The 72,089-nt window shown below is 38.2% G+C and overlaps 2 protein-coding genes across 9 annotated transcripts; one reads left to right on the top strand and one right to left on the bottom strand.

The window, feature by feature from the left end:
- Window positions 1-31,361: 31,361 nt before the first annotated feature.
- LOC120414732 (RB1-inducible coiled-coil protein 1) lies at window positions 31,362-59,900 on the bottom strand. Of its 8 annotated transcripts, XM_039576041.2 has the most exons (14): window positions 59,742-59,900; window positions 49,169-49,787; window positions 48,901-49,109; window positions 46,307-47,073; window positions 45,963-46,252; window positions 45,697-45,883; window positions 45,447-45,639; window positions 45,148-45,376; window positions 44,923-45,085; window positions 43,072-44,175; window positions 42,682-43,006; window positions 41,308-41,795; window positions 35,375-35,429; window positions 31,362-32,326 (listed from the first exon to the last, which is right to left on the bottom strand). In XM_039576041.2, the coding sequence occupies exons 2-14, from the start codon at window positions 49,234-49,236 to the stop codon at window positions 32,319-32,321; spliced, it is 4,086 nt and encodes a 1,361-aa protein (XP_039431975.1). In that variant the 5' UTR covers window positions 49,237-49,787; window positions 59,742-59,900; the 3' UTR covers window positions 31,362-32,318. The 8 variants fall into 8 exon arrangements, with proteins under 8 accessions (XP_039431975.1, XP_039431977.1, XP_039431974.1 ...); XM_039576043.2 differs by lacking the exon at window positions 35,375-35,429; XM_039576040.2 differs by lacking the exon at window positions 31,362-32,326 and having other exon boundaries at window positions 35,257-35,429.
- Window positions 59,901-60,783: 883 nt separating this feature from the next.
- On the top strand, window positions 60,784-62,894 carry LOC120414787 (SET and MYND domain-containing protein DDB_G0273589-like). Its single transcript, XM_052707835.1, has 2 exons — window positions 60,784-61,358; window positions 61,417-62,894. Exons 1-2 carry the CDS (start codon window positions 61,003-61,005, stop codon window positions 62,813-62,815), a joined length of 1,755 nt encoding a protein of 584 aa, XP_052563795.1. The 5' UTR covers window positions 60,784-61,002; the 3' UTR covers window positions 62,816-62,894.
- Window positions 62,895-72,089: the final 9,195 nt, after the last annotated feature.

Here is a 72,089-nt window from a genome sequence, read left to right as displayed (position 1 = left end):
AGGTATTTTTTTAGGAGGATTGCTCCGTCCTGCATTTTTCGTGAGTCTTTTTGTAAAATCTTAGGCTATTTTCACAAAAATTTTGAACGAAAAAAATCGTGGGATCACCTTCATATTTGACTTTTAAGCTTAAAAATCAAAAAAATCAAATTTTCTACAAGATTGTCTCTGACCACTTTTTGATACGGCTTCAAGATACAGCGTTATTCAAATTACGAAATGCAAAAATATTTAAAACACTTACGCCCTTATCAAATGTCATTACCGAGTGAAATTGGCTCCATATACACAAAAATGGCTAACATAAGTGTTGGATAACATGTCTGCAAAGTTTCATTGAAATCGGAGAAGGTCGAGAAAAAATTATCTAAAAATTTCTGTTTTGGGCTGGAATTGCTCCAAACCTTTTTTACTTATGTTTAGATGTTATTACAAACATATAAAGCTGAATCCAAACCGAATCAGAAAGATTTTCTCCCAAATCACTCATTGCGTTCCTCGAAATCACTTCACTCCAACATCTTCTAAAACACACAATTTGCTGATCCACTCTTCTCATCCCATCATCCGCCAAATTGGAGCTTTTAATTTCATCCAAATCGTGCCTTTGGCATTTCCCTCTTGCATCAGCTTCCTCGCCGGTTCATGCTGCAATGCCGGCTAACTGATATGCTCTTCTTGAACCAATGTTGCACTTGCGAACTTTACTTCACTTTCAACAACAACCACAACACCGTTCAACTCGTTCCGTTCACACGACGTGACCTCTCACGCAGCCGATTCCGCCACTGGCTGGCACACCACGTTGTAATTTGCTGAGAAAAATCTCCCTTTTTCCACATTCCCGGTCTTCACCACCCTTTTTCGGGTCAGATTCTTTTCGCTAAATCTCCATCCTCCTTCGACTTTTTTTCTTTTTCTTTATTTTTTGAAAAATAACACACTTTAATCCAACATCGCCTTAAATGCCTTTTTGCGTCTTCCTCGCCGATACACTTTTATTAAACTCTGCTTCGCTTATTTCTCACCTTCAGGGATTTGCAACTTTCGGCACTTTACTCCAACTTCACTCACTCTTATCCATAAATCTCGACACGCCGCGGCCGTTTTCCTTCAACCTTTTGGCCGTTTCTCAAATCGGAGCCACTACCGTTGATAACCCCCCTGCCAGGTTGACCTGCTCGAAACTGCTCGACTTTTTTCTCGCAACCAGATCACTCATCAAAACTTAGCTCGCGATAACTCGATAAAGATTTTAGCAAAAATCGACCAAAAAACACGGAAACGTGCGCACCGATCAGCGTCTTGCGACCATCTAAGCTGGAAGGTGGAAATTCACATTGGACAGGGTACTGTAGCATAAAATGAGTACCAAGTTTGGGAGAACTCATTCTCTCATTTTATGTTCTCTCGGGCGCCGGCTGAGATGAGCGCGCTCTGTTTATGATTTGCGCGCACAGTCAGACTCTCTCGGAGAGTGCTGTGAAAGAGAAGATAGTGATAACAGTCACGTGTAGCTACTGCTCAGTGCAACAATATCCGATAAGTAAACAACTCGGAATCCTGATAAAGCACTTCACTAATTTTAAACTAAAAACATTTTTCCGGCATTGGCCCTCTCATTCAGATACGGTTAAAACTGCATTTCATACGACTTTCAACTTTCATACGTCTTTTTAAAAACACAAACTAGATTATTTGAAGCTCAAACTATTTTCCTTAAAACTTTTACATTTGCGTTCAAAAGAGCTAAAATCAATAGAGGACAAAATCGTGACGTCAGGAATGAACTCAAATCACTCAAAGTTCATTATGTGAGTGACTTTAACATTTTGGCCTAGTTTGACAGCTACTTTGTCCCCAGTTTTCTGTGGGAGAGAAAAGGAGGCGAATACTTTATGAAAATCATATCTGTCAAAATTCCTAGCCTCAAAATTTTGTCGCGAGTTGCTTTTCTCCTCTATAGGAAACGACGAAAAGTATGTTTTCTTGAACAAAATATTTTCATAATTTATTAGGACTCGCAATGCCAACGATTGGTACAATATTCAATGTTAAAAATAAAACTTCTTTGAAACTTTCAGAATCCAGGGTTTTTAAAAGCCTAAAAAACTTATTTTGTAAATGTTCATAGGTTGGTAAAGATAAATTAATTTCGATTATTTTTTTTATAGAATAGAGCAGAAAATTTCACAATAATTTCATTTTTATCATTGAAAATCAAACCAGAGATATCTCTAGTTTAAAACTGGGGGATAATTTGATGACACTGAGAAAAACTATTTTTTTGCAATTCCGTCGTGAAACTACTTCCTTTTCCTGTCATTCTTGAATGACGAAATAGCCTACTTTTTTGTACCAATAATAACAGAATCGAATAGCAACACTTTTCAAAATAAATGCTGAAAAGTTCTACTTTTCAGCACTGAAATGGGTGCTGAAAAGTTGAACTTTTCAGCACTTGTTTCGAAAAGTAACACTTTTCAACATTTTTTTCATTTAAACGTTTTATAAACAAAATACATGAAAATTCGACTTAAAATTTCACTCAATGGGTGTTTTTCGGAATTGCAAAAAATGTTGTATGGAACTCTTTGCAAAACTTGATTTTTTCAGCACTCGTCGTATTTATCCAACTCGGTGAACCTCGTTGGATAAATGTACGACTCGTGTTGAAAAAATCGTCTTTTTACAACTTGTTGCATAAACTACTATTTTAGTTTTAAGAGGTCGTTTCCCAGCAACGACCAATAGTGTCAAAAAAAGAAAACGGTAGGATATTTTTTTTAATTTCTAGATTACTTTTGCAGTGCTTTCCCATAACGAATAAGGCTACCAACTCTTGCTGAGCCAAAATCCGTATACAGTCATCCCTCATATTCGGAACAGTTTACAGATCGGCCAATGTTCAACAAATCATATAAAATCGATAATTGAACATAATGATTTGCTTTTACCTTCATGTGAAAGCTTTTCTTGCGATCTTTCGATTGATGTATAGACCGGCTGTACATTTTTACGTTTTATATCAAGTTTTCAAAGAAAAACATTGACCCTTGAAATTCACAAATTCGGAACACTTTTTTCTTACGATGTAAACAAACTTTTTTTGTATCTCCAGGAGTACCGTAAACTGGGGTCAATCGGGACACATGGGGCAAATTGGGACAGCATTTTTAACCATGTTGGAGCACAATATTTTGATTTTTCTGGTTGGTTTCGGTTAGAACAGACTCAGGCCAACATAATGTGTACGTCCATTTCCAAATTAAAAGCTTTAAGTGCTCTAAAAACTGCTGTCCCTATTCAGACTGTAGTCCCGATTCACCCCAGATTACGGTACATATTTTTTTACAAAATAATGATTTTGCACTTTGAAACCAATAAAACTCATGCTTAGTAATCTTTAATGAATGGTCTGATAACGTTTTTTGTGAAAATATCAGTTAAATTCAGATGCTCCACAATTGTGGGAGGCACAATAACATCCCACAATCATGGAACAGGCAATTTGGAGGCAGTGTTTTGGTGCTCTGGATAAAATAGTCTTAAAATGCAGTTTTTTTTTTTTAAATTTTACTTTTACTAGTGAAATAGCAAGAGAATGTCCAAATAAAGGCCCTAAAAATAGCAGGGTCGGCAGAAAAGTTGTATTTTGCATTCTATTGACAAATTACCACAAAAGTGTTCCGAATTTGTGGGTGTTCTGAATATGTGGGATGACTGTACTTTACCGATATGACACCATGGTATAACAAAAACTGTCAAGGAATTATTTAGATAAGTTTGGAATTTGGGAATTAAAACTATTTTTGTTAAACGTTTAAAAGTTTACGAAATGTCAAGTTTGCTTTAACGAATAATATCGTTGTTAGTGTTTTCACGAAAACATTTCTAGAGGTCCTATAAATACAAGCACAACACAAGATTTTCACAAGCCAAAATTTGATCTGATATTGGAAAGGTCCTATAAATACAAGCACAACACAAGGTTTTCACAAGGCAAAATTTGATCTTTAATTTAATAAATATGTTTTGTAAGGATTTTGAAAAGAATAATCATTGACAATCAAGTTTGAACTGAGGAAAACCCGGAAAATTATGCAAGTTATCCCTTTATAATCAAACTGACAGTTAAATAAAAATATCTAATTAGAGAAAGCTTTGGCCCAATCAAAAAAGGAATGAAGTTTTTAAAAAGTTGTTAAAATTCCGTACAAATCCGTATTATGCGAAAAATTCCGTACAGAAATTCCGGCCTGTTAAAAATCCGCGGAGAAGGTCGAAAACCCGTACGGTAAGGTAAAAATCCGTACAGTTGGTAGCCTTAACAATGAAGTATTTGACAATAAACCAAAAAAAAATCTAAAATTTGCATTCGAAATTATTTTTGAAATTTTGTTTGACTATATTTTCGTTTCATCAAAACCTAAATTTTAGCCGAAGACTCCAAATCTTTCTGAAAATTCTTTCTCAAGATAAAGATTCTCGAATATTGTCATGCCTATTTTCTAAGACCAGCCCTAACAATTGCATGGAAAAACTAATAATGAATAGTGTTTTTTGGCTTAAGAATGCATAGAAAAAAACTCATTCAATTAAAAATTCAAAGAAAAGTCGAAGTGCAAAAACGTACAAAATTACTTATGTATAACCTATTTCATAAAAAACTGACTAAATTTCACTTCGGATAATCAAAACTTTGTTGTCTTATTTTTTATTGTTGAGCTTTGGCATGACCTTTAAACTACTCTAAGGTGATTTTGAACTTTTCAATCCAAGATGGCGGTGAAAATGGCGGCGATGAAATTAAAAAAAATGCATTTTTTAATTAAATACGCAACCAACCATTCAAATTTTACTAAAATGAGGTCGCAGAACTCGAATTAAAAGTAAGGCCGCTGCAAATATTTTTTGAAGTATATGTCCTTCGAATCTGACCAAAGTCGAGGGGGGGGGCGGCAAAAAAATAGAAAAATTGAAATTACGAGCCATGGTTTCAACATTTTAATGAAAAAAGTGTTTTAAAATGCATCATACACCTGTCCAGTTGTTTTGCCATCATTAGTTTCCAAAATATCTAAGTATTGACAAAAAATTTATTCTTTGCGATTTTTTTTTGCGGTGCTGTACATTGGAATTGCATAAAAAATTCAAAACATTTTTAAACAAGGCCAAACATGCTAAATATGATTATCAATGCAGACAAATGCATTTCAGATTGTTTTCAGTTGATAAGACTTCTATTTTCATGGAAATTTTGAATTTTTTGGAAATTTTTTTTTGCCCCCTGATTTTTCAGACCAATTTTGAAGGGGGGGGGTGGTCGACATAAACTTTGAAAAATATTTGCAACGGCCTAAGAAAATAAAAAAATACAAGAAAAAAATTTTGGTCGTGATTCGATTATCCGAAGGTTTGTATGGGACTTCGGATAATCGAGTCTGGACTGTAATTGGTTGCGTGCACACTTTTCGCAATGCATTGTTGTATGGAAATTTGTTTGGAAATTTGTATGGAAGAGCCTAGTTATTTTTTAAAAAAATCGAAAATGGTCCTATATATCCTCGACCAAAAGATGCAACTGGTTAACCAATTAAAGTTGAATATTTTATCATAAATATAATTTAATTCCATTTTGAAAAGACAACCAGTCAAAGTTCACCCATTCATAGGTCATGTTTTCTTTAGGAAGCTTAGATGCTTTCTCACCAACTGAAGATTACGAAACAAACTAAAAATTCAGCAGAAGACCCCACATTGAAATGCAATTCCAGCGTTTGCGCCCGTACCGTGGTCAGTCAAGCAAAGATTTGGTTTTTGTCTAAGTCTGCTTGTTTCTTCACCGCTTATCCATCACCGCATGGTGGAAACAAATCCATCAGCAGCAGCAGCATCACCCCCAGAAGCAGTGACATCTCGGACGGATGAAGACAAGACTGATCCAAACAGATTGATTACATTCAATGCATTGGGGGCGATTCCCAGCGCATAGCACGTGTGTTTGATTGACAATCGTATCAGATTCGGAGGGAGATGTTTCATAGAATAGGAAAAGAAAAACATTGAGACATTTGAATAATCCGGTTTTTCTATGTCAGTAAGTCGAACTGTGAAAAACGATCCTAGTTGTTTAGGTTACATTGTTGTCTTTTCTGGCGGAAGCTTCGAGGAGCGTAATCAAGAGCAATTCTGCATTCTATTCTAGATAGTGTAATCTAGTGCACTTCTACCTCAATTCAATTGGCTTCCTTTTGCACAAATGCAATTGAATCTAAGCCGCAACTTGGCACTTAATTGGTACACACTTTCATTCTAGACCGCCACTTTTCCGCCTAATCCAGTGTGCCTGCTCGTTATACGACCGACAACAACAGAATTACAGACGTTCGCCGTTGAGATTGTACCGCTGAAAAGAGCTTTCCTCTCTACCTCACCGGCTGCATTGTTGAGTGCGCCACCGCGACACTGAAATGTATAAATTATGGCAATAATAAGATGCGTAATTCGGTAATAAATTATTTTCCATGATATTGCATATTCTTACAAATATAATCCGGGCTTTTTTTCTCGCTCTCTTTCTTCGCTCCACAAGCCGCACCGTGGGTTAAAGATTATGTCACAGAGAAGAGGGTGTAGATCAGAGTTATTAATATTAAAAATAAAAAAACAATTCAATTGTTTCGAATAACCACAGTGGTCTGAGTAGTGATGAAAATATTTCCGCTTCGGAGTAGCAGTTCAACCCATTTCATTTTTCTAGATTTTTACTACGCTACGTTTTTCAGGGATTTGTAGCTCCAAACCGTGAAGAGATACAAATTTGAAGTCGAAGGGAAGGTGTTAAATTGCACGCCAGATTTTATAGCGTGCTTGAAATTCCGAAAAAAAAACGTATTTTTTATGGAAAAAAGTTTTGAAATTCACTGCTTGTTACTGAACTGTTCGAAATCGAAAGACGTGTCATATTATGTAAAATATAATATACTTTTGGAATCCACTAACCCATGGAGGTATTTTTTTCATTTAGACTTATAAATTTAATTTCTACAGTAGGACCTTTTCAAATAAAACTCTAGATTTTCAAATTACGTGTTTTTTTTTTGTTACATTTCTTTTTAAGGTAACTTTTTAAAAGTTTTAGAAAAGACAAAAAAGATATTAAGCATAAGGGGTTTTCATGATTTCATCCAATAAAAATATTTTCGATTGCGTTGAGTTTTAGAGTTTGAATCTTCATCATATCATCATATCATGATAAAATTCATTACTTTTTCAAATTTTTAAAACCAGGTCTTTAAAATATATGACTCATTTGAAAAATATTTTAACTACCTTTTTATCATTGGATCATGTGATGGTTCCGGACATCGTTTTTATTATAATTTTAAAAGATTCTATTTTAGAAACGTATGACATTATATCCATTTTCAGAAAAGTTATGTCTATTTTAGTGGAAAAATTATTACCAATTTTTAAAATTCTTCGATTTTGAACTCATTCCTATTATAAACAGCTACTACCCAGCCAAATCAATCCGAATTCTGAAACGAAATCTAATTTGAATCGTATACAAATTCCGTTTCAAACGCAACAACCGTGTTCGGACCGGTTACCAGAGCAAATTGAAAATATATTTTTTAGTAATGACGCTGGTACTCAAGTAATGGACTGATTACAGGTGTACTATGTCAGGAATATATTTTGGGCACTAAGAATTGATATCTTGATGAAAAATTACATCTTTGTCCAGAGTTAGACCGAGATTTTAGACGGTTTTTTGAGGTTTTAGGTGATATATTCGGTTTTTTAACTTCAAATCGAGATAAAATCAGTTTTCACTGACAGAATATTTTGGGAATCAATTTTTCTGACTCAGAATAAAAACCCCCCCCCCCCCCCCCCCCCCCCAACAACCTCCAGGAGGATTTTCCGAGATGCATGCAAGTTGCATAATAATCCCCTTCTTACCCACCGTGCCTTGCACAACGTCAAATCCACCATCAGTAATTGCTCATAAAAGTCAAACTCAAAATTTTAAAATGGTTTCAAAATTGGTCAGGAGGTTCCTTTTTTAGGAATAATAAGTCACGCATTTTTCAAAACTGTTATTTTCGAAAAAAAAAGTTTGGGTTCCCCAGAAACATGTATACATTGAACTTTTCAAAAATATTTAAACAGAGCCGAATGGTTCTTCTCCAAAATTTGTATGGAGAATGAGGGTGGTTCGTAGATGTTGAATACCCCAAACTTTATGCTTCCCCTCAAGTTGAGCATGCGCAGAAATTTTGTTGGTCGGTGTAATTAGGAAATGTTGAAGATCGTGATTTATTGGGATCATATTTAACACAAAGAAGTGGAATTACTACAAATCTTTCTTCAAATTGATTTTTTTTATTTTTCGAGATATACGAAGTTGACTTTTTAGCTGTCGGCCACTATTGCTAGTACCAACCACTAGTGTCTTCCTTTTTAACTACAAGGACTTCGCCGCCCTGGGCTCCTAAGTGTTTGAGTACGGCACGGAGCGACGGCGCCGGATACCCATATTTACACAAAGAATTTTAAGAGCGTCCGCCGCGGGATTCGAACCAGCAACCTCTGGATTGTGAGCCAGTGCGCGGTCCGATTGATCCACACGGGCGGGATATCGTATTCTGTATTTCTAAAATCTAAAAAAAAAGAAACTAAATTGCAGAACAAAAATTAAACTGAAGTTTCTCCACTTGTCTGTGGTCCGTATCTTACGGGACCGTTCACATTTTTATCAAATTCAATTCATTCCGCCGCAGCTTTGGGCCCTCTTTTGAGAAATACAGAAGACACAGCCCGTCAGTTCGCTGAATTGCGCGCGCTGGGCGGCAACTTTTCTGGTGGGCCGTTTTTATTCCTTTCTGTCCCCGTTGATTGTTGTTAGAGAAAAGAAAATATCATCCCCAAGTCGACAACAATATCTAAGCTCGAAGTGGCGAAGATTAGTTTGGGGTTTGTTGGTGGCATAATGCGGGTGGTTTTTGCCCAGTCATTAATTGACGCCTTGCCGAGATTGCCAAGGTGGCCACGGTAATTTAATGAAGGATATTAGGACAAACTTGCTTTTTATGCAGATTTGTTGAAACTTAAAAAAACGAATTATCTGATTCATTAAATATTGTTCCAATTTTCTAACTTTCAAATGTGATGAAATTTAATAATCTTAAATTTAAATTAAAATGGTTAAACTTTTTACCCACAAAAAGCTAACAACATAAGACCCTCCATTTGATTGAAGTCACTATGTTTCACTATCTCTTTTTAGACAATTTTTCGATAAAACAGCGTTTCCGGACCTTTTCTCAGCTGAATTCCCGTCCGTCCCGAAAGCCTTCAAGCTAATCTTGGCACGAAATCTCCAACTTGTGGGGCAACTTGCCCGTCATCACCCAAATTCCCTCTCCCGAGTGTGTGTAAACTGTGTTAGATGATGAATTTCGGGGCGTATTTTTCCGGGCGTTTTGGGACACGCTCGAGATTCGCCAAATTGAAAAAGGTGTTGAAGGTTGGCCAGCTGGAGCAGTCCACCCGCTTATAAACTGGCCAATTCACTTCCGTTCTGGTTTTGTGCGTTTTCCTTTTATCTCTCGAAACGGTTCGGGGGCAGGTCAACCGTGAAGTTCGACGGACCATGTCCCGGAATCCCCCTCAAACCTCAGTTTGCAGGGTGAAGAGGGATTAAGCTGTTTATGAATTCAAAGATATAGTTGAGCGCGACTCGCGCGATTGTGGATTGATAATAATAACAATAATCATGGGCATAGCGGCGGCCCAATTCTTTCCCATCTATTATCCGGTATGAGGGGGGCCATTCCGGAGGTCTGTGAAGACGTTGGAAGCCCTCCGAGCCTTCGTCAGCGTCACGGGAGAGTTGGAGCGTTAGATACGAAGCTTGACCTATTGTAGATATGAATTTTAAATTTAAGTTTCTCAATAAAAAAATCAAATGATAATAAATTATTAATTTGACAGAAAAAAATGTAGAAAGATATTTATAACAACCTAACAGATTAAAGTTTTAATTGATTGCGGAAATATTTGATTTATTCCTATCTACCATTTTTTTAAAGTCAAAATTAACAAAATGATACAAACCTATAAGAAATTGAAAAAAAAACTCCAGCTCAAATTAATAAAAGTTATTTTTTCCAGAGAACTGCCCTTACACAACCGGCAATGTTTTCACCCGGGAACCATAAATCTGACGGGAATTACACTTGCTCGGCAACCACGGGTTGATCTGATGGATTACCTTCAGAAGGCTCAGTCGTCCAGGTTTGCAAACATGAAAAAAAGGAAAGTATATCAGGTTTGGTCCGGTCCGGTTGTAGTAGCTGCAATTAGCTTAATCGACGTGTGCTACCTGACTGAATTGGCCACCGCTTTGACAATGTCTCGTCTACAAGCGTCCAAGCCGTGGACCATGAGCTTAAATGATGGCAATTATAACTAAATTCGTCGATTAAGTTTAGGATTTATGGGGCCCACGGTGTTGGTGGTGCTACGGGGGTCGTAAAGATAATAGAGACCTGACTTTGTCGATGCGGCTTCTGGTGTGAAGCAAGTTTTATCGCTCTATTTGTGGGAAGATAATCACTGTGGACGTCTTATTCAGGCTATTAAAATGAATTTACGGTTAAAAAGATTTGTTCTTGTTGAATTTCAAACGGTGTATGTCAATACTGAATTACAAAATCTAACCATGAAAAAAACTGGGAGAATAAATACACAATAAATTCAAACACTAACATAAATCAGTGGTCGTCGAGTACGTCATAATCATAATAAACCGTTGAGGGAGCAGATAAAATTCAAACTCCCATCGAATCGCATAGCGCTTTATCTGTAACTTTCTCTTCGTCGATCAAATCATAAGAAATTGACACATCCCAAAAAGCCTGACTTTTTATAGAAGACAATCAAATAAATTTTCTGATAGATGTAATTCTAAACCAAATCCCATAGTGACAAATTTCTTATCAGAAAGACAACAATCTGAATCAAACATCGAATCGATTTACACTCAAAAAAATGAGTTCGCGTAAACGTGAACAGCCTTCATGCCAACGGGAACTAGGAAGAAAACTGTTCAACTTTTAAAGTGCATTGCACCATGAAAGTGAACAGTTTTCTTCCTAGTTCCCGTTGGCATGAACGCTGTTCACGTTTACGCGAACTCATTTTTTTGAGTGTACAACAAATCAAACCATTTATCGTTAGCTGTAACCAAAAACGACCCAACCAACATGATTGACTTTGATGAGCTTTTCCGTGGGTGGATTATCGGGAACATTCGGGCACAGCCAGCGCGTGCCAGAATCGAAGAAGAGAAATCTTGATGATGGGCACGGCAATCAAATAAAACTTGATGCGGCGATTTCATGCTCGTGTTACCGAGCTCGTTAACTAGGCTGATTGATGCGGCTCATAAACCAGATTGAAATGTCACGAGTATTATGACCACAGCATTCCGTCGTCAAATGTGATTTTTATGGTAAAGTCTCCCATAACTAGAGAATTTTATTACGATAAATCAAACCGACCCCAATCCCAACTCCGAATCTACGCCCAAGAAATTTCCCCCCAAGAACAAGCGTCCATAAAGCAAAAGGAAAAACAGGTGTTGAAGATCTCGTGTCTTTCGCACTTCATATTCATAAAGTGACCAAGAAAGGGAAAATCTCCGCACGGAACAAATAACAAGAACAGAGAAAAACAGCAAGCCAAAGACCACTTCCCAGTCGCAAAGGTACCGAAGGAAAGAGCATAATGACAATATATTTAAAATGTATGTATTTTTCATGTAGATCAAGCCGATAATCGCAAAACCGTTCCGCTGCATGCGATTCCAGTTCGCTCTGTGTTGGCCAAGCCAGGCCACGCTAGTAGAGATAGCAATGACCACGCAGTCTCAAACAGTGGCGTCAGCAGGTATTTTGAGCAGAGATGTAAATAAAAAATATCAATAAAATATCCCCATCTTGTCTGCCAAAATAATCGACGCAAAGAAATAATCAAATTAATGTAGGGTAGAGTAGTCATCAATGAGACACGGGGAACAATGATAAAATGGATCTCACAAGTTGAAGTTTCAACCAATCAGGCTCATATTTTGGGGAAAGGTATGTCTACTGCATACACGTCTGCCATAATAGTGGCCCTTGCAAAGTTATTCATAAATGTTTGATTTTGGGGTATAAAAGTAAATTATGACTGAAAATTACATTTTCAAATAAGTATTTCTCCAAATTTCTTTCGTGATTTCATAGGGCATGAGTGGGGCTACAATGGTCTTTCGTTAGATTTGACCAAAATTAAGAATATACCAAGAATCCAGGACTGTCTCATTGTTCCCCACTCTATTCAGCCCATGGGTAACAATGAGACACTTTGATTTTTCTTCTATAAACTTTTCAAAATCTAGGGAAATCTTTCAAAACATGAATTGGAAGTGATTTTTGGCATATTTATTGAGTTTGAACTTCATTTAACCAAAAATATAAAGTTGTTTGGTATAAATAAATGTATTTTACAAAATTTAAATACTTTTTAGTATAACTTTTGTTAATTAAAGTTTCAAGTTGACAAAATTGCTTTAAAATGCAACCTGCAATGAAACAATGCAAAAACATGATGTTTTACTAGATTTTTTTTGATTTTCGTAGAGTGTCTCATTGTTCCCCACCTGTCTCATTGTTCCTGCCAAGTGCGTCTACAATGAGACAGTTGAATAACTCTGGCTGTAGACGTCAGATCGATCTGATATGTTGGTCAATGTTAGAACGCATTACAAGAAAGAAAATGCAACAAAAAGCTCCTTAAAATATGCGGATGAAAAAAATACAAAAATCGTTGAAAGTTAAAAACCAAAAGTGTCTCACCCTACCCTAAATTTATCATCTCTATAAACAGCAATTCCCCACGAAAACAGCATGATTCGAAAAAAAAGTTCAAAATTTTTCTGGGGGTTCCTTGGCCGATATAATTAGACCCGTATTTTTTTGTTTGGCCATTAGGGTGACCTACGCCGTGTTAGGGTGGTCCGAAAAATGGCAATTTTCATCGATTTTCGCAAAAACCACTTTTTTCAAAAAATCATATCTCCGCGCCATTTCATCCGATTTTAGCTGTCTTAGATGCAAAAGAAAGGTGATTAGTTTTACTATTTAGGAAAAATAGTTAGAAGTTTCAAAAATCTAGCTTAACATTTGAAAAGGTCGTATGAAAACTTAATATGCTGTTTTGAAGGTCTCGGGACCAAAGAGCCTATGTCTGAAAATATTTTCATCGGATTCCTCGGAAAATTTCACATAACATATCAAAAACTGGTGAAGTTATGTTTTCGATACTCTGAGATACGATTTTTTGAAAATAAAAACTGAGTTTTTCGACGCGCCACACGCAAAAATGGGAAAATGACGAAAACGGGAAAAATCGACTTTTTTCACTAAAACGGCGATAACTTAAAAATTTCAGCGTTTTCGTGGGGAATGGCTGTAAAATGATATGAATTTTTCATTCAACTGGACAAATTCTGCACCAGGATGAATTAACATAATTATGCCGTTTGTTCACTTCTTGGAGGCTCTGCAGAAATTATTGTTTCAAAACAAATTAATCTCTATTTTTTTACAAACTTGCAAATAAACAAAAGCTAGGTTCTTTTGATAACATTTATTTCCACATTTTCAACTCATATTAACACTGGACGCCCAAGCCTCCCAAAAAAGGTGGAACGGTAACTTCAACTCGCTGGTTCTCGGTCATTACTCAACCAATCGGGACGAATCTTGTTTCCAGTGATTTGCAAGAATGTCTAGATGATCCTAAAATTTTGCAGAACTTGATTTGAACAAATCTGTAATTTCTGCGACCGAAAACATCGTTCCACCTTTTTTAAAACTTTTTCATCCGGGGAATTTTTGGAAAAAAAATAAAAGTATAAAAATTTAAATAACAAGCCATAGTTTCAACATTTGCATGGAAAATGCATTTTACACTAGTTCAGTTGTTTTGCAATCAGAAGTTTAAAAAAAAAGATTTGACGAAAACAAAAATTTTAGCGAAAAAAAAACATTTTGCGATAATAAACATCGAAAATTTTCAAAAATTCAAAAGATTTTTAAATCAACCCAAACATGCTAAAAATGATTCTAAATGCAGGGGAATGCATTTTAAATTGATTTCAGCTGCTTGCAGTTCAATTTCCATTGAAATTTTGAAGTTTTTTTGAAAAAAATTGTTTGATTTTTCGGGCAATTTTTAAAGAAGGGGAGACAAAAACTTTAAATAAAATGTGTACCAGCCTTATACCTGGGTAAAAAATCCAACAGCCTAGTTATATGGAAAGAAAATGACTGGAAAAGGACAATATTAGGTTTGTTTATAAATCGAATAACTAATTAACTAGATACTTACCTATTCAATTAAAAACCAAACACTGTTAATTTTCCTTACACGTTTAAAAGGTTTTAGTTTCAAACAACAAACTTGTTTGTCAAACCGGGAAAATGTTAATAGATCCGAGAAACGGTGATTTTTTTTGAATATTAAAATGTGTTTTTGGTGCCTATAAACCAATGTTTTAAAATGACAGGTGAATAATGTCCAGTTATTTTGCCATCATTAGTTTCCAAAATATCTAAGCATTGACAAAAAAAAATTTTTTTGAGAAAATTTTTTTTTTGCGGTGCTGTAAATTGGAATTTCATAAAAATTCAATACATTTTTAAACAAGCTAAAACACGGTAAATATTATTATCAATGCAGAAAAATACATTTTAGATTGTTTTCAGTTAATTGGACTTCTATTTTCATGGAAATTTTTAAGTTTTTTGGAATTTATTTTTTGCCCCCTGATTTTTCAGACCAATTTTGAAGGGGGGGGGGGGGTTGACATAAACTTTGAAAAATATTTGCAACGGCCTTGTTTCTTGAAATTCACAAATTTGGAACTCTTTTTTCAACTAAACTATAAACAAAATCAATACTTAAAAAAGCAAGCAATGTAATGCAATTTTTAATAAAATGTTCTGAAAGGGAGAATTTAAGATATAAAAAGACATGATCCGCCTCTGCCTCCCTAACAAGGGAATACATAACAAAAAGCAAAAGCCACCTCGAACTGTCGTCACAAGGTGAGCCAACAACACCAGAAAGCATGAAAATGGGTTATAAAAGGCACCTCACTTTTTTTTATTTCATTCGCTGGGAGGATTATTATTTACATGTGAATACAAATAAGACATTTCTTCGAGAGGCAGCTCCATTCAGAAGTTGCCATTCATACAGGAGGAAGTAGCAGCATGAGAAAATCAGCGGCCGTTTGCAGGTGCATTTCGAATTGGAAGGAAAATCTGCTGATACGACTGGGAATAAATTGGTCCCGTTTGTGTTATGGAACGAAAATACTTTTTTATGCTTGAATGGTTTTGGCTGCGTTTTAGTTATGCAATTTGTGGAAAATATTTAGCATACTCAATGAAAATGATCTGATTTATTCTGCTAGTTTATTTTTTTTTCTGCAGTTTTTTCGTAAAAATTCAAAAAAGATTCCAACATAAAATTTTTGTTTTTAACATTGTTCTTAAAAACATTTCTATACTCCCAATCCAACTTATATCTGTCACTTTAAGAGGGCCACCTCGACCAGTCGGTGGCGGCGAGACAAGACAAGATAAATAGCCGTTCCGAAGCGATATGTCAGATTCGGCGCGTCTGAAGCGCCATCCCCGCTGAGCTTTGCATAAAGCATCAATTATGTATACAACACTCTGATGCGGACCGCGCAAAGTGTCTTCCTGCGGGATGCCGCCGCGATCTATCATTAGTGACTGCGCTGTCCATTTCCGTTGCGCTTTTGGGAGTCTAGACGGAGTGGAATTTTGAAGAGAAAATGAAAAGCAGAGGGATCATAGTTGATCTAAAACAATACTTGAAACATTTTTTAATTTGTTTAGAAGTGGAGTTGGGTCTTACAGGGTTAATTGCTTTATGAATTCTTATGAGGCTTCATAAGATTCCAAATTTGCAAAACCTAAGAAAATCTCGATCAAAAGTAAACAAAACTCACAAAAGCACACACGCAATTCCACTGTTTCAAGCAACTCAATTACTGGCGCAGAAAGTTTTTCCCATTTCCACAAACCGGTACACGTGCGTCGCAAATTAATTTCCTCATGATTAATGCTGGCTCATGATATGGGCCATTATGAGCGCACGCCGGGAGAATAAAGTGTTTTCCCTCCGCTTTCAGAACTGGCCGCCAAGGGAAAATAACCCCATCATTAGCACTCCGTCCTCTTGCGCATGCGCATCATAATTTTTCCTGAGCTGCAATTGCAACTCTCATATCGTGTGATACTGGGCTGGAAGTCGGTGAAGGGACCCTGCCTGCGCCTGCCCTGTATAGAGATATTAATCAACTCAGCTCGGAAAGACCTTTCATATTTTCCAGTTCCACGATGGCATATAAGCTCGGCAGAGAGACAACAGCAGGAGGTAAAAACACTTTGTATGTATTACTATTATTAGCTAATGAATTAATATGGACACCCGGCGATGGCGTGAGCATAAGCATTAGCGCTTCGAGCACTTATTTTGGGGTCCCATGGCAACCTGTCATGCCGGCTCCCTGCGAGCATGGTCGTTCCGTTTCGTTCCCTCTCATGAGACTATTCGAAGCTGGTGTAGCACAGTGGTTGAATTGAACTGAATTGAAATCTTTGGAAGTCACTATTTTATGAATAAAATTTAAATTAGCGAGAATTCCACAAAAATGGTACAAATTGCACAACTTGACATTTTTAAAATTGAAGACAGTAAATAAAATTTTAAATTTAGGGTAGGTGGAGAATTCTAGAACACTAGTTCAGTTGTTTTAAAAACATTATTTTTCAAAAAATATAAGATTTGACGAAAACAAAAATTTTGGCGAAAAAAAACTTTTTGCGATAAAAAACATAAAAAATTTCAAAACATCTAAAGATTTTTAGCATCTATACGCAGGGGAATGCATTTTAAATTGATTTCAGCTAACTGCACTAAAATTTCCAATAAAATTCTGAAGTTTTTTGAAAAAATATTTTCATTTTAATGTTTCGTGATTTTTCAAATATTGAAGGGTTATTTTTTAGAGTGTAACAATGATCTACAAAATTGTAAAGAAGACAAATATAAAAACAAGATTTACTTGTAACAATCACGAGTTATCGCGATTTTACGAAAAAAAAGTTTTGAAAAAGTTACTTTTTGCGTTTCTCTTTGTTTCGTCGTTCGTGTCTGTCGCGGGTGACCATGATGTTTTTAAGCAATGTATATATATATATATATATATATATATATATATATATATATATATATATATATATATATATTTATATATATATATATATATATATATATATATATATATATATATATATATATATATATATTATATATATATATATATATATATATATATATATATATATATATATATATATATATATATATATATATATATATTATATATATATATATATATATATATATATATATATATATATATATATATATTATATATATATATATATATATATATATATATATATATATAGGAGTTATGATTTTTTGAAAAAAGTGGTTTTTGCGAAAATCGACGAAAATGGCCATTTTTCAGACCACCCTAACACGGCGTAGGTCACCCTAATGGCCAAACAAAAAAATACGGGTCTAATTATTTCGGCCAGGGAACCCCCAGAAAAATTTTGAGCCCGATCCGAGGACTTTTGTTTTTTTCCATGCTGTTTTCGTGGGGAATTGCTGTATATATATATATATATCATTTTTTTAATTGTCTGCTTTACAACTTTGTAGAAAATCATTACACTCTAAAAAATAACCCAGCAAAGTTAGAAAAAAACACTAAATTTTAAAATGAAATTTTTTGTTGTACATGAAAAAATGACACTTCTGGGTTAATGTAGATTCGGAAAGTAAATTAAATTTCCCTTAAAATGAAATGATCCAATTTTTTTAACCGTTGAGTAACGGAAAATGGCAGAGTTTTTTAAACTTTTTCAATATTTTTTAAGATGAAAAACACGTTTTTTTTTTAATTCTGAGTACGCCATCAAATCGGGCGTCCAATTTTACATAAAAGTCCCTTTGACACCAAATTTCTATCTCATCACCGTTTCAGGCTGCAAATTATTGAAAAACACCTCTTTTTTCACATGTTCAAAAATGGAAGGGGTCGTACCGCCCCTCCGTCACGAAAAATAAAAAAAACGACCTCGGATTCATAATCAGGGACAAAAATTTCCTCTTAGGACAAAGTTTCACGCAAATCGAAGAGGGGTCGCGGAAACTGCTGTGTGAGTTGGCGGAGAATTACCCATATCATAAATTTGAATACCGTAAACTGGGGTCAATAGGGACACATGGGGCGAATTGGGACAGCAATTTTAACCATGTTGGAGCACAGATTTTTCTGGTTGGTTTCAGTTAGAACAGACTCAGGCCAACAAGATGTGTACATCCATTTCCAAATTTATAAGCTTTAAGTGCTCTAAAAACTGCTGTCCCTATTCAGACTGTAGTCCCGATTCACCCCAGATTACGGTAAGACTTTTCGTAATTATCAGAAAGTTTGCCTTCACTCAAATTTTAATCGGACGTTATTTTGATTTTATTTTTCGAAACAAATAATAATTTCGAAATAATGATTAAAAAAGCAGTTGTATGATGCCAAGATTTCAAACAATATCTATCTATATATATAAAAAATTTCGATGGTTTTGTTCGAACGCGAATCAGTTCAGTACGGAGCGTCGGATCGAGGTGCTTTTTGATGCGTTGGGTTCGTATAAGTCCAAGGAAGGTTCTTACGCTAACTAATTGACACTTTTGCCACTCTGGAACCGATTCCGGAAAATCTGCAGATTGTATGGGAAAAGCTGCGTAAAATCAAATTTTGATCACAGGAGGCTGAATTAGCAAACAAGCAAGAAACGTCAGAAAAACAAGAAAGGGCAGGACGAAGTTTGCCGGGAAGAGCTTGTTTTTAATATAAATCAATGCAATTCAATTTTTACTTCCTCTATTGAAACGCTCTTGACCACATGATTTTCAAAAAAAGTGATTTTTAAAGTTTAACCCTAAAAGGCCTGAATGAATTATTATATTATTATATTATGAATGAATGATTCTTATGACCATACGAAAATTATAGGCTAGTTTTGGCAATTTTTTATATTTGGGTCATATATGACCCATTTTTTTAATGACCCATCAGGCTCGAAAGGGTTAAAACAAAAAATATTTTTGAAAATACATACAGAAAAATAAAATCCAATTTTAAAAGGTCAATTTTCTTACAAAATTGCAAAAGTACTTGTATGAAATTTTGAGGAAGTAATTGAGCAAAAAAGAAAAATATAGAGAATTTTCTCAGCCCTTCAAAAATATTTTTTTCAGAAGTGGGCAAACATGTGCACTAATTCAAAATAATTAAAAACTGCTAATATTTTCAAAAAAGTTACCTAAAAGTAGCTTTAACTTGAAAACGGTTAACTTTATCAACATTTCACTAGTAGAGTACTTTTTGATTGCAAATTTGATTTTACATCGAAAAATAAAGTTGAACAATTTTTGCGACCAATATTTCGTTTTTTTTTTAATCTGTATTGATTCAAAAATCATAACTGGATCAAAGATTTTTTGCCCATTCTGTAAATTTCTGAAAAGTTGGAATTTGATGTCCTCTAAAACATATCAGAAATAAAAAAAATTAAAAATAGTGTTTTTTGCAAATCAATTTTTAGTGACGCAAAGTTAAATTAAAAATCACCAATTTTTTTTACCTTGTATCATTTTTTTCAGTGTAGTCCATATCCATACCTACAACTTTGCCGAAGACACCAAATCGATCAAAAAATCCTTCAAAAGATATAGATTTATGAATTTTCATGCATCATTTTTGTATGGACAGCTGCCAAATTTGTATGAAAAATTATATGGACAAACTAATGGTGCAAAATGGCTTCTTTGGGCATACCAAAGGCACCAAAAAAGTTTCAGCCGGATTAAAAAATACAAAAAAATAGAATGACCGAAATCTGAGAGAGTTGCTCAAAAATCGGAAATATGCCGTTAGAATCGATACAAGCAACAACTTCTTTTCGATTTTGCCCAAATTTATTCCGCAAGTTACCCACTGTTACTCCACACACTACTTACTTCTCCACTCCACGTTTATTCATACATGAACATTTTCAAAACGTGCAGTACACCGGTTAACTTTAGTAGGTGACTAGTGCTCGGTCGGCAGCCGGCAACACCCAGTCGTCGTCACACGACAGGTAAGTCAGCCTGTAATTAGTGCACGCAATTACGACAAGCTCGTTAACCCCGCGACGCCCAGCGGCGACGGCAGTCAGTTTGAGTCCTCTTAAAAGCGGTGACCTGCACCAGCAAAAAAAAGCGAACCTCCTTTACGCGCTCGAGGCGAGGGAAATTAATTTTCCAAAGGTGCTGTGCCGGCTAATGTGCAGCCGTGTTTATCAATCTGTGTCATATTATTGTCAATATAATCGTTATCGCTGCGGTTATCTAAGAGTAATTATCATATAAATGGTTATAAAATGGGCAAACATTGTGGTGGGGACAGCGAAGCCGGTTCGTCGCTTGTGAGACTTCAAGTCTCTCGTAGAACTTGGATTGCTGAGGATTTTGAATGTATTTTTCAAATATTTTCGATGGTGGCTTAACAACCATTCTCAGACAACTTTTTAAATCTCAATTTGAGCGAATCACCGATTTATATGCAGGAACAAACTGTAAAGCAATATTCTGAATCAACATCACATTAAAACTCATTATCTTTTAGCGTCCTTCACCTTCGATTTGCCAAGACTTTGAACACGTTTTCGCTTGAACGTAATTTTTATTTCTTTTCCACGCCTTGCCAAAAATTTTGCAACTTGTTTCACTCACGATTTATCAAAAACATCTCGATTTGCCATTTTCGCTTTTTACCTCCTCTTGCATTAAATTCCCTCTCGAATGAAGAGCAGCATCCAACTCGAGCCAAATGTGCTCGAGCAAGTACGCAGGACCTTATTCTGACCCCTTCGAGCAGACCTCCTCTTTGTGATGATTCTCTTGTCAAAACAACATTTTTTTCCTTTCGTGGGCTCCTTATGTTCGCGGAAAGCTGCAGTTTCTCAAACAGACAGGAACGGATCAACCGATCTAACCGAAAGCCGGTGGTCATCTGAGTTGAGAATCCTCATTGCTCGTGAGAAAAATGCTTTTTTTCTGATGCACAGGGAGAGAGTGAGAGCAAGGAATGGAACTCACTCTCAATCTATGCTGAGAGAGTACGCTCTCTGAAAAGTTTTCTCTCGGTTTATCCTTGCAGTTAAAACATGTTTTGAACCGATGCATCGCGATGATTAATTTAGAAGATTTTAAATTAAAATTTCATACTAAAATAATAATTCTGAGCACTTGATCCCCGGGGACACTTGATCCCTAGCCTGTTTTTTTCAGCATTGGGTAAGAAAATTAGCATTGTTTTAGGAAGTTGTGCGAAATTGACTTAAACACATTGTGGAAAACTAAGAAAAAAAACCTCCATGAGACCTTTTTTCTTTGTTTTGATATGTATCGAAATCACTTAAAATTTACCAAAACAAATTTTTAGCATTAGTTGTATGACAAACTTATCAACTACAAAACCCTCACGCATTTGACGTTAAATTTATCGTTATACTATTTTTACAACCAATTGCTTACAAAAGTGCAGTTATGGAGACTTGATCCCTGCAATTTTACAGTCACTGGTACCAGCTTCAAGCTTAATTAATTGGTTTGTTTTTTTTTTTAGTATAGTTGTATATGAGCAATTCTCGCTGAAACCGTCCCACTAGATGCACATGTTCTCAAATCGTTACGGCAATGTTCTCATTCGATTCGGCGCACCAAAAAACCATATAAACAACCTTCGAACCAATGAAATTGTCAGCCGTTAGCCACCTGTAAAGCAAAACTTGTTTTGAACAATGGATTTTTTCGAAAAAATGCCTTTATTTTGGAGAAATGATATCTCCTAATAGTAGTTTATGCAACAAGTTGCAAAAAGAGGATTTTTTCAGCACGAGTCGTACATTTATCCAACGAGGTTCACCGAGTTGGATAAATACGAAGAGTACTGAAAAAATCAAGTTTTGCAACGAGTTCCATACAACATTTTTTGCAATTCCGAAAAACACCCGTTGAGTGAAATTTTAAGTCAAATTTTCATGTATTTTGTCAATAAATCGTTTAAATCAAAAAAATGTTGAAAAGTGTTACTTTTCGAAACAAGTGCTGAAAAGTTCAACTTTTCAGCACCCATTTCAGTGCTGAAAAGTAGAACTTTTCAGCATTTATTTTGAAAAGAGTTGCTATTCGATTCTTTGATTTTTGGTACAGTAAAGTAGGCTATTTCGTCGTTCAAGAATGACAGGAAAAGTAAGTAGTTTCACGACGGAATTGCAAAAATATATTACCAAACATCAAAAAGTTATATATCGTTGGAAAGGTAATCGCAAGAGCTTTCTATCGCACTTTAAAAAACATTTCAAAAATTATTTTTTGAGGGGTATTTTTCAAGGTTTTTAAAAAACTTACTCTTAATTTTGAATTTTGACCGTGTTCGCAACCACTTATCGTTACGGAACCATTTTCATTCGAAAGATTGGACGATTTTGCATAAAATCAACTTGAGAAAAGTAGTGTAATGAAATAGTTTTCGTATAGTAATTAGCGGATGAAAGAAATTGGTCAAATTTCAGTTAAAAATAACCAAAGCTCAGACTTCAGAAATGAGCCTTATTTACAGGCAAAACAAAGCAGGATTGTATTTTAGCCGAATGTATAGTTATCTGAGGCAAATCTGAACATATAGGATGAATAGGGACAGCTATTTCAACTTTGCTTTCACTCATCAGATCATATTTTTAATTTGTTTATGTAAAAACAAACATAAACAAACAAGTTTCTAAATTTTAAGCTTTTAAGTACTCTGAAAACTAATGTCCTTACTTAGACTGTAATCTCGATTCGCCACATTTCACTGAAGTAATATTTTATGTACAGAATTTGTTTTGGTAAGGTCTGCTTTATTCGAATAACCTCAATCGTGCACAAAAATGTACAATGTTGAAATCATTTTTTTTCTGGTCAAGTTAAAATTTGGTGGGGCTGATGATACCATCAAAACAAGCAAAAAACTCGATATTCTTCCAAATCGGACTACGCGCTTTTATTTGACACAAGTCAATTTACGATAATTTATCTTTATTTGGGGTAAAAAAAAACTACCCCCAATTGAAAACTGGATGAAAAATTAACTTTAAAAACAAAAAAAAAGTGGAAAATCCCTTTGCCCCACATACGGGCAAAGCTACGCACTTAATTTTTTAGGGTAATTGCCTGGTTCTCGACATAAAAGCGATTTGAGGTACATCCTAGTACTACGTTTTGAAGGCAAGTGATAGGGGTACCATTTGGTACATACAAAGAATCAAAAATAGTCTATGGTCATCGGTGACAGAATGATTGTCACTAGGTGCTTACCTTTGCCCCGCTCTTCTCTATTCTGCGTAAAAAAAATATTTTGGGATTCATTGAACTTTAATTTTAATTGCTCTCAATATGAAAACCAAGTAAAAAAATTTCATTTGAGCAACATAAATACACTGAAAATAGTTTTAATTGAAAAACAACACATATTGATTCTACGTCCAATTATCTTTCTAGTGAGTTCTGGCTCGACTCTGAACGCTTGCGGTTTAAGAGATATAGCAGTTTGAAAATGAAGGGTTTTAACATTGTTTACAAAAAAAGCGAAACTTTGTGGTGGTGTCAAATAAAAGCGCGTAGTCCGATTTGGAAGAATATCGAGTTTTTTGCTTGTTTTGATGGTATCATCAGCCCCACCAAATTTTAACTTGACCAGAAAAAAAAATGATTTCAACATTGTACATTTTTGTGCACGATTGAGGTTATTCGAATAAAGCAGACCTTACCAAAACAAATTCTGTACATAAAATATTACTTCAGTGAAATGTGGCGAATCGAGATTACAGTCTAAGTAAGGACATTAGTTTTCAGAGTACTTAAAAGCTTAAAATTTAGAAACTTGTTTGTTTATGTTTGTTTTTACATAAACAAATTAAAAATATGATCTGATGAGTGAAAGCAAAGTTGAAATAGCTGTCCCTATTCATCCTATATGTTCAGATTTGCCTCAGATAACTATACATTCGGCTAAAATACAATCCTGCTTTGTTTTGCCTGTAAATAAGGCTCATTTCTGAAGTCTGAGCTTTGGTTATTTTTAACTGAAATTTGACCAATTTCTTTCATCCGCTAATTACTATACGAAAACTATTTCATTACACTACTTTTCTCAAGTTGATTTTATGCAAAATCGTCCAATCTTTCGAATGAAAATGGTTCCGTAACGATAAGTGGTTGCGAACACGGTCAAAATTCAAAATTAAGAGTAAGTTTTCCAAAAACCTTGAAAATTACCCTTGAAAACATGATTTTTTAAATGTTTATCAAAGTGCGATAGAAAGCCCTCGCGATTACCTTTCCAACGATATATAACTTTTTGACGTTTGGTAATGTATTTTGGGAGATATCATTTCTCCAAATTAGGGCATTTTTTCGAAAAAATCCATTGTTCAAAACATGTTTTTATTTACAGTTGGCTAACGGCTGACATTCTCATTGGTTCGAAGGTTGTTTATATGGTTTTTTGGTGCGCCGAATCGAATGAGAACATTGCCGTAACGATTTGAGAACATGTGCATCTAGTGGGACGGTTTCAGCGAGAATTGCTCATATGGCTTTTTTTTTTTGTGGATGATTTACTGCAGTTTGAACCATTTTTTCAAATATTTTGTATACACAAACTACTAGCTTTTTAAAACATGCTAAATTTTTGCCTAAAAAAAAAGAATATTTCAAGTTTTTAAATATTAAAAAAAATGTTATATTTTGAACAAAAACGTTCAGGGTTTATTTGAAATTGCTGTAACCGCTAGTGTTGCCGCACCGACTGTGCGACTTTTGCGTTTTGTTTAGCACCAGCTGATCCCTCGATATGATACTCTGAGAAGATGAAATAAGTGTCAGATCGATCCATCTCATTATTCGTAGAGTAAAGTTCAGCAAACTCGCGTATAAGTTAACAACCAGCTCTGGTGTCGAAGCCCATCGAATTGGGCGATCATTTGTTGCGATTAAGGTTCAACTTGTGTATTAAGAATACTGAAATTATAAGTAGTATAAAACCCAATATAAAATTCCTCTAACTAATCATAATAAACGACAGCTTTAAAGCTGCTCAATTTCCAGCTGCTATTAAAACGGTGTTTTCACTTTGACCATTCGCAACAGCTAGAAAATCTATAGTTTAGCTGAATAAGAAACATTTTGCTTTAGATTTCTTCAAAATGTAAAAAGGTAGAAAAAGTTATCCCTTACATTTTGAAAATGCTGGTTTAAAATGTTTTTTTTAAGATGCTTGGCATGACTCGAAGAATTCATCTGACCATATACCCTTATCAGCAAAAACATAGTTCAGTTTATAGTTTTGTGAGAAATTAACCCTCTACTGCCCAAATTTTTTTTTCGAAAATTTTAATTTTTCCCGTGTTCAGGAGGTCATTTTGAGCAACTTTTGTTCTACGAAAAACTTTACTTCTCTTGTTTTGTGTTTTTCTTGTTTCATTTTTAGTATTTTAATTTGCATTTATCTTGTTTAGTTTATTTTTGTTTTTGGTAGTATTTGGCCTACTCTACCACCTCCTATCATTACATTTTGCCTATCTAATTTTTTCATGTTTTTACAGTAACTTTTTAAATTTTTTGCATGTTTTTCACATTTTCTGCTATAAAATGGAACCATTATCATTTAAATTGTAAATAAATGGGTAAAGGCATAGTCTGGGTCACTAGAAAAATTACTACATACTTCTTTTTACTTAAAATATAGCAAACAAGTCTTACCCGACAAACTTCGTTCTGCCTCTTTTTGTTTGTTGACGTTTTTTAGCTTTTTTGCTTATTCAGCCTCCTGTGATCAAAATTCGTTTTTGCGTAACTTTTCCCAAACATTCTGCAGATTTTCCGGAATAGGTTCCAGAGTGGCCAAAGTTGAAACTTTTTGGCGTAAGAACCTTCCTTGGGCTTATACGAACCCAACGCAACAAAGAGCACCTCGATCCGACGCTCCGTATTGAACTGATTCGCGTTCGAACAAAACCGTCGAATTTTTTTATATATATGGATGTTAGTAAAAAACACAGCCAAAGTTGACCCCTAAAAAAATTACATTTTTAAAAAGATTGGCAAAGTCACATAAAACAAGTCAAACTTCCAACCCTAAAATTTTCCAAAATTTTACAAGTTCTTCTTTCCAATGCTTTTTGAAGATCAAAAATTGGTTGAAAAATTGATTTTTGGCGATTTTTTAAATCGAAGCCCGTCTAGAGGCGGGGTTGGGTTGTAGAGGGTTAAGAGAGTTAGGTTCGATCAAGTTCAAGGAGATCAAGTCTCCCCACTCTCCCCTAACCGTAACGATTTATCGCGATTCTATAAAAAAATTGAAAATGTTGGTCGTCGATGATCATGGCTAGCGTTAGTGAATTTTCTCGATTTCGCGGAAAGCCTGAAGTTCGTAAATTCCCAAGAAACCCCTTGAAATTTTACAATTTTCTCTAATCATGGCAACATTCACCAAATATTTAATCCACAATGCCTTTTTTATGTAAATTTTATTAGTTTCAATTTTGAAACTACCAATTAAAGAAAAAGAATTGAATCATCAAGTTATCAAGAAACATTCAGTTTAAGTGAGTCAAATCTTGTTTAGATTTGTGATTCAACAAAAAGTAACAGAAATGAAATTGAAGAGAATTTGAGTATAATTTTTTACATAATAGAATGAATACTTTGAATAAAATAAACAATACCAACATTAAACGTGCACTTGCCCAAACATTTATTTTCAAATATATTATTTATGTTCCATTTGTTTTATCAATAAACAAAATCAGACACTTGCGATGTATATTGCAAGTCTGTTTTCAATCAGTGTATTTCATACAATCTAAATCTTTTCTAAGTTCGGTAAATAATGTTAAGTAAATCTTTCCCAGTTCCTGAGGGGAACACCCTTGAAGAGTATCGGGGCCGGCATTTACAAAGCGGATTCAGTGGCAATTTCATTCTCAACTTAATGTTAACATGACGTCAGCTGTGTGCTATCTTGTGACATAGACCATTTTGGTCGAAAATGAGTTAATGATGACGTTTTGCTATACTTAACAAACACTACAAGATGCTTTAACCCGATTTTGGAAACTCGCTTCCGTTTCCCGGATATCGCAATACACACTTGTGACATAGACCAATTTATCGTCAAAACGATCGTGCACACTTGTGACACGTCATACATGATGTTGGAAAATGTGGAAAATTTGTCTTGTTTTTCACAAATTTATGTACACACATACTTTCTAAAGGCAATGCAACCTTTTGTTTTTGAAAATATACTGATTAAGTCGGTTAAACTATTGATTTAAGTCTATTTTAGTTTGTATGGAAATTCTGTGCACACTTGTGACGCGTAGTACAATTTTACTTTCGAAACACACTTGTGACACGTGCTTTTCAGATTTTTGTTTACATAATTTACTGTATCTTTTAACTGGTGTAACCAAATTAGTTGAAACTTGGAGCATTTGTTGAGCGGTAGTATACGAACCGATTGCTTTAAAAAGTTTGGCTCTATCAATCATAATTTTGAAAATATTTATCATCAAACTTTAAAAATCGTTTTTCTCGAAATGTACTAAATGGTCGTTGTCACAAGATAGCACACAGCTGACGATGTTAAGGTTAATGTTAACATTCCATAGGTCGCCTTCCTAAGGTGTCGTGATAAAGTCCAGTTTGTGACGATGCACTACCTTCCTTTTACTAAGCAATCGAATCCAGAAGGGAAAAGATCACCAGTTGTGTTGGTCCGAGCCGGGATTTGAACCCCGATCTACCGCTTACTAGGCGGGAGCGTTACCACTAGGCTACGTGGCTCGGTCATGTTATGTCGACTAAAAAGTACAAATAAATTTGAAAAAGATTTACAATTGGTGTCTCGTTTAGAAATGATTGAAGAAGAATATAAAATAATGAATAAAAGTACTTAATGAAATTTTAAACATAACATTTTCAGAATTATTGTAGCAATTTGGTTGTTTGGAATCGTGAAAATTGCAAATTTTGAGCGTGAAAAATCACTAAGCCTAATCATGACCGTTCAAGTTCACCCGTGACAGACACGAACGACGAAACAAAGAGAACCAAAAAAAGTAACTTGTAATTGTCTACTCTGTTTCTGTTTTTATTTTTTTTTCAATGAAAAAAATCGGGCGTCTAATCTTATATATATATATATATATATATATATATATATATATATATATATATATATATATATATATATATATAATATATATATATATATATATATATATATATATATATATATATATATATATATATATAATATATATATATATATATATATATATATATATATATATATATATATATATATATACAGCAATTCCCCACGAAAACAGCATGGAAAAAAACAAAAGTCCTCGGATCGGGCTCAAAATTTTTCTGGGGGTTCCCTGGCCGAAATAATTAGACCCGTATTTTTTTGTTTGGCCATTAGGGTGACCTACGCCGTGTTAGGGTGGTCTGAAAAATTGCCATTTTCGTCGATTTTCGCAAAAACCACTTTTTTCGAAAAATCATAACTCCTCGCCATTTTAACCGATTTCACTTGTCTTATACGCAAATGAAAGGTGATAAGTTGACCTTTCAAAGAAAAATAGTAACAAGTTTCAAAAATCTAGCCTAACATATGAAAAGGGCGTATGAAACTTTAAAATGCCGTTTTGACGGTGTCTGGACCAAAGAGCCTATGTCTGGAAATATTTTTATCGGATTCCCCGGACATTTGTAGATAACATACTAAAAAATGGGAGGAGTTCATTAACAGGATTCCGAGATATGATTTATTGAAAATAAAATCCGTGTTTTTTGACGCGCCGCGCGCAAAAACCGGAGAATGACGAAATTTGCAAAAAATCAACTTTTTTCACTAAAACTGCGATAACTTTAAAATTTCAGCGATGACCTATACATGTCTGGGTACCAAAATTTTCGTCATTGAAAGACGCAACTTTTGGTACCCAGACATGTATAGGTCATCGCTGAAATTTTTAAGTTATCGCAGTTTTAGTGAAAAACGTTGATTTTTTGCCGATTTCGTCATATTCCGGTTTTTGCGCGCGGCGCGTCGAAAAACACGGATTTTATTTTCAAAAAATCATATCTCGGAATCCTGTTAATGAACTCCTCCCATTTTTTAGTATATTATGTAAAAATGTCCGGGGAATCCGATAAAAATATTTCCAGACATAGGCTCTTTGGTCCAGACACCGTCAAAACGGCATTTTAAAGTTTCATACGCCCTTTTCATATGTTAGGCTAGATTTTTGAAACTTCTTACTATTTTTCTTTGAAAGGCCAACTTATCACCTTTCATTTGCGTATAAGACAATTGAAATCGGTTGAAATGGCGAGGAGTTATGATTTTTTGAAAAAAGTGGTTTTTGCGAAAATCGACGAAAATGGCCATTTTTCAGACCACCCTAACACGGCGTAAGTCACCCTAATGGCCAAACAAAAAAATACGGGTCTAATTATTTTGGCCAGGGAACCCCCAGAAAAATTTTGAGCCCGATCCGAGCACTTTTGTTTTTTTCCATGCTGTTTTCGTGGGGAATTGCTGTATATATATATATATATATATATATATATATATATATATATATATATATATATATATATATATATATATATATATATATATATATATATATATATATATATATATATATATATATATATATAATATATATATATATATATATATATATATATATATATATATATATATATATATATATATATATATATATATATATATATATATATATATATATATATATCTATATATATAAAATTTCGTAGGTTTTGTTCGAACGTCAATCAATTCAACACGGAACGTCGGATCGAGGTGCTCTTTGTTGCGTTGGGTTCGTATAAGTCCAAGGAAGGTTCTTACGCCAAAAAGTTACAACTTTGGCCACTCTGGAACCGATTCCGGAAAATCTGTGGATTGTATGGGAAAAGTTACGTAAACTCAAACTTAGATCACAGGAGGCTGAATTAGCAAACAAGCAAGAAACGTCAGGAAACCAAACAAGGGCAGGACGAAGTTTGCCGGGAAGAGCTTGTTTTACATAAAAGTCCCTTTCGAAATTTTCTAAACCATCACCATTTCAGGCTGCAAATTATTCAAAACACATCTTTTTCGAATGTTCTAAGACTGAAGGGATCGTATCGGAAAAAAACGGAATCGACGTAACACCTTATAATGTGGCCCTCTTAAACCTTGCGGTTTCGTCTACGGATCCACAGGCGTGTATCGTTCTTTTTGCGACAAGACTCCGCCTCCCGGGTCTCCTAAGTGTGAAGGTATGGCACGGGGAGAGGGCACCGAATACCTATATTAACACTTAGAATTTTTTGCGTCCGCCCCGGGATTCGAACCGACGACCTCTGGATTGTGAGTCCAGTGCGCGGTCCGATTGATCCACACAGGCAGACATCGTATCGACCCTCCGTAACGAGATATCGAAAAATGGAGCTCGGATTCTTGATCAGGGACCAAAATTACCCCTTAGGACAAAGTTTCACGCAAATCGGAGAGATTATAGATAAGTGCTAGGTATTAATCACTCCCCTGGACTTCTAGTAAACAATCTACAAATGGAATTCAAAAAATAAATTTAAAATACATGTTTTGTTGCTTGAAATTGTATTCTTTTATTATCCTCGTATCGTTTCTTTTTTAACTCGAGTAGTTTATCAACTAATTACACATTCGATTTACAGCGTTTCACGTGCCATCCCGCACCGTTATTTTCCAGATCGAGGGAGTTTCATTTATCTAAAAGATCAAACTCCTCCACTCATTGTGCTGCTCTTATCGTCGGAATAAAACATTTACTAAGCTAATCACTTGTTTTTCTTTATCTTGTTACATTTTGCATCCCATATTATTCAGTGCTGTTGTCAGATATCCACCACTAACCGTAACTCCTCTCCTGCATGTATCGTAAATCTATCATTTTAATGGTTTCTTTTACTTTAAAAATGAGTAATGCTATAGAGCAAAGTAATCAAGCTACAATCCTATACAATCTCGTACCTCTGCTGTTTCACCGACGATAGCATGATCCTTTCTTAATGTTAATTTTCTTTTTCTCCGTTCTTTTTTGTTTAATGTTTGCTTTCCGTAAAAGTATATTAAATAACAATTATCACCTGTGGTTGTGTTTTGATTAGTAAAACATCGCATTCTCTCTTGCTTTAAGAGTAGAATCTGCTCTCAGCCAAGTGTAATGTGTGTTTATTTTAGTTGTTGATTCGTTCATTTCCTCTTAACCTAGTATGATACAACGACGCTCATTCGGTACCTTGCACTCTCAGTCACAAAGATTCATTCTTATTCATATTAAACATTATTCAGTTGAACTATCGCTACAAAGTTTTTTTTATTTCTGCCTAGCTCCTCATGAATTGTAGTATTGTAAATATAGTGTACCGTCTGACGTGACTTGAAGGGAACATTAGAAGTGGTGTATTTATTTCAGTAAACTGGAAAAACTGTTTAGTTGTGGTTGGTTTTTGTTTCTGTGTTTTCTTTTTTATTTATCAGTAAAGCTTGTTCGTAACTCGACATTTTACTGTATTTTTAAGTTTGTTTCTTTATTTCTCTGTTAGATTTTTTGAAAACTACGCAATTAGCAGTTGGAACCAGTTTGATTTGCATGTTGTTTATTCTGCTGGATCTGGGTTGAAAGAAGTTCAATCGGCAATTCAAATTTCACTTTTCTGCTCTTTTTGTGTAAGCTAAACCATTCATTCCTTTTCCTCTAGCACATTTGGGTGGGTGGGTGTGTGTCATTTTTCAAGTGTGTGTTTTTTGTGTTCAAAGGGTTATGTGTTTTGGGGAAAAAAAAACCCTAAATTAAAACTAGCTTACTTGTAGGCCTCGAAAAATTTAGCGATTACGTTACACTCGTTAAAAATAGTTTTCAGTGAGCTGAAACAGATGGGTAATATTTATTAGAGCAATTCATTTTTTTTTATTTACACATTTCTCATCTGGCTGAAGTTAACGAAGCTGGGCTAATTGTATTTGGGTAATTCTCTACCAACTCACACGAAATCGGGAAAAGTTGCCCCGACCCCTCTTCGATTTGCGTGAAACTTTGTCCTAAGGGTTAACTTTTGTCCCTGATCACGAATCCGAGGTCCATTTTTTGATATCTCGTGACGGAGGGGCGGTACGACCCCTTCAATTTTTGAACATGCAAAAAAAGAGGTGTTTTTCAATAATTTGCAGCCTGAAACGGTGATGAGATAGAAATTTGGTGTCGAAGGGACTTTTATGTAAAATTAGACGCCCGATTTGATGGCGTACTCAGAATCCCGAAAAAACGTATTTTTCAACGAAAAAAACACTAAAAAAGTTTTAAAAATTCTCCCATTTTCCGTTACTCGACTGTACAAAAATTTGGAACATGTCATTTTATGGGAAATTTAATGTACTTTTCGAATCTACATTGACCCAGAAGGGTAATTTTTTCATTTAGAACAAAATTTTTCATTTTAAAATTTCGTGTTTTTTCTAACTTTGCAGGGTTAATTTTTAGAGTGTAACAATGTTCTACAAAGTTGTAGAGCAGACAATTACAAAAATTTTGATATATAGATATAGAGCATTACTTATAAACATCACGAGTTATCGCGATTTTACGAAAAAAAGTTTTGAAAAGTTCCTTTTTGCGTTTCTCTTTGTTTCGTCGTCCGTGTCTGTCGCGGGTGACCGTGAACGGCCATGATCGATGACGACCAACTTTTTCAAAACTTTTTTTCGTAAAATCGCGATAACTCGTGATGTTTATAAGCAAACCCGTTATGTCTGTATATCAATTTTTTTGTAATTGTCTGCTCTACAACTTTTTAAAACATTGTTACACTCTAAAAAATAACCCTGCAAAGTTAGAAAAAACACGAAATTTTAAAATAAAAAATTTTGTTCTAAATGAAAAAATGACCGTTCTGGGTCAATGTAGATTCGAAAAGTACATTAAATTTCCCATAAAATGACATGTTCCAAATTTTTGTACAGTCGAGTAACGGAAAATGGGAGAATTTTAAAAACTTTTTTAGTGTTTTTTTCGTTGAAAAATACGTTTTTTCGGAATTCTGAGTACGCCATCAAATCGGGCGTCTAATTTTACATAAAAGTCCCTTCGACACCAAATTTCTATCTCATCACCGTTTCAGGCTGCAAATTATTGAAAAACACCTCTTTTTTCGCATGTTCCAAAATTGAAGGGGTCGTACCGCCCCTCCGTCACGAGATATCAAAAAATGGACCTCGGATTCGTGATCAGGGACAAAAGTTAACCCTTAGGACAAAGTTTCACGCAAATCGAAGAGGGGTCGGGGCAACTGCTGTGTGAGTTGGCGGAGAATTACCCATTTGCTTCTTTGTTGTGCAGCACATTGCAATGATGTTGAGTGATTCGTGCATGAAAATTGTTAAACAAACTTGTTCGGTGGAAGAACAAAACACTCGAAAAATCGATCTACTTTAAACTGGTGTTCGAATTGATCTGCATGATGGTTTTCTTCTAGTGCACTTGTAATTACGAATGTATGATAAACAAGAGATTGATGATAATACATTATTTAAATGAATATGTATAATCATAACGCAAACAAAAAGATGCAAACAAGGCAAATAATATATAAATTTAATGAATGATGGCAGCTTAGAAATAATGTTTCTGTTTTGTGGAGTATAAAACAGAAACTTGAAAATACGTATACCAACCAGTTTTTTTATCAGTCAGTTAAAAACTCAAATTGACATTGCGTTTCGAATATTTGGGTTAAATCCAATTTTAAATGATTATTATTTTAAAAGGAATTGTAATATTTTTATATGTTAACCATCAACTGGGGCTCTAGCCATGATTTTGTTTAACATTTAAAAGTTTCTGGTTGGTTTCTGTTAAAGGAAATCATAGCAACAAAATGTATCAATCCATTTCCAACATTGGAAATTTTAAAGTGCCCAAAAAACTGCCATCCCCATTCAGACTGCAGGTCCTGTTTTCCCATTTGACGGTTCTCTTAAATTGTTATTTTGATGGGTATCAAATGAACATCAACACTTGATCCATTTATTCATCATTATTTAGATTTGTAAACATAATCTTTTCGAATATAATTTAATAATAAAAAAATCCAAAATTTAACAAAAAAACTAATTGTTTGGTTTTCTAAATTTTTTTCGCGATTTTTTTTATTAATTGGATGAAACTTTTCTCATTGATTTCTTATGTCCAAATAAGCCATTTTCCATAATAGATTTCTTCATACAAATAGTGGGTCTGTCCATAAAAAAATGCTATTAAAATATTTGAGAAAGGGCTTTTTGATCGATTTGGTGTCTTTTGCAAACTTTGGCAAACGTCCGAAAATGATAGGTAGCAAATTTTGGAATAGACTTTCCATAAACAGATTTCACGGAAAAACTCTGACTGACAAGGTTTCATCCGAATAAAAATACAATGAAAAAAGAAGCTACAGAGTTGCTGAAAAAGGGCTTAATTTCGTTCAACATTTTGATATTGATAAAAACCAAACATTTTTTAACAAAACTCTCTAGAAAAAGAAATGAAATTGACTGAAATACAGAATTGTTTTTGTAAAAGATAATATAAGTTTTTTTTAAATATTTTTGATTTTTTTAGATTTTTTAGATAAATTTTAGAGGAAAAAGATCAAAATATTTTCGATAAAAATTTGATTGTTCATTATGCATTTAATGTTTGTTAAACATAAATAAAATTTTGTAGGCTTCAAAAACCATGAAAATTTCACATCAGATGTTACTTAATTTCATTGAAGTTTTTTTATAGTAATAAAACGAGAAATATATATTTTTGGTCCAAATCCATATTTGAAATTATAACAGAGATGATAAATTGAGAACTATAATTCGAAACATGCCGAAAAGTTAAAAAAGTAAGCAAAACACGCAAAACAAGTCACTCTACTCAGCTTAACTTACATTTTGGAAGCATCAAATAGTGCAGCACTAGTGCGCCAATCGACAAAGGGGAACCCTTGAAGAAATAAATAAAAAAGTAAAATAAATTGTAAAATTGTAAACCAAGAATTTTCCTCTATATTTTCTGAATGTTTTGTCATTTGGTTCACCACTCATAGTGTCCCTAAATTTCGATGTAGCCAAATTCAGCTGGTGAGGTTTAAAGTGATCGTATTGTGTGGCTCAAGTGATTTCACGAAACATTATATTAAGCATGCCTCACTTGTTTAATTACAAATCGGTTACTTCTTACAGCCTAAAATCGCAGCACACAAATTTTCAGCAAATCGAAAGCCAATTAAAAGCACACCACACACTCCCGCTCCGGGCAGTGGCTCATCATTCGAGGCAGTAATCTTCGTCGTCGTCGTCGTCCTTGGTCTCCAGCGACCGGTACTCGGAATCGGCCGAATCGCTCACGTCGTCCGCCAGGGTCGTCAACTGTTGGAGAGAGCCCGCGCCCGAGGTGCTGGTAGCCACCAGCTCTTCCGCTATGCTACTTCCGGTGCTGGTGCTAAGAAATACCGACAACGAAGGGGCGTCGACGGTGTCTCCCGTAAGTTCCGGTAACGGTGACAGACGGGTGTTCGGGGCCTGTTTGAAGGGGTTAAACGACGGTTACCAGTGTGGTGAGTTTTAATCTTCGGAAGCGTTTGCGGTATTAGGCAGATGTTTTAGTTACGGACCAGAGAGGTTGGAGGTTGTGGAGGTTAAGTTATGGTGTGGAATCCTTAAGTTAGACCCAGATTAGAATCAACTAACAAAATGCTTATTTTAAAAGGTCGTGCCTATGATCCCAATACTTGTATTTCCAGCGGATATCCTCTCTTGATCTGAATCCAAGTCCAGATTTTTATCAAATCGTCCCAATTGTGGTATGTATCTTGTCGCACTTGCATTATGATATTAATTTAGTTGGCAGAGATCATTCCGGTACGAGAATCGAACTCACGACCTCTGGATTGGAAACCCAGCACGTCGCTAGTCGAAACCCATCTCCTACCGGTCAGAGAATGACCCCAAATTGAATTTTTGTTTAGCATTCAATGCCATTTTCACTTCTTTACAAAATCACAAAACTAGATTCCATACCAGAGATAAATAATGAAACCCATAAAAATTGCGAACAATGTTGAAACTAGTCAACAATACAAAGTACCTATCAAGTGTGCACCCTTGAAGTTTCCTAAAGTTTCGTTAAGTTTCAACGAGAAAACAACGATTTGTTCAAAATTCTAGAGCATCCATACGGCAATAATGTTAAAATCACCCACTTTTAACTTGAGCCTTTTGGAGGAATAATTCAAAATTTTCTTTATTACTACTCAGACTCCGACACCATCGCTGGCTTCTGAAAATTTCGCGACTCTGACAACAACAACAATTGTCATGCAAAATTGTTCAAAATTAGCCCACTCCGACTCCGGATCTGAAAATTTATCGATTCGAACTTCGACTGCAGTTCCAGCTACTCAGTTTTCTAAAAGTCCCAACTCCAGCTTCGATTCCAACTTCACAGCCTTCCTAACCACATATAGATCGGATTCGTTAATTCGATTGGACCTAATTTCGAATTAACAGATTTGGTAATACGAACGACTGACAGCTGCATTTTGATGTTTTTAGAGCTTTTTTACTGTGTTATAAATGCAACGCTCCGTTTACATACCCATACACAGATAACGTCATGACTCGAAATCCGGACACTTAATAGCATATCATTTTTATAAAAGCTGGCAAAAAATCATGTAATAAGTTGGAAATGTAGAAATATCATCAGGATCTAGTACAAACAGTCAACAGTCAAAAGAGACTGCATGCAAAATACGTCTTTTGTAACCATTTTTCATCAGAATTTCAAAATTAAAATGACTTGTTGTGCTTCGAATCTCGGACACTGATAAAAGCTGATTCGAAATCCGGACACTTTTGATTCGAATTCCGGACACTCGATTTTGCTTATGAATCGCACAAATTTGGACTGAAATTTAAGTAAATAAAATTCTTTAGGTCTCAAATAAGCTGTTAACATCAAAACAATCGACATTTTATATTCAAAAAAATGCTAGAATTTAAGGAAATGAGAACCATTTCTGCTTTGTCTTCCCGGTGCTTCGAACGCCTATGAAATATTTCAGCGAAATGTTTCACCGTTTTGGTAAACTCATGTTTTTATTTAATTTAATTGTTTTGGCATTGGCTACAGCGTCCAAACATATTTGAAATTAAAGTTGATGTTAGAATTCATCAAATAACACAGTTTTGACAATAATTATGCGAATTTATATCCAAATAATTGATAAAACAAGATGAGTTGTCCGGGTTTCGAAGCGTCCGGGAACTCGAATCATGACGTTATAGAATTTTGATACACATGTGAGCCTCAACTTGAGGTCCTCAAGACACCGTCAAAACGGCATTTTAAAGTTTCATATGACCTTTTCATATGTTAGGCTTACTTTTTTTCTTTGAAAGGCCAACTAATCACCTTTGGGCATTCGTGGAAATACAATGTCCCATCCCAGAGGGTCCCGGAGTACCAAACCTTCTTAGCATGGTGCTCCCAACGAATACAACCAAATCTCGGAGCGTATGGTGGTGTGTCCCCACGCTTCTTCCTCCCCTGTCGATTCAGAATTGTGTTGTTGTTCGAACACTCAGTGCTCAAACTCAACCCAATTACGAGTCATCTCTGCGATACGGCTTTACGCAGTAGGCCTGGCCGGTTTAACGCTTGTGATGTTTCAATGCATTTCGATGCAATGGCGCACTACAAATGTTAATAAATGACAAGAAGAGTGCTAGGCGTCATCTAACCTAAGGCACTCTCCAGGATCCCTTCGAAAGATTGGCTGCGCTAGGGTCTGATTAGATCAGATTAGAAAGGCCAACTAATCACCTTTCATTTGCGACAGCGACAGACGGTAATCGCTTAAAATGGCGGGGAGTTATGATTTTTTTTAAATAAATTGGTTTTTTGCGGAAATCGACTAAATTGCAATTTTTCGGACCACCCTAACATGGCATAGGTCACCCTAATGGCCAAACAAAAAAAGAAAAACTAGATTGCACAAAAATCATTTGAAATGGGGTGACTTTGAGCCAAGGGGTGACATTAGATTAGATAAGATTAGATACAAGGCGTTAAAAGTCAAGTTTTACGATTTCAATCAAAGTAGGCTTCTTTTTGGGTCCAAATATGGCCCAGGGGAAATTTTCAATCAAATCGGTGCAGATTTGGTAATTTTACAGAATAAAATGGCCCGTTTTTAAAGAAAATTAGTGCAAAAAAGTCATTTCTGTTACATCATATTGCGAAAATTGTCAAACCAGCAAGATCCAGATCAAAAGTGCTCAGATTTGGTTCAAATTGGGCATGGGAGTTCCATGGTCAAAATAAATAGATCCGTATTTTTTGTTTGGCGATCCAAAAAGTGATTTTTTGAAAAATGAAAATTTTGCGAAAATGTAAAAAAACGCATTTTTTTTAATAACATTATTTCGAATAGGACCTCCCTTATCATCAATAAAAAAAATAAGGGTCTAACTCGGGGGCGCTCAAAGTTTTTGGATGCCAGGCCAAATTTGAAGCTCGAATGACCTTGCGGACCAAATTTATAAAATAGTTTGTTTAGAAATGAAATTACGTTATTTTTAATTTGAAAGTCTAAAAAACAAATCTATCATTTCGTCCTTGAAAAATAGAAAACAGAAAATGAAAATTTCCAATAGTTATGTTGATTTTTTTGTGTTGAGGCAGGTTTTTGAAAAGAATTGTATTTAGTTGAATGTATTTGTGTAATCATAGATATTTTTTTATATTTAAAAAATAATTACATAAAATCTGAAAAAATATGCAATGGCGTAATTTTATATTTAAATCTAGTGAAACAACGTTGCGTCGTTGCAAATTTATTTTCCAACAATTAGGCCATTCCAAGTATTTAAAAATGTTTTTATCCCTCAACTCTGGACATGGTCGAGGGAGGACAAAAAAAAATAATTATATATAAAATTTGGAATAACAAGCCAGAATTTCAACATTTCCATGACAATACAAATAATTTTCATTGCATTTTCATGGAAAAGTTGAAATTCTGGCTTGTTATTCCAAATTTTATATATAATTTTTTTTTGTCCTCCCTCGCACATGCCCAGAGTTGAGGGATAAAAACATTTTTAAATACTTGGAATTCACACTGTTGATCTGAGTCCGGCTGGTTTGACGTGGAATCGCTGTATACTCGATCCATTTATACAAAATCTTCGACAGTATACAGAATTAGTTATTTGCATAGTTTTTTTTTTTTGACTATAAGAACACGGTGGAATCATAATCAATATTTTCAAAACACTGTTGAAAATTAAAAAAAATACTTACTTTCTCTTCTGACTAAAAAAAATAAACAACCGTTCATAAAAATACTCAACCATGTGTAATGAAGCATGCTAACGGCCACGGAAAACAGACGCAACAAAACAGTTAATACCGTTGAAAAAAATCCCTCGGACACAGCAGACAATCAACAAAAAAGACACGATTATTTACACGGTTAGCAAGGACAACCTCCCTCTCCCCGGGGGAACAAACCTTTGTGAGAACTGCACCGATAGCATTAAGCAAAAGGACTCCGCCAATCAATGGAAATAAAAGTTGTGTTTTTTTGGATTTGTTTTCTAAACAGTCAAAACTTTATTCGCAGATTTTTTTCTGATTTGTTCCAGCATGTTTTTGCATTTTTTGCTTTTCTTATCAATTTTGTCTAAATAAGTATATAACATAAAAAGTTTTTTTTGTTAAGTCCTTTCCCTTAATCAACCGTGTCTCACTATTGGTTTTGCTCTCTTTTTCTCTCTCGCGCGCGCGCTCGCTCTCTAGCTCTCCCTTCCTCTTTCTATCATACAGCCTAAGCTATTTTTTGTGAGTGTGTTTATCTTTGCGGAGCTCTGTGTACGTGTGTATCGGTTAATTTTTAATGTATTTCCTTTCTTTCTTTTGTAAAAACAAGCGCAAAGTAAAAATTTTCAGCATTTTTTTTCTTCGCTCGCGGCGCTCTCTTTTTACAACTATAAATATATCTATCTCGCTCTCTCGAGTGCTCTCGCGGCGCAGACGTCCCTATCTCTCTATCTCTCTCTATCACTCGTCATCGTTGAGTAGAAGCAAAGCTCGCAACAACATCAGCTGTTTTGTTTTATTTTGTGTCCGTTCATCGCGTGCAACAAAACACGTGTGCGCAAAAGCCAAGGCACGCACGCACGCACGCGGTCAGGCAAAAAACGGCAAACGAGAACAAAGAAGAAGAAAGAAAGAATAAAATTTTAGGGGTTGGTGTGTTGGTCAAGCGAAAAAAGCTTTTTGATTTTGTTTGATATATTTTTAAAATTTTCAGTCCATTTAGATTCGTTTTCGTTCCGAATTATTTTGATAAAGACTTTTTTTTTAAATAAGATATAAAGTCTCTACAGCGAATATTTAAAAACATTTTGTTAATATTGTCACAATCTGAAGCATGTTAAAACATAAACTTTCGCAATAAAAATTCTAAAATAGCCAAGCTTGCTCTACTAAAATGTTTTCCCTTTTTAAAATGTTAGGAAAGAATGCGCTAAAGCCTAAACCTTGTAGTGTGTTACAAGAAGAAGAAGAAGCCAAAATGACACAATGATCGTGAAATTTCGAAAGCGTTTCATTTCCTATGGAAGCATGTTCTTGTGAGTGGGGGATGATCGGATGATCAGAAAAGCATGCCCATGATAGTGGCCTGGCCAAACATGAAACAGACAGAGAGTATGCGTGTGGATGATGGTTCGCGGAGTTCCTTCCAATAGCAGAGAGTAGTCAGAGGAGAAAGATGCCATGTGGTGGTAAGCCTTCACAAATAGTAATTTACCGTCGTGTTGCCGCCTTCCGGAGCCGGCTGCTGCTGCTGGTCCACGACATCCTCCTGCTCCTCCTCCGCTTCCGGTTGTTCCTCCTCGCAAACGCTCTCGTATCGCAGCCTCGTCTGCTGCTGCTGGGAGTCACTCTCGTCTACACTGGCACTGGCACTGCCGGCACCGCCCCCGTACCCAACGTCCTCGTCGTCCGTCACCGAGATGTTGCGCTCCTTGTAGGTGCTGATCCGTTGCTGTTGCTGCTGCTGGTTCTGCAGGTTCTGCTCAGCCACGCCCGAGTCGATCATGTCCCGGCTGGCGCTGGTCTTGATGGCCGAGTCCTCCATCTGCCCCAAGGGAGAGCCCAGCTGTTCGGTTTGTGCGAACGAATCGATCAGCAGCCCCGGCGACGTTCCCGTCGTGGTGGTCGTGCTCGTCACGACGCTGTTGATGGCGGCCGCCAAGCCCTGCTCCGTGATGGTTGACGACGAGCGACTCATTTTGCCTGTAAGGGGGACGGAAGAATGTTTTTAATTTTATGTATGTTGATAAGCGGAACTTTATTTTCAGATTCCGGAACAATAACCAGAACGGCAATGTTAGTCAGTGTAAGTTGTGATTGATTTATAGATGTGTGGGTGACTCACAATATGCGGGCGCCTGTAGGCTGTGAGTCGACATAGCCTGATGTCGACTCGGTGACAGCACTCGAGTGACAGTCAGTCACATCAAGTAGGCGTGTGCGAGAGAGACGTTAAATGTTGTGAACAATTGTTTCGGTGGAGAATTGTGAAACATTTGATTTTAAAATGTGAAAAAAAACTGTCAGTTGTACGAGCTGTTTGTTGATTGTGGAAACACAGCCTAAATTGATTTGTTCATGGTGTCTTAGCACACGATTTGTCACAAAATTCAACGCTGTAGGCATAAGTAGACTTTAGAGTATTAGAAGACTAAACCTTCTCATGAACCCGAAAACCCCGAAAACGAACATGCTGAAATTTGAAGCTTGTTGGATACGCGTGTTGTTTCAAGTTTATGCCAGCCTGACAAAACTGGAAAATCCAAAAACATCGACGTATTACAAATGGAATGCTAATCTTCTCATCACAAGAAAAAAATGCCCCGGAAGCGTGCCCGAAACATTTCAGTTTGTGTTCTAAACATATTATATCTTATTTTATAATATCCACTGAAAAGCTACACTTTGTTCAAAGCACAAGCGATGTACGTCACTTGAAATGAGAGCATTAGTCAGAAATGCATTCCAGCTACTGAACGTACACGTCTGTGTTTGGGAAGCACTATTTTGGCATATCAGCACTTTGTTGAATGTTGATCTTTGTAATCAGTATGACAATTCAGTGAAAATGTCAAAGCATCAAACTTACTCTTCTCCTTCTTGTGCGAGTGCTTGTCCGAGTCGGCGGCGGCGCTCCTCGACGTGCCGCTGCTAACGCTGGCACTGAGGCTCGCGCTGCTTCCTCCCCCGCTGCTGCCACCACTACCACCGGGCACCGGTTTCACCTTGACCCGGTAGAACCGGGTACCGCGCGACACCTTGTACCGGTTGCCGTCCTTGCGCGCGTGGCAGTAATCCTTGTCCACGACCGTGCCCATGCAGTGGATGATCCGCGGCACCTGGCCCGCCACCAGCTCCGTCAGCCCGAACGCCGCGTAGCTGTCCGCGTGCAGGAAGTACAGCACGGGGGCGTTCTGGAAGAGAATTGGTTTGAGGTTTAGAATAATTAGAGGACGGTGGACGTTTCACGCGATCTTACCTGCACGATCGTGTACTGATCGTACGTGCTGTTGTAAACAATCATCACGAGGTCGCCCTTGGAGCACGACTGGATGGACACCCCGCCACTGGGTCTGTTCTGGTGCCGTTCGAGCTCCCTGCTTAGCTGTTGCTTTTCGCGTTCCAGCGCTTCCAGCTGTTCCTTCAGGTTCAGCTGGTTCGAGCCGAGCTCCGGATCGGTCAGCGATTGGATGGTTTCCTTGTATCGCTGGTTCTCCCTTATCAGAACCGATTCCTTGTCCCGCAGCTCGTCCAGCTGGCGCTCCTTCTCCTCCAGGATCCGCTTGTAGATGTCGTGGCTGCCCGTCGGAGTTCCCGGCGAGCTGGCCATCGATCGCTGCTGCGGCTTGATCGTCACCGTGGACGACTCCCATCGTTGTCGTTCCTCTTCGATTGCGGTTTTGATTGCACGTTCCTTCTCGCGGTTGAAATCTTCCCGGGCCTGCGCCAGCAGCTGCTCGTGGCTCGCAATGTCGATCATGTCCGGCTTTTCGATCTTCTCCAGGCTGGTGTCGGACGGCGATCGGTCCATGCTGGTCATCAGCTTGTACCTGCAGCGCAGCGATTCGATCTCGGTTTTGTGCTTGTGCTCGAGCTGTTCCACCGCTTCCTGGATCGCTTTCTTGCGGTCCACCTCGACGTCGGCAAGTCGCTGCTCCAGTTTCCTCACCACCTCCTTCATCTCGTCGACCGTTACGTTCAGCTCGCGCTTTTCGCTCTCGTACTTGGACACCGTCTCGATGTGGCTCGCCTTGATCATCGAGTTGTCCGACCGCAGCGACTGCATCTCGTCGTCCTTCTGGTGGATGCTTTTGCGCAGATCATTCATCTCCAGCTCGTGGTCCACCGTGAGCTGCTGGATGGTCTCCCGCTCGCGGTTGCGGGCCTCCTCCTGGATGGCAGCCCACGCCCGATTGATGGCTTCCAGCTTGCTGCGGAACTCGGCCCGGTTCGAGGCACTCTCGGTCCGTACGGCCGACAGCTGCTCGCGCAGAAATGAGATCGACGACTGGGACAGCTGGTACACGGTCCGGAGGATGGTTTTCAGCTTCTCCACCTCGAGCCGGGTGGTGCCGAGGTTCTCCTGGAAAGAGAATACAGATGTTGATTGTTGTGTCAACAGTAAGGAGACTTTGGTTGAAAATGAACTACATTGCAGACGGGGAATTGGAGAAACAAGAAAATGGGAGTTGTGTTAGTAGGACATGTCCGGTTTCATCTTGATCGTTCCACTACGTATGCGACGATGCCATCGGAACACCGTGCTGGGGTGAACTGGTTTTGAAGGCCTTTTGCCACCAAAGCACAGCACTTATTCAATTTTTTGAAATATCAAATTTCATAGCTCAACAAAACTATTGTGCTCCTCGAAAATGAAACTAAAAAATCCGGTGGGAGGAACAAGTACCTGTAGCAGCAGTATGACCGCCCCCTCGTCATAGCTGCCTGCCGTTGCCCCCGCCATCAGCCGGCCACACTTGGCCAGCCCATCGGCGATGAGCTGCCGTATTTCGAGCTGTTGCTGCCGCTGGTACCGTTCGCTGGTGGCGCTCGACGGCAGCGACTCGTCGATGTAAAACTCCGAGTTGACAAACTCACCGTCGGCGCACAAACACGGACTGCCGGGGGTTTTCGGGTCCGGCGCAGGCAGAAGCGAGGCTTCATTTTGAGCGGTTGGAGACTCTTCCGGAATGACCGGGCAGCAGCAGTCACCGCCGGAACTGGGCCGGGGACTAGCGGCACTTGGTACGTTAGTTGTTAGTTTGGGCAATGAGTTACTTGTGGGACTGCTAGTAGTAGTAGTAGTGGTAGTATTTTTGATTGTTCGCACCTCTGTCAGTGTTTCTGCGCTCGCCTGCAGCACCCGTTCCGTGGACGTGGCCATGCTGCAGGTGTCCACCGGCGGCACCTTCGAGCGGGACCGGCGACGACGGTCGATTGGACTTTGTCCCACTTTTTCAAACTCTTCCGTGTCGGTTTCGGATTCGCAGCCCCTGAAAATAAAGAGATATGTTCATCAACCGGCCTGAAGTAGGACTTCCAAGGTTCCACTCACTCTTTCGTTGGTTGTTGTGCGGTGGTGGCGGAGTCCGCATCGCCCTTTCCGTCGATGGCAGTGGGTTCCGCTGCTCCCATGTCCGGCGGATACTCCTGCAGACCGCTGCTCTTGCTCTGGTTGGTGCCCTCTACCGATCTAGATGAAAAGAAATCTATCACAGAATCTATGTTCGGTAGCTGGATCTTCTCCGTGAGCTCCGGCAGGAAGGTCGACAGTTCCTGGAGATCTGCAAGCAAACATGCGGAAGCATTGTTAGTTCTATGAAGTCCCGTCTGGAAGAGATCGCTGACACAAACCTCGCTTGTTCAGCGCCGGTAGACTAGAATCGAAGATTGACGGCGCCTGAATCGCGTACGACGGCGGCATGTCGTCCATCCCGGGGAACAGCGTACTGAGAAAGTGCCCCTCGAACTGGGCGGTAAACTCGTGCCGGCGCATCACCTCCTCGTTGTGGATCGTCATCAGGCGGCACGCCAGATCGGAAGCCCACTGAAAAAAGTCACAGATTTAGAACTCCGCATTGAGACCAGGTTCGGGTAGACTCACTCTGAGAAACGAACTGGAGAACATCCTCCGGCGAACCACTTCCGTGACGGCACTCACGTACATGCAGGGCGCCATATGGATCTGCTCGATGATGCCCAGGTGCTTCTGGAGCCGCTTCAGGGAGGTGTGGTAGAACAGAATGCTGTTGTCGATCTCCCACACCCGAGTCTCCACGTGGATGATGTACCTTTTGAAAGGGCACAAACACACACAAGTTCAACGATCATACCATGCCGAAATCCCCCACAAAATCCCTCCCGACCTACCGTAACCGCTGGAACAGGTTGTTGCCCAGCTCCTCCTTGCACTTGGCACAGCGACGCCGAATGTCGCGCAGATTCTTGTGGTTCTGCAGCATCACGATGAGCTGGCTTTTGTGCGAGGCGCACAGATCGGGCAGGATCGACGTATCACCGAGCGTGTTCGCCCGGTTCTGGTTCTGCTGGAACGACTGCGCCAGCTCGTTTTGATCGCTGACGATCTTGCGCGCCTCGTACATCACCTTGTCCAGATCGCACAGTCGCTCCTCCAGGCCTTTGATCTCCTTAATGTCACCCTGCAACGAGAAATCTTCAGCAAACATTCTTGAACCCCCACGCAATACACCTACCCTCTGCGACGCCTCGACGGCTTTGTCGATGTTCTGCTTGAGCCCTACGGTGTGCTTCTCGAACTGCTCCAGCCCGCTGGTGCACTCCTCGGCCATACGCTTCAGCATTCGCTGTCCCTCCGATGCGGAGATCCAGTCCAGCAGCGAGATGCACTTGGCTTTGTCCTTGTCGGATATGCCGCTGCTGCCGGTCTGTTGCTGCTCGGCGCTACCGGAACCTGCCAGAGCTACAGCCTTCTCCTCTCCCTGGGAAGGGGTCGTTCCTTCTGCGTCGGTTGTTGAAGCCGCAGCAGCGATGGCAGCCGTTGCCGGCTCACTATTGCTAGTCGTTTTGACGCTACCGGATGAGGTGCTGTTAGCCGTGTTGCCCGCATCCACGTACGCCTCGTCAAAGTTTCCGAACGGACGCGAAGCGGCATTCTCCATGAGCGTGGACAGGATCGGAATCTCCGACAGCTGCTTCAAGTCGTGATCGAACGCCGACAAGATCTCCATGTGCTCGGTGAAGCGCTGCCGGTGCTCCTCGTAGCGCCGGTAAAAGTCCGCCACGCGCTCCTGGAACTCCATTACCGAGTCCTCCATGTTGGCGACGACGGCGGCCCAGCCCTGCTGCTGCAGGTGCTGCTCGTGGATGAGCGTCTCGCACGTTTTGGCCTCCTCCTTGGCCATCTCGCAGATCTGCTGGGCGAGCAGCGAGCGCGTCACGACCGTGTTGTACGTGGCTGGCAGCTCGAGGCACTTGTCCACCTGGGCCTTCAGGTCGTTGTCTGGTGACAGGGAGGGAGAAGAAAGTTGTTAACCAGTTAATTCATTAGCGGATTCCAGAACTTAAATTTCCAGCAGATTTCATAAAATTCCAATGAACAATCGATCGACAGAATGCCAAAAAGACAGAATACCAAAGGGCCAATGCAAAAAGGCAGAATGCCAAAAGGTAGAACGCCATAAGGCAGAATGCCAAAAGGCAGAAAGCTTAAAGGAAGATTGCCAAATGGCAAGTTTTAGAAGGGCAGAATGTCAAATAGCAGAGTGCCAAATGGGAGAATGTAAAAACGGCAGAATGAAAAACGCAAGAAAAAAAATCAACTAGCAGAAAAGGTTAGGTGCCAGTAAGGCAAAAATTGTAAATGGGCCAAATTGGATTCGTAAACCATCAGTCTATCCTCCTCACGTCAGTAAATGTCTAATTTTGCGTTGAGCAGGATAGACTGTTTGTTTACAAATCCACATTGACCTATTTAAATTGTTTTGTTTGATTTGCAGAATAATTGAAATAGTCGAAATATCTAAAAGCAGACAATATTAACAGCATGAAATATTAACGGCAGAAAAATATCAGCAGGAAATTACGGCAGAAAATTTAATCGGCCGAAAAACAAACAGCCGAAATGGCAGAAGTCTTATCACAGAAAAGTGAATTGGTAGAAGAAAATAGTTGGCAGAATAGTTAAATGACAAGAAAATTCAACAACAATTTTGTTTAGTCCCGATACCCGGGCAGACGTTAATAACAAAATTCATGCCATTTCAAAAACAAATACTGTTAAAATAACAGAAAGTGTTATAGAATCTTCTTGAAAAATCCATTTTTGCATAAGAGTTTAGTAACAGTTTATGTTATCATAACAAAATTTGTTATTGGTTTTATATTGGTTGAAAGCCAAAACAACTTTGGAATAACATTTTTTGTTATTGAAGAATACCTCTAACTGCTATTGGGATGATCGGATGAGTTGTTAAAATAACAAAAAAATAATGACAAAGATTTGTTCGAAGATTAACTAAAAGTGGTATTAGTCTGTTATTACAATAACAATCCAATAACAAAAAATTCATAACGAAGAATAAGAAATCTTGTTATAAATAACATAAAATGTTATTGGCCCAGTATTTTGAAATATCAAAAAAATGTATTTTCAAGTTATTTCTGTCTGCTCGGGTAAGGCGATAATAACATCAATACCAAATTTTGTTATTAAGATGGTTAGATTAGTTGTTAAAATAACTAAATCATTATTCATTTTTTATTAATATTATAAGATCAAAATTTGTTATTTTCAGTGTATTTTTATGTTATTGTCCTCTGTTATTTTAACAACCAATCAGACCGTTTCAATAACACACTCAATAACACAACAACCATGCATATTGTTATTGAAATGTTATTACCGTCTGCTCGGAGTGTCATATCAATTTAACATAAAACCCCATTACTAAATTCTTTTACACCTTTTTAAATATCTACCATTTAACTTTCCTGTTATTATAATTCTGCCTTCTGCCGGTTAACATTTCTGCAAACTTTTTTTTTCTTTTCTGCCGTTTAATTTCCAGTCCGATCAAAATTCTGCCCGATGAGATTTCTGCCAATATATTCTTCTAACATTTTACCATTCTGCCTATCGATTTTTACAGCCGATTTTATTTTCGGTTTTTTGAAATTCTGTCAAATCACATTTTTCTAACATTTAATTTTCTGCCGATCGATATTTTCTGCCATTTTGTGTTCGGCAGTTTGGCTTTCTGCCGATTGACCCGATTGACACACCGAAGGAAGCTTGCTTTAAGTTCCCGAAAACCCCCCGCCTACTCACCAGTTTCTATGCTCGGCCACGGCGCCGGCTGGTTCCGCGCGTCCAGCACGCTCTTGCTGAACATGTAGATCGGGTTGGTGTCGGTGCCGGCCGAGTAGTTGCACACCCGTTGCGTGTCCTGCAGCACCTCACCGCCGCTGACCAGCAGCACGATGCTGGCACAGGGGATGCCGTGGTGCCGCTCGATGGTCTCCTTCAGCGAGCGGACACTAAGAACGGGTTGGCGATTAGTAACAATTTTCGGGAATGTGGTTTGAGGGTGACTTACATCTCCAGCGCCTTGCTCATCTCGAAGGTCAGCATCCGGCCGGTATCGACGTGGAACACGTACAGCATGGTGGTGCCGGTCTAGCGTTGCGCCGTCTTGTCCAAAATGTCGGGACTAGGCGTCCGTAGGCCGTAGCTTCCGCAGCAGAGTTGAACGGAGCAGGTGTAGCAGCGGTTGCGGTTACAGTTCGTTCTGAGTCATCCAGTGCGCGTGGGTGCGTGGCTGGAATGGTGAGGACCCCGGAGCGGACCTGCGGTCGGGTTGTGCTCACTGCCGCTGCTGCTGCACTGCCATTCGAGGATTCGGGCCAGGGACAGAACGGCACGGAGAATGCAACGCTACGGTGTCGAGGGAGTCGCACGCGCTATCGTTTCTTCTTTCTATTTTCGTGCTGACGAGCGTTTAGTACCTAAGGTTGTATGGTTCTGTTTGTTCTTCCCTTCGCTTAGGTCTTACATTATCACTATGTATGTACAAAACAGTCATTCAGAGACACACACAGACACATTGGTGAGAGTCGGCGTGTGTGAGCTGCGAGTTGTGTTATGAAGTATATTTACAGATTTGCCTTTCTCTCTCTCTCGCTCTGTATATCGATGATTTCGTGGTGCCCGATTATCTGTGAAAGGGAAAGACAACAGAGGAAAATTGCATTAGCTGAGCTTCAGTACCAGGAACTACTGCACCCCAATCGATCGACTTCCGATAAATAAGCCCCCGCCAACATTTGCCTACACCGCGCTAATCTGACCTGCACGAACGCTCCAACCCCAATCAATCAACGACGACCGACTAAACGCGGGTTGAACCACATGCTCCACATGTGATTCCAGCGATCGAGTTAATTAGAACGTCAGCCACCGCTTTATCAACACACTGCACAGCTAGACTAGACGACCTCGGCCGAGGTTGTTTCCTGAAGAGCTACGAGAATCGCACCGAGAGTTCTGCACGTCCGACCGACGACCAGACGTCAATCACCTCTCTCGTTGAGCGATGATTCAGAGATTGCGCGCATCTCAGCGATCTGCTTCTGCCCGGTTAGGTGCTCAGCCATGTGCGCGCGACCAGGGTTCAACGCTAAGCTTCTACTTAATCTTCTGAACAAACTGAACGCCAGAAATTCCTTTGCACCACAATGTGCTCACTGTTGAACCCTGGCACCTTAGAATTTTCTTGTTTTTGCTCGTGTTGTACCACAGTGCTGCGGCGGTGGTGGCGGCGGTTCGTCATAGCGCCCCATAACTCACAACAACGGCACACGGGCCTTTCTTTGTTTGCAAACTACGCGGTGATTTGAGCAGGTTGAGATTTGTTAAGGTGAGGAGGAAGAAGAAGGACGGATTATTTTGGTTTTCTGCCAGAAGAGTTCAGCAAGAAGATCTGCCGAAGAAGTGCAGAACAGGTAGATAATAAGAAAAAATAAAGAATATTGAATATTTTAAATATTAATTTTGAACAACTTGAACACGAAGTCATTGCACCCAAACAAACTAACAATATTACGAACGATATCTGGTTGACTGTTATGTTTACATCCCAATCTAATAACCCCCGTAATCATTCAAATAATTGGCACTTACGTCGAACGTTCATGAACTGAACAGCCGCTGTGCGAAAGATATGGCGCTCTATCTCTTGATAACGTTGCCGCGATTAGATGCAACTGGGTCAAGGCTTTTCCGCCATAAATGATCGTGTGTAAAACGAGGCGGTAAGAATTTGCGACGAATTTGAATTTAGACCACAATTATTTGTTTGCGAATGATTTGAAAAATAGGCCAGATTTGACTACTTTGGCAACATTTACCAAACAACTTTTACACCTATAAGAAATAAAAATAGCAGATAATGTCGTACACCACTTGCTACCTAATCTTGAAGCAATTCTACCCAAGTATGCACAAAACACGTTCATGTGTGTCCAAAATGTTCTGTGATGGTAGGAATGTTTTGCAATTAGAAACCGGCACAAATCAAGAATTCTGATACGATCCCTACCATGTTTTGAGTTCCAACATCCTTTTGTTGAGTGGCCAGGCCTACTCCATGAAGTTAACCGCAAAGAGGATTCGTTTTTAACCGAACAGGACAGAATTGAATTTAAACACGAGTCTAATACTGGTGAGTTAAAACATGTTTGGACGTTTTGAACTGTCAAATGCAAAAAAAAGAACTGATTGTTAACATCCAAAGTTACGTTATTTTGAAGTTTCAGTTTCAATGTTAGGATAATGAAAATCAACTTCAAGATTATGTTATTTATAAAGTCTTCAACAGTAATTTTGATTTTATTTTTCAGAACTAATAATTATTCTTTTTAACGGAAACCAACATTTTAAGAATATAACTTTAAATTTTTTAAACCACGTATTATGTCTGGCAAGATAATTTAACGTTCTGCGGTTCTACGGAGCATCAGTCAGGCTACTGCGCAAAGTGCGGCGGTCTGTCATGAACTGTTGGTTAGCTGCGACTATAAAGAAAGTGCGCTTAGTGCAACGCATTATCATGAAATATGAAAAATGTATCGAAGCAATAAGTCGTCAGCTGTGTGCTATCTTGTGACATAGACCATTTTGGTCGAAAATGAGTTAATGATGACGTTTTGCTATACTTAACAAACACTACAAGATGCTTTAACCCGATTTTGGAAACTCGCTTCTGTTTCCCGGAAATCGCAATACACACTTGTGACATAGACCATTTTATCATCAAAATGATCACGCACACTTGTGACACGTCATACATGTTGTTGGAAAATGTGGGAAAATTTTCTTGTTTTTCACAAATTTATGTTGATACACATTTTCTGAAGGCAATGCAATCTTTTGTTTTTGAAAATATACTGATTAAGTCGGTTAATCTATTGATTTAAGTCTATTTTAGTTTGTATGGGAATTCTGTGCACACTTGTGACACGTAGTACAATTTTACTTTCGAAACACACTTGTGACACGTGCTTTTCAGATTTTTGATTACATAATTTACTGTATCTTTTAACTGGTGTAACCAAATTAGATGAAACTTGGAGCGTTTGTTAAGCGATAGTATACGAACCGATTGCTTCAAAAAGTTTGGCTCTACCATTCATAGTTTTGACAATATTTATCATCAAACTTTAAAAATCGATTTTCTTGAATAGTACTAAATGGTCGTTGTCACAAGATAGCACACAGCTGACGAAGTGTTATTGAATTTGGTCCTAAAGTTAAGCTTCAATTTGTGAAATTATTGTTCACAACGATATAGCTTATTTTTCTAAGTGCAATGAACCTTTGTACGACCGCAAAGGATTTGAAATATATATTTTGAAATCAATTTAAAAAAAATAACTTCGCGGCCATTCTTGACATAAAAAGTCCTGCTGGACAGCTCGTTCTTAGCGGACCATAGTTGATCCATCAAAAAAGTTCTACAATCCAGGGTTTTTTTTTTCAAAAGGTCCAATAAACAAAATTTAGTTTTTATTTTTTTATTTTTGGATATTTTTGAATTTTTGACTCAATGCGGTTTCAAAAGCACTCAAAAAATATAAAAAATATGAAAATTTAAATTCAACATTTACGGAATTGGTCTTTTTTCTTTAATTTTAATTTTGTATTTTTTAATCCGGCTGAAACTGTTTTGGTGCCTTCGGTATGCCCAAAGAAGCCATTTTGCATCATTAGATTGTCCATATAATTTTCCATACAAATTTGGGCAGCTGTCCATACAAAAATGATATGTGTAAATTCAAAAATCTGTATCTTTTGAAGGAATTTTTTGATCGATTTGGTGTCTTTGGCAAAGTTGTAGGTGGACTACACTGCCGCTCAAATCAAGTCCGTCCCATATGTAATTTCGTCAATTTTGAGGTAATGATGCAGTTTGGTTCAAAATCATGTAAACTATCAGAAAACTCAATAAAATTTAGTACTTTGTTTTAGAAAACCGGAGAAAATCCACTTTTTCGTGAAATTCTAACACGTAGCCTTATGGGCGGGACAAACTTGACATGCGTTTTTCTCGGCTTGCTGTTTTTACATATGGGACGGACACGATTAGAGCGGCAGTACACTGAAAAAAAAATGATACACGGTAAATTTTTTTTGCTGATTCTAAATTTCACTTTTTGTCACTAAAACTTGATTTGCAAAAAAACACTATTTTTATTTTTTGATATGTTTTAGAGGACATCAAATGCCAACTTTTCAGAAATTTCCAGAATGGGCAAAAAATCATTGACCGAGTTATGATTTTTTGAACCAATAAATTTTTTTTTAAATCGAGATATTGGTCGCAATTTTTTTTCAATTTAATTTTTCAATGTAAAATTGAATTTGCAATCAAAAAGTACTTCAGTGAAATTTTGATAAAGTGCACCGTGTTCAAGTTATAACCATTTTTATGAAACTTTTTTCAAAATAGTCGCAGTTGTTGATTTTTTAAAAATAGTGCCCATGTTTGCCCACTTTTGAAAAAATATTTTTGAAAAGCTGAGAAAATTCTCAATATTTTGCTTTTTCGGACTTTGTTGATACGAACCTTAGTTGCTGAGATATTGGCATGCAAAGGTTTTAAAACAAGAAAATTGATGTTTTCTATGTCTCACCCAAACAACCCACAATTTTCTTAATGTCGATATCTCAGCAACCAATGGTCCGATTTACAATGTCAAAATATGAAACAATCGTGAAATTTTCCGATCTTTTCGATAAAAATATTTTCAAAATTTTTAAATCTGTACATTGGTATTTCATAATTTTTTTTAATGTTTTCAAAGGAGTTCAAACATGCTAAATATAATCATATTTACTGCCCCTGATCGCATAAATGTCCCATATGCATTTTCATCGATTTCGAGTTATTGATACAGTTTTGTTCAAAATTGTGTGCTCTTTCAAATGAGCCTATAACATCCAGTACTTTGTTCTAGAAATCAGGAGGAAATCCAGTTTTTTCGTGAAAACTTAACACGTAGCCTTATGTATGGGACAAACTTTAAATGCGTTTTTCTCAGCTTGCTGTTTTTGCATATGGGACATTTATGCGAACATGGGCAGTTTAGCATGTTTAAACGCAGGAAAATGCAATTTAACTAGTTTTATTTTTTTTGAAGTTTTTCGAAAAAATGTTTTTTTATTCGCCCCCTGATTATTCAGGCCGTTTGTGAAGGGGGGGGGGGGGCACATAGGCTTTGAAAAATATTTGCAACGGCCTAAGTAATCCATATAAAATTATACTTATTTAGAAAAACTATTTTTCTTATTTGTTGTGCTAAAGATTCTTGAGTTGTTGGCTGATGAGGATTTTTTTTAATTGCTCTTTGGCAATCAAAAACGTATTGTTTTTTTTTTTAGATTTTAAAGAGATTCACCGAATCTACAAAAAGAGTCACAACAAAAAGAAACAAAGTAAAAATAAATTCAAATCTAAGTGTAAAAAAATCAGGAGTCGCTGTGGAAAGCTTGAACTAAACGAAAGAACACATAACTAAGTAACACTGATTCGATGAGTCATCTGCTCATTATCTACCCCATAAACTTTTATCAAAACGATAAACACAAACTTAATTGATTCCAACACACCTTGATCGGCAAACACTTTCACCATTTGGCACAAAGAAGAAACCCCCACACCATGACGTGTCCCTCGGATGATCCTTGACACGATGAAACCTGTTGAAAGCACCTCCCCCTTCCAACTAACGTACCTTAGAACACCTTAGAAATTTAAATTTCCAATGTCCCTTAGCGCGCCAAGTAGTCCACGACCACGCGACGTTCACTATCTAATTGCGAACTAAAAATACTCTTCTAACCCCCCCAGCACTTGGCCACAACTAATCCCAAATCAAACAAGGAGTGAAGGGGAAAGGGTAATAATCAAAACAACAAATAAGTGCTACGATATGGTACGCCATAGTGTACACCCAAACGAGATTGGCAGTGACATAAGGCGACGCTAGTCAACTATTGCACTTGGGTGTATCGTTGTACTCTTTAAAGGGGACACGCCAGACGGTGTTAGACGACGGCAGACGACCACAGCGCAAAAGCTGAAGCTTCCTGTACGACTCTTGACTCGTGTTGAATCACGGGCGCCAAAGCGGCACGTTTTGAACCTAGAAGAAGAAGCCCGTAGACAAGCTGGACGCTGAACGTACACTAACAGCATGCACTTTCGTTCGTACTGATCCCTGCAATATGTTTTGCTTAGAGTTTGCGCGAGAAGATCTTCGGTTCAAGTCCGGGAAGAGTGGCTCGCGACAGCTGCTTGGTGCTGCTGGCATCATTCCACTGATATACTCAACTATTTATTTACTTTCCAGACGAAGACGACGACGACGACTATTTGCGACAAAAGAAAAACACAGAAACACGAGCGCCCTCTTTGCGTTCTTTGTTCGAACCTGCTGGTCAACGCTGCGAGCACTCTCTCCTCGCGTACTCCTACTAATATAGCTCTCTGTACCAATAAGATGTGATTGGATTACCCAGCGCGACCGACATAGAGGACCAGGACGGCGACGAGGCAAGAGTAGAAAGACGAAATTATTTATTTGTAAACAACAACCAGTGCCGCGCCATTCAGCGAAACTGCAATCGCGCAGTTCACAAATCGATGCCACAAGCGCTCTCTCCTTCACGTTCCCCCTCTGCTCTGCCCGGGGCTCGAACTCTTACCTACATTTTCCGCTCTATCTGGTGGAAAAAACCTCCCGCGCGACACCGTGTCAGGTCATACTAAGCTACACTGTAGAACGTCCCAAGCAATACACTAGTCAAATTTCGGAACTCCCGTCCAAAACACGCTGTAATGGCAATTTTCTTCCTTCTTTGAACTCAACCAACCACCAAACTGACCGTCGTCGACTGACTAGTAGCGAATCCCTTCTACACCTTCACACCATACACTAACTGCTCTAGAAGTTCCAACTGGTGCTGGGATTGTAGTAGTGCTACAGAGTGCCCGTGTCATGCCGATACCGACGACAACAGAGTGAAATTTTGTGTTTTTCCTTGCAGGCGCTCTCGTGTTTGCAATGTTGCTGCTGCTGCTCCTCTCTCCCGCACAGACGCACATCCGCGAAATGAAAACATTCGAGCATTACTGGCCGGCTGGTACACCCAAAGGTGGTGGTTCTGGCAGTGAATGTTAACTATACTGTCAATCAGTAGTGAGAATCGCTAGAAAATCTTCAAATTTGGCGCTTTGCGAGTACATATCCACTAAACTATTGTCTTTCATATGTTTATAGGACCTAATCAAAAAAAAAACTCTAGATATCAACACTACAGCAATACAGCATTTCCAGAGGAATATGGAAAAGAGAATATAACTTGAAGAACATGACAAGCTTTTGTGGTTTTGATGATGATGATCGCCATTACGAAAAGACCGTCAGTGAACGCACACGAATTTGAAACGAAAGAAAGCCGATCCCGACACTCATGCAGTCGCGCGACACGAAGACAAATTCTCTCTTTCTTTATTTCTTGCTTGTGCGATGCTGCGTGGTGACAGCAATCATTTGAATGCAGTCATGGGGAAGGAATTTCAATAGAGTTCAAACGAACGAGCGTTGTCAAATGACTGTGTGAGTAAATTTGCGTTGGGTTCATTACTCCGTGGATGAACGAACGAAACCAGAATGTCAACGTTAGGTTGCGAAGTAAAAGGCAAACGAAGCGCTCAGTTATCATTTTTAAAAAAATCGTTTTTTATAAGCCTTGTTTTTGATAATTGACACAGACTTAAATATTGGAAAATGATGCAAAATTTTAGTTGTAAAGTGTCTGTTTTATCCGAAACCAGTCAAAACTATCCATATGTTGTAACAAGGCTAAAACGGCTGTCCCAATTCACCCCATGTGTTCCAATTTGCCCCAGATGACAACACATAAACACAGAGAACAAATGAACATCTAGGCTCGAACTTGTGTGTAAACACTGCACAGTGGTCCAGATCGCACAATTCGACGGTAACATTTCAAAAGGCATCAAGTACATTTTGACACTTTCTGGGTTACTGCATATTCTGAAAGTACTCCTAATAAGCCACCTCTCCACTAAAAATGAGCAAAAGTAACTTCAGTAAAGTCCGTTTCAATAATGATTTTAAATAAAGTAACATAATAACAAAGCGCCCCCCTCAATGACAGCAGGGTGATATAGACGTTGGTGATTTCAAAAGACGTTATGTTTGTTTTTCTCAAATATAATGACGGAAATAATGTTTTATTGAATATGGATGATCAAGTATCAATAAAAGCAACGTTTTTCATCGTTTGTTATCATTAGAACATCTTCTTTTGCTTTTATATTAAAATGGGTATTGAAAAATGATGCCTAACATTCAAATGCGTTTTTCTCAAAAAGATGGTTTGTACATGATGCTTTTTGATATGTTGGCATCGAATTAAGTAGAAAATGGATTTTCCGAAAAATTGTGAAGTTTTGGAGCTTTAGTGTCTTCAGAAGAGTTGTTGCAAATGAAAAGGGGCAACTTTTGGTTTAGTTAAAAATTAGGGTGATTTTGAAAATCTAATTTTCCAAGAATATTTTTGGGAATTTTTTCGTCTTCTAGAAAGTTGTTGGGCTTGTCAATCCAAGCAACTTTGTCGAAGACACCAAAATTTTATCTCGTAATCTACGCCTTCTACGACCAAATTAATAGAAAGCATCTGAGCAAAACTTCAAAAATCTGTTTTGTGAACGTGGCAATTCAGGGTTAAGTTTTAGAGAAAAGTGATGTTGGGGGAACTTTTAGAGCTCAATCCAACATTTTAATTTTTTGACAGGTCAATTTGGACTTAAGGATCAAAAGTTACAGCCATTTTAGCCATTGTTTTGTGATTAGATGGTCCAACGTTCTGCTACTGTAGGCCATCATGATTTTGGAAGTGGCGCTATCTAGGCGGATGGTGCACACACTAGCTCTTTTCAACGTACTTTGGTTTGAATTTTTACACACATTTTTCAATGATGTTTGTTCAATGATATACATCGGTTCTCTGTGACATAACATTTTGTAGGGGCATAAAATCTTGTTTTTGTTAAGCATTTTTATTAATTTTGTTTTTTTGTTATTGTTTAAAATGCCTAATCGGCCGAAAAGGAAATAAACTTTGCATGTGCACATGAAAAAATGACTTCTTGTTTGGTCAAATATTACCGTGATATCTTTTTTGCATTTTTGTTAACTGCTCAAAAATTTGGTCAATGGAAATTGAAAAAATAAATAAACATGATTTTTTAAACCCATGAAATTGCATGAACATGACATTTTTAAAAATTGAACGACTGTTTCGTTTTTTTTTCTGAAGTTTTTGAGCATAAATAATTTTTAAATAACAATTTTGAAAACATTGTTATGAACTAAAGTGTTCTGAAGATATTGGCTCTGAAGGGGCACTTATCGAGCGTCTATCATAGCTGTCAGACGATTTGGTTGCTCCCGTCTGAGTGCAATGTTGTATCTCATAATGATTTATATTTTTTCTATGATTTTTTGTTTGGGTGTAGAACCAAAGCAGACAGGTAACAATCAATGTATCTGTAAAAAATCCATATTCAAACCATTGTGGTTTCCTATCAGTGCACTTCTCTATCACGTACTTACGATTAGAGTTACGCAAGTTCACGTTGATGCAACATGTGTGTTATACAGCTCATTTCTAATCAAGATTTGGTGTAAAACCTATACAACCCGGTTATTCCAAACCTATTACTCTCACGGACTTTCTTTTCGGCTGATATTGCGCTGTCTGATGCAACATGTCGGCTGGATTTGAGCATACAGCCACACGTTGTGACGACCTATTTCGGGGAGTTATTTATAACAATGTTTTTCACCGCTTTGGTACACAAATATGATTCATATTTATCTTGTTTTGTTTTTCAGTAGACAATACTGGTGCATTTGGTGCGAGTCACTCTTACGTCGAAATTGATGTCACCGTGCGTGGTTTTTCCGTCGAGAGTACTTTCTGGAGCGGTTTCACTCAGCACATATTTTTGGTATTCTTTGGTCTGCGTTCTGCCAAGAACGATTCTTAACTAGACGGTATACTAAACGGGCGGCAGCTCTACTATTTCCGGAGTGCTTAGTCGTTGTGTTTTGAAACCATTGAAAATCCGTCCATTCATTCATACCTGCGTCACACATACACCAGCACACTTCATGAACGGGTGTTATTTTTTGTTGTCGATTTACAAATAAAAGACGCAGATGGCGAATCGCCCCTGAAAACAACGAACGACGTCGAAGTTTGCCAACCCATGCATATGCGTGAGCAGGACGGTGGCCAAAACAGGAACGCACGCACACAAGCCACAAGACCAAAACAACAACAACACGACGAAATATCGCCTCGAAGGAAGCAGGAAGCAACACTAACATCAGCAGGCAGCAGGGGCACCCCCGCCCTTCGCCGTCCCCCTCCCCCCTCCTTCACTCCACAAAGTGGCAAAAGCAAAGCAAAAATCGTCCGATGGAACCACTTTTTCCAGGAGCCAATTTCCGCCCGGAAAACATCCCCCGCGGGAAACGCACTAGCGCAAACGACGCACCGAACCGAGCACTTACTTTTGACACTATTTTCGGGCCAAAACTCCTCACTTTTCGGGAGGAAAAATGGCTCGCTTTCAGAGCACTACCGAATCACTACAAAGTTTTGCCGTTTTTCAAGATGGATAGCCAGTGAGAAAAATAAATTATGAAGCAGCAGCAGTACGACTCGACGAAGCAGCAGGGCGAAACAAAGCAGCAAGAGTGAGAGGGGAGCAGATTTGCGCGTGCGCCAGAGCGAGACGGCACTCGGACGCAGCTGACAGCTGATTCGATCATCAACGGGCCGATGTCGACGAAAGCAGCTGACAGATGTGTTGACGGCGAACGAGCACAGCGCTGTCGCGTAGGTATGTGAACGGAGAGTCGGAAGTCGACTTTATTATGTTCTGTGGATCGTTTTTGTTTAGTGATTGATAAACAAATCTTTTTTTCCTACAGAGATTGAGAGGGCCATCCATAAACCACATAGACTTTCTAGGGTCGGAGTCGTTTTTTTAAGGCTGGAGTAGCTAAATTTTTAGAAGCTGAAGCCGGAGTCACTTTAGGAGCTACCCAACTCCGCAGCCATGCAAAAAAAAAAAAACATTTTATGAATAAAGAACGTGGACAATCATCAAAAAAAATCAAATCAAATTATTCGCTCTACAGCATTGCCTTGGCGTTCTCGATTGCAAGATTCCTACTCTAAACTAGGTGTCCGAAGGCTTGATTGTTGAGGCAATTGCAAACCTCTTTTTACACCTTATCTTCCATCCCCCCGGGATTCGAACTGACGACCTTTGGATTTTGAGTCCAACTGCCTACCAGCGACTCCACCGAGACAGGACCCTGGGAGACGACTCAAATCAATCAATCATCTGTAAAATTGTGTGAAGGTGACGTTAAGGACACTTGTAAGAAACGCCAAAACACGCGACTTGCGGAGGTGTCGTAATATTTACAACATTCACATAAATATTTGAACTTGATTTACTCAATTTACGACTTGTCGATTCATGATCTCACTAAAATAATCTTTAAAAAATTACCCACCGGTGTGCCTTTCGATCAGCGATGTTATGAAGAATCTTTAAGCGATTCGATTGATCACAACGGCGTCTTCCAACTTCAGCTAGGAAAACATTGGAAAGTAAATTGACTTTTTCCAACTTTATGCCTGTTTTGAGTTTCCGTGTAAGTTGAACGAAGAAAACGTATTGTGGCGACCTCAATTTAAAGGTTTTTCTAAAGTTGTGTTCCGAAACTTCCCAAATCGCAAACTGAAAGCAACTCCGAGATGGACGTCAACATCCGGCCGCTCCAAACCCATCTTCTGACCAGGACATTTGGCCAGTACAAAAAACCCGACGGTGAGTTTGCCATGATGACCTACTACCACGAGTTTCTGACCGAAACTGCCGGTCTGAACAAGCAGTTTGATCTGTACTCGATGTGGCAGTACGTGCTGGCCAACGGACCTCAGATCGACGTTTCGGAGGGGGTTAAGAGTAACTCAAAAGCGGTCGCGATCCGCCAGGAGGGTAATCGGTTCTTCAAGGACCACTCGTGGTCGAATGCGGTCGAGAAGTACAACGAGAGCATCTGCTGGGCAGAAACCGGTTCCGAGGAGGTGGGCATCGGTTTTGCCAATCGGTAAGATGACAAATGAATTGTCTGGAGACATCTTAGCTCATGAAGATCCCATTTCCAGATCGGCGGTTTGCTACGAGGAGAAAAGCTACGAGCTGTGTTTGCTGAATATTATGCTCGCCCGGAAGCACAACTGTCCGGACAGGCTTTCGGCAAAGTTGGCAGCACGGGAGCAAAACTGCAAGCAGCAGATCGCCGATGGAAACTCCAAAGGAACAGTTCCGTCGCCAATGTTTCCGGTCAACGTCGAAGTCAACCCGAAGATTCCTTTCATGGCTAACGGACTCCGGATGGCAGAACTACCAACGTATGGCCGCGCTATGATCGCCGAGCGGAGCTTTGAACCGGGAGATGTGATCCTGAACGAAAAGTCTTTGTTAACTGTTGGTGACGCGCGTTACCTACATCTGAACTGCAACCTGTGCACGGAGTGGAAGCCGTACAACTTGATTCCTTGCCCGGACTGTGTCTGGGTCATGTACTGCAGCGAAGAATGTCGGCAACAGGACCTACGCACCGTCCATCGATTCGAGTGTGGTATCACGGCAAAACTGAAACACTTGAACTCATGGATGGTGGACATGGGACCGAAATTGTTTTTCTATGGACTGACACTGTTCGGCGATAACGTGGACGAGATGAAGCAGTTCTGTGACTCAAACAAAAGAACCGGATCGAATCCGATGGATGTGGACTATTCCGGTGGCATTGATCCTTTGGAAGTGTTCAAGAATCTGCAGCGCGTCAAGTACACAAAGGTGAAAGATTCTTTTGATAAACGTTTGATGTTTTTGGCTTCCGTTTTCTACACGGTGTACATGCAGAGTCCGCTGGTTCGCTCGCTGATCACGACCCATCAACACAAAAGGTTCATGCTACATTGCTTCAACGACTACATGCAGTTAGCCATGCAAGCCAACCTATTTTGCTGGGACCTTATCACCGGCCCACTCTTCCCGATTGCCTCCATCATAAACCATTCGTGTGATCCGAACGTGGTCACGGCCTCAAGACTGAGCTACCTCAAATTGGTCGTCCTCAAGCCGATCGCCAAAGGTGAGCAGATCTTCATCTCGTACGGTCCGGTTTGGTACCAGAACAAAGACGATCGCAAGCAGGAGCAAACGATGAGCCTGTTCCGCTTTCAGTGCGGCTGCGTTGCTTGCAATCCGATTCGTCTGAAACGTTGGCTGCGCTCGCAATCCGAGCTGGACGAGCAGGGCAAGCGGGACTCGAACGCCATCAATCTTCTGCTGAACAACGACGCGGTGCCGCTGGCGACCAAAACGAACCTGTTGCAGCAGTTTGTCAAGCGAAATGCATACACCCATCCGAACGAGGCGTTTTGCTCGGGGCTGCAGGTTTACACGGCAGTGCTGTATCACGCTCTGATGGAGGAGTGGGACACGAACAACAGAGCCTGGGCGATGGCCGAGCTGGAAGCGAATGAACGGAAGTGAAGGCAAACTGTTTGTACCTGATTAGTTTGCACTATATTGTAAATGTTCATGAAATGAAATAAATTAAATGAATTCCACAAAATCGCAACACCCACACCAAGACCCACACACTTTTCAGGATCAACAGTTTTCTCAGCTTCAATCCCTTCGATAAAGTTGTTGAGCATATGTAGTATACCGATTTGGTACACATCTGACCCAAACAACACAACAAACAATTCTTCCACCGACCCACAGGACCGCAAGAGATCTCTATTGCAAGTTTGAGCATGAGCATGATTGACTGCCAAATGAGTTGCTACACCGTTATTGACAGATCAGCTGAAGTTAAACAGTGAATCATAAATGATCAGTGGGTGCCAACCATCCGTTCACTGTTTAGCATATGAAGAACCCTATTTTATTAGTAAATACCGGAGCCCTTCCAAGAAGCCTACAGTTCAATCAGGGTAGAAATATTAATCCGACGTTAATCGGCGTCGAGCCCTCCGAGCTACAAAGCTATGGGAAGGTCTTTTTCAGCACAAAACCACTCGCGCTCCACACAACGTTCTTGCTGAATCAAAATAATGTTGTTTCGCGATAAACCCGACGAACTCAACCGTCAACGTATTAAAAGGCACGTTGACGGTTGATGTTGAAGAAAGGGCAGTAGGCACACACTAACTCACCGATTAATAATAATAATTTCCAAGATCTTGTATTATTACTACAGATCAACCATCCACTCACTTCAAGTTGGCCGTCGTTGATCATAGCCGTTCACGGTCACCCGCGATAGACACGAACGACAAAACAAAGAGAAACGCAAAAAATAACTTTTTTGCAATTCCGTCGTGAAACTACTTTCTTTTCCCGTTATTCTTGAACGACGAAACAGCTTGCTTTTCTTTACCCAAACTAACATATTCGAATAGTAACCTTTTTCAAAACAAATGCTGAAAAGTTCTAGTTTTCAGCACTTAAATTGATGCATCGATTTCCAAAATTCAAGCTTTAAATAGTTCTGAAACCTGTAGTCCCGATTCACCCAGATGACGGTAGTTACTTTGGAATATATTGATACGACACGAATTATATGAACGGGGCAAAAGTACGAACCTGATTTTCAAGTTTTCGACTTGTTTTAGGGTCAATTTTATGTGTTTACATAAATAAAGTGAAATAACTAAAGTATGTAGAAGTTATTGGTCAATTGATCTAATATTTGAAGTTTACAAAATAAGGTTTACAAAACTATAGGTTGAAACCTTTTTACCATGTTAACCATTAAATAATTTTTGAAATTCCTCTTCTCTTTATTTATTATCATCTGTTTTCACAAAAAGAAATTTGCGGGCATTTTTTCAATACATTTTTGTATGGAATACTTTTACGTTCGACAATATTTACTCAAAATCATGGAAAAAAAATATTTCTGCCAAAATCGAACCAAAAATGTAACTTATGCAAAAAAAATTAACACTGCCCTTCATACGGCAGTAATTCAAAGATGCTACCTTTTACAAACAATCTCCGTACATTTTTGCCGCTCTTCATATGAAAGAAGTTTCAATCTTGTCGTGCTATCTTGTAACAACCTAAAAATTGATGTATGTGCGACAACTGGCCAAAGGGATTTCAGGTCAGAACACGTTTGACGCACGTACAAGTTAGACTACCGTCAACATTTTTAATTTTTTTTTTTTTTTTTTATTAAGGCTGAATTTCGCACTTCGCAGCATACATGCTAGGAATATTCACCTACCTTACTGGAGTAAGGTTAGGCTCGATTTGCCTTATGCTATTTTTGCATCTTTACAATTATTTTACAATTTACATCAATCTACTTTTACATATGCCTAAATATTCGGTGATTTGTTGGCTGGTGAGCGGCGGTCGATAGCGGTGGGTGGCGGGCGGTGGGCGGTGGCGGTTTGGCGGCGGTGGGTGGCGGAAACGAAATAAGCAGATGAATGCAATGTATGCATTAGTTTTGATTAAATCACAGGTTTTGCGAAAAGTTTAGCAGGTACCAACTGACACCCCCAGTGAGATTGAGCATCTCTTTTAAGGGGGTGTTGGAAGTTTTGTTGACACTACTTGCTTATCATCGGTGGCAATGTGATATCTCACTAAGCATTTATTTTGTTGCATGGTTGCTTTCTGGGCAAGGTGGATCGGAATTGAGGAGTAATCGGAAAGTGGGATTTGGCATTAGATGAGGAAACTGGAGAGACGACTTCTAATGAGGACTTTCACCTCGCCTTTGAATTTCTGAAAATTTCGTTCAGATTTCAGGTTGGCAGGAAGTGCATTATGCGCTTTTTTTGCTTGGTAAGCAAATGTTATTTTTCCAGCTTCAGTTCTAGGTCGTTTGAGGACTAGATTTCCTTTGCTTCTTAATGTGTATTTGTGGTTGACTTTCTCGAGCGATTGATTGTGGTGGGTTTTTGGCTTGAACAGCATGTTGTGCACTTGGAGAAGACTCTGCAGGTGACTTAGTGCCAGGACAGGAAGAATTGATGGAGGAGCATCATTGAAGAGTTCAAGTGTTGCATGGAGCTTGGGTTTCCGGAAAACAGCCTTCAAGCAACGATTTTGTGTAGATTGCAGCGGTTTTAGAGCGGTCTTGGCAGCATTTCCCCAGATCGACACCAGATATTGCAGCTTCGACTGGACGAACGCGTGGTACATGTCAACCAATTGCTTCGTTGGGACGTACTTTGACACCTTCCATAGAAGACCACACGTAGAGCTGAGGCTTCTCTGCAGGCATTTGATGTGAGGGGTCCATTTCAGATGTCTATCGAAGATGAGGCCGAGATATTTGAATGTTTCAGCTTCCTCGATCCTTGTGCTGTTCACGATCAGCTCTCTGTAGGGGTCTAACGTCCGGTGAGGGGTATGGAACAGCATAAAGTTGGTTTTTGACAAGTTTAAGGACAACACGTTCTCAGCGAAGTATCCAAGCAGTTTGTTCAAATCTTCCGTCATTTTTTCAACGATGGAGTCAGCTTCAGTACCGACATATGATAGAGAGGTGTCGTCGGCAAACAAGCGAGGCTCCCCATGGAGTTTCAGCTTGTATAAATCGTTGATGTAAACCAGAAAGAGAAGCGGCCCCAGATTACTCCCTTGGGGTACCCCGACTGACATCCCTCGGACATCACTGCATGCTCCATTCGTTACGACGTACTGTTTCCGGTCAGTTAGGTAGTCCTTGATCAGGTCGTTTGATTTCCCCCGAACACCATGGCAGTCCAACTTCTTGAGCAGCACGTCATGGTCGATGGTATCGAACGCTTTACGGAGGTCCAGGAAACAGACACCCACGATTTTGCGTTCATCGAAGGCCTCGTAGATCTCGTCCACGAGCTCGATAGCTGCTGTTAAGGTGCTGGATCCTGTCCGGAACCCGTACTGATGCGTGTATAACAACTTCTTTTTGAGAAGGTAATCCGTTATACGTCCCACGAGCACCGAGAGTACCGATATCGGCCTGTAGTTGTTGACGTCGGTTTTGCTTCCGGCCTTGTGAATCGGGATAACTCGAGCTGTCTTCAGGCTAGGTGGAAATATGCCAGTCTTGATACAGTCATTGAACACGTCTCGTAGTAGTTGTGAAAACGCTTGGTGATGGGTTTTAATCAGCATTGCTGATAAACCGTCAGGTCCGCAGCTCTTGTTGGTGTCGAGCTCGTTGATTTTGATTACGACCTCACCAGCAGTTGTAGGTCTCAGGAAGATGGAGTCCGGCTTTGGTCTCAGAGTGCCGAACTTGTTGATTTCTCTTCTGCTGCTTATAGTCGAGGCAAGCTGGGGTCCGATTGTGCTGAAGAATTTGTTGAACGCGTTTGCGACAGATGGTCCATCTGCCGTCAGCTGTCCGTCAATCTGAAGTGTGATGTCATCTTTACCTTCCTGCTTCCTACCGATGAGTTGGTTGATGTTGCGCCACGTTTCTTTTTGCGTTCCGTTGGAGAAAAGCTTCTCGTAATACTGCTTCTTTGCAATTTCTTTTGCTTTTCGTAGTTTTTTTGAGATATGGGCAAGCAGCTCCTTTTGGTGAGTATCATGTGGTCGTTTCCGACTACCAGCCAGGACGTTCTCTTTGATCTTGAGCAGCTTCCACAGATCAAAGGTCATCCATGGGCAGTCCCCATATAACTCGGGACTCCAGCAACCAACTTCAACCAAACTTCACGACATTGTACAGAATGGTCAAACAAACAAAACGTTTTTGTTATAGTTTACATTGTGTGTTCTAGTTTTTGTTTATTCAAGGTCAAACATTAAAACGCGTTTTTCTCGGAACGTCGAAATGGCGGGTGCGACAAGATAGCACGACAGCGTCGATATATCACCCCAAACCTCAAAAATACGCCCAAAATCTCGGTATTACTTTGGACAGAAATGTTAATTTTCAACAAGTTATCAATTTGTATATCTCAAAATATATTCCTGACACGACACACTATGAATCGATCCATAATTTGAATCTCACAGCCATAAGAAGGTGTGAAATAGTGTTATTTCTTCAAAATTATTTTCAATTTGCTCTGGTAAATAAACCGTCTTGACTGAATGCTAAAACTAATCTTGTAGCATTATTGCAAACAATATGAAGAACAATTTTGCAGAAGAAAGTTTGCTATTTTATCCGTTTTCAGTAAAGTTATGTCTATTTTTGTGAGAAATATGTTGCCAACTTTCAAAATTATTTTATATAATTTAACTCATTCTTGTTATAAACAGCTACTACGATCATACTCAGTATCACAAATAAAGTACTGTTGAAAGGCTTCCGAGAGGAATCAAAATAAGAAAAATCTCAAAATGTGCGCATTTCTTGAATTATTCTGCTAAGTGACGAAAGAGACAAGAGAGCCCAAGGGCATCGATTTATTAGTTTTCTTTAATTTAATTTACAACTTGTGTATTTTATACTCTTACAGAAACGTTATGGAGTCGACCGCTTGAAGCAAATTAGAAAAAAAAAGTACTTTAAAAACCCATAGCTCGTAACCTACTAAATATTCCCACGTGTCCAGCGTCACGCTGTCAGCTCACCAATTATCGAAATCGCTTTATTCAAAAGATGAAATCGCTTTAAAACGTCAGATTACCATCAAAATAATTACTACCTCGCGCAGGACACTTCAAAATCTCACCCAGAAAATTGCCACATCCAACCGAGCAGGAGGATTACCCTCAACCCATTCCGGTGCGCATAATTTGTGCGTTTGTTGCAGATTTGTCGCACCAATTTTCCATATCGATAAAGCAACAGCAGCAGGAGCAGGAGCCAGAAGCGTATTGCTGATTGAATTAACACTTTCGGTTGGTTGATTTCTGGTCATGTCGTGTTTTTTTATGCTCGATTTCGAAGGGGTCGATTATCCTCGGCTCTGGTGTTGAACAAATTCGACAACACTTCGCAAAACGTAGCATATAATTTTCCACATTTTCACCCCTTTTTGTTTTCGTTTCTCTTTCTTTGATGTGCATGGGGTTGGGGTGAGAACTTCTGAGACATTGAACTTGTGGTCCCTTCCGATTCGTCGGGTATGCGTTTAATGATGGGTTCATTTGCAACGTTATTGTTGGGTTCTTTCGAAATTTTTCTAAACCCTCCTGCGGTGTGTCTCAACAATTGCTTCTTGCAAGTTTTCATAATTCTTTCAAGGGGCTGTTCAAAAAACATTTAGATTATAAGAAATGATACGTGACGAAATCACAATGCGTCTTTTTTCCTTCTTAGAGCCTTTCAACACCCCTTTTTGCTGCTTTTAACAGTTCTTGTGTTACTTTTAAAGCTCATTGTTTCAACTTCCCTTCTCCAGCCTAATTTGCCCCCTTTCCCACAGTAACAGAGAAGATGTAATTAGTTTACGGTGGCTTAATCCCCGCCTCAAACAAAGTGGTTGATTACATTATAAAGCGAAGCGACAAAAGTACAAGAGCAAACACGCAAATATTTGCGCAACAAATTCAATCGATGTTCGACACAAGCTGAACAAATAGCGCCCGGTTTCCACTCCAGCCAGCCTCGAGGAGACAATACCAGAAATGGATTTTTCGGAAATTCGATACCTCGATGGTGTTGATGATGAGAACAACAGACTATCGGTGAGAGCAGTCCCTCCTTCGGGGTTCACCACCCTAGCAAACAACGTTTTCAGCTTCAACTGAATGAATAAAGTGTGTGTGTGCGTGTGTTTGGAGGCTAGGTATTGAAGATCTTCCCGGAATCATTTAATCTAAATTAATATTAATCTAGGGATCATCACGATATGCAGTTGTTTCCCCCTTGACGTGCGTGCGTTCCGCTGTCAATGTCATGTTTTGTGGGAGCCCTCGACAATAGACAAGGCATTTGATATCTGTGGAAATTGTGCTTTTAGTTAAACTTGACGAAACAATACACACATTTATGCATGTAACGGTTTTATTTTTATTTTGCATGGTATTTTATTCCTGCCAACCTCGCTTAAAGTTTTATTTTTCGGTAAAAAAAACTCTATAATCTAAAAATTATCATTTTTGCAATTTCGTTTTGGAAAAACTTACTATTCCTGTAATTCTATAGTGACGATGATTACAAAACAATGTTGAAACAATCATTATTTCACTCATATAAGTGCCAAAAAGATTAACTATTCAGTGATTGTAAAGAAAAGTAGGTAATTCTTTTCGGCATTGCTTTCGTTTTTGAGCTGACCAAAGTCATAGATTTGGGAAGCCTTTTTTAGAATTGTCAAAAATGACGCGTTTGCGTTGCAAACGATTTTTTTCACTAAAAAAATCAAATTCAAAGGGTGTCTTTAGAGTTGCAAATGAGTTACGGTGTGTTTGTTTAAAAAAAATATTAAAAATTCGGCAAGTCTGATATCTGGAACCACGAAAGATAGGCTCGCTCCCGACATTTTGCGAGGTGAATCGAAATATTTAGTTTAGAACTACCATTATTTTGAATTTTTGGTAGTCCCGATTTACCCGAACTGGCGATAGTGACAAAAATGGAGGTTTTATTGCTTTTTAGCTATCTAAAAATTATATCAGATTTTAGTCTAGAAATTCACCAGTTAATGGTAATCGACAAATTTTATTATTTCAAGCTTTAAAAACATAACAAACGTTTTGAAACATGGTTTTTTATGACCATTTCAAAAATATTCCTGGAATTCTTGGGATTTTGCAAATATTTTCTCGTTTCCCGGGAAATGCAAAACCCGGGAAATTTGGACACCCTACTAAAATCCATTCCTCAACTCGACAGATTACTTGCTTCTATCTTCCGTCTGCAACACAGATAACTTTTGTTACTCATGCAATTTTCCTTAAAGTGCTTCTCAAATCTCAAGTCGAGGCAGGCATTAATAACATAACATTAAAATTCAAGAAAATTTAAAAAAAAAATAAGATATCTCTCGATTTCAATTTTATATTCTGAAATTCAAAATAAATGACGGATGAATTGAAAGGATAATAATTTATAAATATTTTGTTATTGAAAAGTCATGTCTTAATATAATTAATAATTATATTTAAGCACGTGCTGGGATGGGCCATACAAATGGACAGTCCATTTCTATTGGTCATAAAAAAAGTTAAGTTGAAATTTTTTATTTTGGATTCCGGGGTAACATTGGTAGTTACAGTCAAGATTAAAATTAAATTAAATCTTTTTTTTTAAACGAATTTTATAATTTTTGTAAAAAAAAATCATATAAATTTCGGCCAACAAAAAGTTATAGCTCATTAGAATAAATTTTTAAACCGAGCACAGATCAATTCTTTTTCTTTTTCAGCCTAGAGATAATCTGATATAATTGAATCCTGCTTCAATAAAATTTATAACAACGAATTAAGAAACAAATGCTCCTTGCCAAAGAATCCGAAAATGTCGTTTGTTGTTCAATTTGAACGAATTATAAGGTAGTTAATCATGACTCATTAAAAAACAATTGCTGAAATTGAAAAAAATAATTGCTCTCCTCTGATTCTGCAACAATTTTCCAATAGAAAAAAAAACCTTGTTATACCTAATATGTAGGGTTAGTAAAATTTCACGATTTCGCGGACAGCGTGAAATCTGCGAAATTTGGCTTTTTCCACAAAATCTCGTAAAATTTTATGTTTGTGTGAAAATGTAACGATTTTTCTCAAAATACCGTCAGTGGGGGTGACATTGGGTCTGGGGGGTGAGATTGGGTCAAAGTGATTTTTTACGGATTTTACCATTTCTCAGGTTCTTCTCAATGAAACTGAATTCTGTTAAAAGGGTTTTGTAGGAGACATCTTAAGATGACTTCGCTGAAAAAATCTCGTTCCTAGAACAAATTCTGTTATTTTGGCAGCTGTCTAAAGTTGGGGTACGTTTTTGGCCACAAATGACCTCTCGAAAAATCATTTTTCTAATATTTTTGTTAGAATTGCTCGAAAACTACCCAAATGTTTGAAAATCTCCACTTCAAACATTGTAGCGTGTCAATACGATTCCCTCGAACAAGAAACACTGTTGGATGACTTGTTTTTACCATATCGTTGTATTTGAGCATCAATTTAGTTTCATTTGACCCAATGTCACCCCCTCTAAGGGGTGAGATTGGGTCAATTTTCAAACTTTTGGCATTTAAGGTAGTGTTCATCAAAATCCACCATATTTTGGGAAAATGTTAGTAAACTATCTAAGAACAAATCTACGTTGACAGATTGTCGATGTTATTTAAATTGTTTTTGTTATTAAGAAATTACGAGAGGTGTATCGTTTTTTGACCCATAGTCACCCCCACTGACGGTACTCAAAAACGTCGCAGAAAATTCAATTATTTTACTCATTCTGACTGGACAAGATTGTTAAATCTTGCTTTGATATGAAATTCAATAAAATGTAAAATTATATAAAAGAAATCATTTTAGCTTTATTAGTCGAATATTATAAGAGCAGTTCAGTTAATGAGAATACATTGTGTTTCAAAATATATAAATATAGAGCCCATCCAGAAACCAGGAGGATTGTTTTTGTGTTGCATTAAAATTGAGTAAAGATTTTTTTTTAGTTTATTGAAGAATGATATATAGTGAAACATAAAACGTAGTTTCTGTGATTTAAACAAAGGATTTTCAAAGTTATTTTAACATTTTTCAAGTTCCGCGAAATTTGCGTGAAATTTGGTGTTTTGAAATTGAGGTCCCCGTGAAATTTGCAATTTTGGAGCGTGAAAAATCACTAAGCCTACTAATATGATTGTCAAAACACAGGCCTAAAATTAACAGTACCCAAATAGTA

Source organism: Culex pipiens, chromosome 2, assembly GCF_016801865.2.
Source record: "Culex pipiens pallens isolate TS chromosome 2, TS_CPP_V2, whole genome shotgun sequence".
In the NCBI taxonomy this organism is placed as follows: Eukaryota; Metazoa; Arthropoda; class Insecta; order Diptera; family Culicidae; genus Culex; species Culex pipiens.
The sequence above is the reverse complement of the archived record's forward strand: the minus strand, read 5'-3'. Positions and strand labels throughout refer to the sequence as shown.

What these genes read in the sequence shown, in the direction of transcription:
- LOC120414732 (XM_039576037.2), bottom strand. Translation starts at nt 49,236, where the DNA reads ATGCTGTACGTGTTCCACGTCGATACCGGCCGGATGCTGACCTTCGAG. An exon ending in ATCAGTACACGATCGTGCAG is followed by an intron (nt 43,007 to 43,071) that starts GTAAGATCGCGT and finishes ATTCTCTTCCAG; the next exon opens with AACGCCCCCGTGCTGTACTT. An exon ending in CTCGCACAAGAAGGAGAAGA is followed by an intron (nt 41,796 to 42,681) that starts GTAAGTTTGATG and finishes TCCCCCTTACAG; the next exon opens with GCAAAATGAGTCGCTCGTCG.
- LOC120414787 (XM_052707835.1), top strand. Translation starts at nt 61,003, where the DNA reads ATGGACGTCAACATCCGGCCGCTCCAAACCCATCTTCTGACCAGGACA. An exon ending in GGCATCGGTTTTGCCAATCG is followed by an intron (nt 61,359 to 61,416) that starts GTAAGATGACAA and finishes TCCCATTTCCAG; the next exon opens with ATCGGCGGTTTGCTACGAGG.